We start from the raw sequence: 72089 nt of genomic DNA on the forward strand, positions 1-72089 counted from the left end.
GGGGAAATTTTTAATCACCTAGGGAGCATTTTAGAAAATACTATTCCGAGGACATGCCCCCAGAGATGATGTTTTAATTGATCTGTTAAGAAGACTTAGAAATAGCATTGCATTTCTAAAAGCTGCCAGTGCCTTTCTCATGTGTACTGAGGATGAAAACCACTGTTCTAATATATTCCCCACTGCTCTCACTCAACTTTGGAAGTCATTAATTTCTTTAGACCACTAGGATATTAGAGTCAGCTATAGATTATCTAAACCTACATGCCTAATCTCTGATGATGAATAAGTAAAAGAGTATTTGTCTTTGGATTTTGAATATGAGATCCATATTCAAACACAGACCTGCTAAGGGGCAATAGTGTAAAAGCAATTATATGATCTATCTGACTTGCACTCCACAGTTAGCCCTTCTGTTAACAGTTTATGAAACACGTTGATGACAAAGAGAGGGGGAAGCCATAAGTCATTTATAAAAATATTATCAGGGTAAAACCTCCTTAGCATCCTTTCCACCTGTTGACTTCCACTTTCCTTCTCATTCTGGAAAATTAAAGACTGTGGGACAAAAATCGTAACTCAACCTTGACGCAGAGATGTAGTTGCTTCCTTTGCCTTCTCTATCTTATTCAAACACAGTTGGCTACAAATGAGGTGTTTAAATGACTTCAACTTCTGAGGATTATGGAAGTAGAAATAGTATCCACAGCCTATGCTAATAAATGACTTTAAAAATATGATGGGAGAGAAGACAAATTTTTATTTTAAAAATATGATAAAAGATTAGAAAACAGAGTAGAATATCTTCCTCTAAACATATGCAAATAATTATAATAGCTCACATTTCTTGAATGCTTTTGTGCTGGTATTTGTGATGGACATTTATTGCTTGCCTTCCCAGAACCCATCATTAATATACAAATATAGTACAGATAACACACATACATATATTTACAGAGCTTTCTCCTTTCTCTCCTACCATGTTGTTTCATTAGGGACTAACAGTCTTGATACTACAACACTCTGGCCACAAGGGGAGGATCAGATGCAAGCCAGTGTACTCAAAATTTTTCTCTGTGGATTAAAAGCAAACAGTGGTGCATGTTAGCAGCCCATCACTTTATTCCAGACATTGCTAATTCCTAGGTATGTTCTTGCCTGTTTTGCAAGTTTCTTTACCAGATATAAAATTTCCACTATTGGCTTATGCCAATTGGAGCTGTGATTCTATCTGCAACACAATTTTTTTCAATGCTGTACTACTATAAATGCATCGTGACATTTAATACTATATTTGGAAGTATGATGTAGAGAATTTTAAAAAAAAAGGATCATGGCATTATTACTTACTAGTTGTAAGAATTTTAGGCAAGGTAATTCATTACTTTTAAGCCTATATGTCTTCATGTCTAAAATAGAGAATATGTAACAACTTTCCTCATCATGTTATTGTGAGTATTATAATTCTGTGCATAATGCAGGCGGTCAGGTACATAAAAACTAATACAAATGTTAATATTATTGTTCAGAGATATTTTAGTTCAGTAATGTATTTTCAGTTTTACAAATAAAGAAACAACCTCAGAAAGGTTAAAATAACTTGTCTAATTTTGTAATAATATATAAGTGATTAGAAATTGAAACTTTACTTGGATAGCGCAAACTCAAAATCTGCACTTTTTTTTATAACTTGAAGTAAAGCATGAATGCAAACACACAGACATCAAAACATAAAGTACAAGTCATAAGTAGAGTTGTTTACATAAATAAGTGTATATTAACAATTCCTAAATGTAGAGTAAATACACTCACGTAATCTCTGCCCATATAAAAAATGGAATGTTTGTAGCATCCCAAAATAGCCCTCATATGGGCCCTGTCAAAAAATTCTCCATTCTGGTGACCACCACGTTTAAATTTGCCTATTTCTTATTTTTGTATGAATGAAATTAAATAGTATTTACTGTGGTACATCAGAGTCTTTAATAAGAACTTTCCATGGGAAATGTAAGATTAGTGTGGTCATCTAAATTGCTATTTGGTGTTACATTGTATGGGCATTGTATATCTATTCCAAAATGTATCTATCCATTCTACTTGTGAGAATAACTTTTTTTTTCCATTTTGAGGATATTGCAAATAGTGCTTTTATGAATATCCCTATACATATCTGTTGATGTGTGTTTGTATGCATTGCTATCATATGTATATCTGGAGTGGAATTTCTGACACATAGGTTGTGCATATGCTCATTGTAATGGAGTTGTTGCAATATTTACTTTCTCCTCCAATAATGCCTGTTGATTACAATTGCTCTTTCTCCTCATCAATACTTGGAATTGTCAGTCCTCTCCCCACACCCTCTCCCCACCTCCCCACCCTCACCTACCACATGAGCATGCTCTGGCGATTAAGGAGTGACACATCGCATTGAGTTTTATTTTGAAATCTGATATGTTTGCTAACATTTTCACTATTTTTGTTTTGTGAACTACCATTTTAAGTCTCGTGGCCATTTATCTTTATATTTTCAATCTTATATTTTTAATTTTTCCCATAATTTCTTCTTCTTCCCTTCCGTGGCTTATTTCTTCTTTTTTTTTGTTTGTATTTTCCTCTTAATAGTGCCATTTTATGATGTTTTAAATTTTAATATAATTCAAATTATCAATCATTTTGGTGTCATATTTAGGAAACCTCTGCCAGTCTTATGATCATAAAGTGCACATTATCTTTAAATATCTAAAAATTTTGGTTTTATATTTTGACCATGGTCTATTTGACTTACTGCTATTTGCTTGGATGTGTGGTGTGGGTTCAAGAATCTCATTCTACCTATGGATATACAATTAACCCAGAAACATTTATTGATGAGGCTATCCTTTCCCATTATTGTACAATGCCAATTTTTAATAAATCAAGAGACTATGTTAGTATAGGTCTGTTATTGAACTGTTTACACTGATATATTGATCTTTTTATTTATTATTACGTCAATTACAGCCTCCTGATTACTGTTGATTTATAACAAATATTAATATATAGCAGTGTATATCATCCAGTATTGTTCTTACTTAAAGACCAACCTACGATATTATACTGTAACTCATGACCAATACTCCTCCACCAGTATGTGAATGTCTGGGTGAAGGTATTCAATAGATACTGATTGAATTGATATAATTTAATTACCAGAAAAAAGACCTTCCGTATCAATAAATTTCTACCTGTGGCTTCCACCAATAAGTCATCAACCTCTGAAGCACTAGCTGAAACCAAAAAAAGCTACTATATTTTTTCTTTAAAAAGCAGTGTTAGCAAAATTAATTTTTCTTATCAACTGATATATCTGAAATTTAATTTTTGAAAAGTGAACAAAATATTTTTAATTACTGTAATTAGTTTAGTATTCAGAATATGACTCAGGAATACCCAAATGGAAGAGTTGCATGAGGTAAGGTACAGTGAAAGAATCACAGAGCTTACATGACCTCTCAAGGCATACCACCCTCTTAGCACCTTAATATGGTCATCAACTTGGGAAGCTGCAGAAAACTTTAATTTTGTCGTTCGGTTCCTCACTTAACCTGCCAGAACGTGGTATCTAAAGTGAAAATTCCACCGAAGTAGAGACAATACCTAGTTCACTGCTATATCAACTATATGTATAGCAGAGTGGAACGTATAATAGATGCTCTATACATATTTGTTTCTAATGAATACATATATAATTTTATATATATTTTTATTTAGCTTTTTCAGTGTGTAGGAACTTGTCAAACAAAAATGCAAGCAAAAGCTTCTGATTTATTCTATATATGTACTGGTATTACTTAATGATAAGCATCCCCAGGTTTTTTATTTGTTTGGTTTTGTCTTTGTAGAGTATTTTCAAGATGGCCAACTGGGGCCATTGCATGCCAGTTCTCTTCAGAAAGAAGATAAAAATTACCTTTCACTGGAAAACATTGAACAGAAAATGGAGAGAAGAGAGCCAGGACCTGTAGAAGAACCCATAGGAAGAAACTGGGATACCACAGAAAAATGAAACAGCTAGAGCCTTGCTGAGATTGATGCCAGAGGAACTTGGTAGGTGGAAGTGCTTCTCCGCTCCCCTCAACCCTCTGACAATCTGCCTCCTGCTAAATTTTTGGTGAGCCCCTCTGCCCTCATGAAACAGGGCAACACTATTGGTGGTAATTAGAGGATTTCTGAGGAGCAGAGAACCAAATAGCTAATTTGCTCAGCCATGCCCATTCTTCCCTCAGACCGAAATTAACAATGAGCACCATACCAGCTGTGCACTCATGGTGTCATTGTCCTGCCTGGGAATCCTCCACCCTTGAGCACCAGTGAACCTCCAGATCCACAAACGTACCTCACAAAGGGCGCTGACTTTGGCAGGCACAGGGGACTTGCAGTTCCCTAGAGAGCTGTGGGTCTCTTGGAGATCTAGCCCTTGGCACAAGCCACCTGTAAGGGAGGGAAAGTTCAGCCACCAAAGTCTCCCTTGGACAAAGGAAACACAGGTGCGTAGCCAATCATTGAAGTGGTCAGCACCAACACCTGGGAGTGAATGTAGCTGAGGCATCATCTCCCACCCCTCCATGTCCATTATACATTGTTTCAAGTGCAGCAGCAATTCTTCCCACTGGGGCCTGGCAACTGTGCACCGAAAGAAGACATTTATCACATCCCTGTTCACCCCACAAAAGATAGCCTACTCCTGCTCAGGCTTTCACAAATTGCGGAGCCCAACTCCCTTTCCTTGCACAGACCAGCAATGCCCTGGCAATGAGAGGACAGGCCACAGAGCTGCCTTCCTTGTACTAAAAGAAGATGCTCTGCTTGGACTCTCATTCCGGAGGTAGTCATCATAAAGGCAGATCTGCAGTCCGCAGCTACATTGCACCTGGAAACCAAAGGACAAAGCCTTTTAAACAGTTAAGTCATTAGCCCATGACAGGGGAATGTTAGGGAAGTGGATCACATTTCTGCCAGCTCAAAATGAGAAGCTGGTGCATTCCCCAATGCTATCCCCAAGGCTTCAGAGCACCCAATCACAGTTTTTTCCTGCCACCTCCATTAGGGTGGATGTGACAACTCCACACTGGCTTACTTGCTGGCTCCTACTGTTAAGCATCATCTACTAGATGGAAGCCCGAACTGCACCATCAAAATTTACGTATGCCTGCAACAAACAGCATCTAAGAAAGCCACCTGATGAAACCTATCCACAATCAAGGAACCCATATAGAGTCTTGGCCTCCTGCAAACACCCAAAAATTAAGCCAAATGCTCATACACAACATACATGATAGTCATATGCTCAAGGAAAAAAAAAAGAATTTAAAAAATAAGAAAAGCCCCATTTAAATGATAGCAAATTCAAAAATAAGACGTGACACTTCCCTCAGATGAGAATTAATCAGCATCTACATAATGACTCTGGCGGTACAAAACCAGAGTGTTCCGACACCTCCAAAATATCGCACTAGCTCCCTAGCAACCGGATTGAAATGTCTGAAATGATAGATGAAGAATTCAAGAGACGGATTGCAAGGAAACTCAATGAGATCCAATAGAATGTTGAAATTTAATACAAAGAAGCTGAAAAAATGATTCAGGATATGAAAGACATTATAGCTATATTAAGGAAGAACCAAACAGAACATCTGGAATTAAAAAATTCACTACAGGAATTTCAAATCACAGTTGTAAGACTTACCAATACACTAGACAAACCAGAAGAAAGAATTTCAGAGCTTGAAGGCTAGTTTTCACGAATTAACCAATTCAAGATTTTTAATAAAATGAACAAAGCCATCAAGAAATATGGGACTAGGGAAAGTGAACAAACTTACGTCTTGGCATTCCTGAAACAGAAGAAGAAAAAGTAACCCACATACAAAACATATTTGAGGGAATAATGAAGGAAGATTTCCTCAATCTTGCTGGAGATGTTGACATCTAAAACAATAAATTCAGAAAACTACTAGGAGATACTACAAAACACAACCATCCTCAAGGCACATAGTCATTAGACTCTACAACATGAATGCAAAAGAAAAAAAATCTTAAAGGCAGTTAGAGAAAAGGACCAAATTATCTGTAATAGAAATCCCATAAGACTAATAGTGCACATCTTAGCAGACACTTTACAAGGCAGAAGAGATTAGAGGCCTATTTTTACCCTTCTCAAAGAAAAAAAAGAAAAAGCCAAAAATTTTATATTTTGCCAAAGTAAGCTTCACAAACAAAAGGGAAATAATGTACTTTCCAGAAAACCAAATACGAAGGGAATCTGTTACCACCAGGCAAACTCTACAAGAAATGCTAAAAGGAGTTGTAGACATAGAAACAAAAGAACAATACCTGCTACCATAAAAGAAAATGTAAGTGAAAAGCCCACAGACCCTGTAAAGCAAATATACAATTGAGACTACAAAGCAACTAGCTAACAACGTTATGACAGAAACAAAATCTCACATATTAATATTAACCTAGGACACAGCTTAAATTCTCCACTTAAAAGACATAGAGTAGTGAATTAAATAAAAAAAACAAGACCCAACTTTCTGTCGCCTTGAAGAGACATCTCTCACATATAAGGACACCCATACACTCAAAGTAAAAAGATGGAGAGATATATTATGCGAATGGAAAATGAAAAAGATCAAAGGTGGTCATTCTTGCATCAGATAAAATGTACTTTAAACCAACAACAGTAAAACAAAATAAAGAAAAGCATAACACAAAGTGTTAAATTCAACAAGATTTATCTATCCTAAATATATATGCAGCTGATATTGCCGCACTCAGTGTTACAGAGCAATTATTGCTAAAATTTTCTCCCATTCTGTAGGTTGCCTGTTCACTCTGATGATAGTTTCTTTTGCTTTGCAGAAGCTCTTTAATTTAAGTAGATCCCATTTGTCAATTTTGGCTTTTATTGCCATTACTTTTGGTGGTTTAGACATGAAGTCTTTGCCCATGCCTATGTCCTGAACGGTATTGCCCAGGATTTTTATGAATTTTTGCAATCTATTCATCTGACAAAGTGCTATTATCCAGAATCTACAAAGAACTTAAAGAAATTTACAAGAAAAAAAAAAAAAAACAATCCCAACAATAAGTGGGCAAAGGATATGAACAGATACTTCTCAAAAGAAGACATTTATGCAGCCAACAAACATACGAAAAAATGCTCATCATCACTTGTCACAAGAGAAATGCAAATCAAAACCACAACAAGATACCATCTCACACCAGTTAGAATGGCGATCATTAAAATGTCAGGAAACAACAGATGCTGGAGAGGATGTGGAGAAATAAGAACGCTTTTACACTGTTGGTGGGAGTGTAAATTAGTTCAACCACTGTGGAAGACAGTGTGGCGATTCCTCAAGGACCTAGAACTGGAAATACCATTTGACCCAGCCATCCCATTACTGGGTATATACACAAAGGATTATACATTGTTCTTCTATAAAGACACATGCACATGTATGTTTATTGTGGCACTATTCACAATGACAAAGACTTGGAGCCAACCCAAATGTCCATCAGTGATAGACTGTAGAAAGAAAATGTGGCACATATACACCATGGAATACTATGCAGCCATAAAAAGGATTGAGATCATATCCTTTGCAGGGACTTGAATGACGCTGGAAACCATCATTCTCAGCAAACTATCCCAAGAACAGTAAACCAAACACTGCATGTTCTCACTCATAAGTGGGAGTTGAACAGTTAGAACACGTGGACACAGAGAGGGGAACATCACACATCAGAGCCTGTCAGGGTGTGAGGGGCTAAGGGAGGGATAGCATTAAGAGAAATACCTAATGTAGATGATGGATTGATGTGTGCAGCCAACCACCATGGCATGTGTATACCCATGTAACAAAACTGCACGTTCTGCACATGTACCCCAGAACTTTAAGTATGATAATAATAAAAAAACAATTACTGCTATCTCTGAGATACAGAAAGCCATACAGTAATAGTGGGGGTCTTCAACACTCTATTAATAGCATTAGACAGAATACTGAGGAAGAAAACTAACAAAGAATTTCTGGACATAATTTGGAGAATTGACAAAATGAACCATATGGATATGTATAGAATACAACACTGAACAAACACAGAATATACATTCTCATCTTTACAGAGACGATTGTCTAGGAATGATTATATGCTAGGTAACAAAGCAAGTTTTAATAAATGTAAAAAAAATAAAATCATACCAATCATCTTCTTAGACCACAGGGGAATGAAATTACAAATCAATACGAAGAGGAACTCTCACAATCACACAATACATGGAAACTAAACAACTTGCTCCTGAATGACTTTTGGGTAAACAATATAATTAAGGCAGAATGAAAAAAATATTTGAAACAAATGAAAATTGAGACACAAAACTTATCAAAACCTTTGGGATAAAGCAAAAGCAGTGCGAAGAGGAAAGTTTATTGTACTAAATGCCTAAATAATGCATATAAAAAATCTAAATTAACAACCCAATATTGTATCTAAAGGTACTAGAAAAACAAGAACAAATTAAACCCAAAACTATCAGAAAAAAAGAAATCTGGAGATCAGAGCAGAACTATGTGAAACTGAGACCTAGGAACCCATACAAATGTCACGAAACAAAAAGGTTGGTTCTTGAAAAAAATTTAAACAAGACTAATAGATTGTTAGCTAAATCAACAAAGGAAAAGGAGAGAAGATCCAAATAAGCACTATCATAAATGATAAAGGTAACATTATAACAGATCCCATAGGAATACAAAAGAACCTCAGAGACTTCTATAAAAATCTCTATGCACACAAACTAGAAATTCTAGGGCAAATGGTTAAATTAATGAAAACACACAACCCCTCAAGTATGAACCAGGGAGAAATTGAAACTCTGAACAGACCAAAAATCAGTTACAGAATAGAATGTGTAATAAAAAGCATACCAACCCACTCCCCGCCGCCCCAAAAAAAAAGCCTTGGACCAGAGAGTTTCACAGCCAAATTCTACCAGATATACAAAGACGAGCTAGTACCTTTTACTGAAACTATTCCCAAAAATAGAGGAGTAGGTAATCTTACCTAATTTATTGTAGATAACACATTTTATCTTCATACGAAAATCTAGCAAGAACACAATGAAAAAAGAAAACTAGAAGGCAGAATCTTTGATGAATATTGATGTAAAGATTCTCAAAAAAATACTAGCAAATCCAATCCGGCAGCACATCAAAAAGAACATTCATCACAATTGAGCAATTGAGTGGGCTTTATTTGTGGTATGCAACATATGCAAATCAATAAATGTGATTCACCACATAAACAAAATTGAATACTAATATCATATAATCATCACAACAGAAATAAAAAAATAATTCTATAAAATGCAACATCCTTTCATGAAAAAAAAAAACCAACAAATAGGAATTGAAGGGATATACCTCAAAATAATAAGAGCTATTTGTGACAAACCCACAGTGAACATCATACCGAACAGGCAAAAGTTAAAAGCATTCCCCCTAAGAACTGGAACAAGACAAGGATGTCCATTCTCACTACTCCTACTCAACATAGTAGTGGACATCCTTGCCAGAGTGATCAGACGAAAGAAACAAATAAAAGGCATTCATACAGAAAAAGAGAAAATCAAGTTATCTCTGTTCAATGATAACATGATTCTATACCTAGAATACCCTAAATATTTCTTCAAAAGACTCCTAGACCTACTAAACAACTTCAGTAAATTCAGGATACAAAATCAATGTATAAAAATCAGTACTATTTCTATATACCAATAACGTTTAAGCTGAGATCCAAATCAAGAATGCAATTCCGTTTACAGTAGCCACAAATAAATAAAATACAAAGGAGTAAAGATGATGAAAGATGTCTACAAGGAAAACAATAAAACATTGTTGAAAGAAATCGTAGTTGAAAGAAACAAATGGAAAATTATAATTTTAGTTGTATTAGCAGTTAATGAGAAGAAAACCCCAACTATTGAGTTAAGAGAAAAAACAATGAGCTCAAATCCATTGTGTTAACTCAGACTAGGCCAGTATTTCTCAGTAATATCTGATTTTAAAACATTTTTCACAATGTGTACATATGTAGTAGGCAGAGTGAGCTTCCCAAAGATGTCTGCACTATAATCCTTGAAATATGAATACATTACTTTATGTGGCAAAGGTATTTTGCAGATTTAATTAACTTTATGAACCTTAAAACATAAAGACATTACCCTGGATTATCCAAATAGGCCTAATCTAATCACATGAGTCCTTCAAAGCAGGAAACTTTCTGTATCTGGAGACTAGAGTAATGAGGCTGAAAGAAAGTGACTTGCCTTTGATGACAGAATCATGGAGTCCATAAGCCGGGGAATATGGGTAGGTGGCTTCTACATGCTGAAAATGACTCCCAGTGCACAGTCAGCAAGGACACAGGGACCTCAGTCCTATAACCACTGCATCATTTGATTGGGGATATTTAATCCATTTAAAGTAATTATTGATAGGAAAGGACTTACTGTTGTCATTTTATTCATTGTTTTCTGTGTGTCTTGTAGTCCTTTTGTCCCTCTTTTCTTTCCTAGCTCTCTACTATTGTATTTAATTGATGTTTTGTATGGATGTGTTTTGATTCCTTTCTCTTTTTTGTTTGTGTATCTTCTGTAGATATTTTCTTTATGGTTACCATGAAGCTTACGTAAAACATCCTATATTTATAACAGTTTAAGTTCTTAATGACTTAAATTGCATATAAGAAAATTAAACCCCCTCACACACACAAACTTTATGCTATTGCTGTCAAAGTTTACATCTATTTTGTGTATTAATAAACATATTTTATAGGGTTTAATATTTTGTTAATTATTATAAATTATATAAATTAAATTATTATTATAGTGGTTAATATTTTTATATTTTATTTCTCCTTCATATCTGAAAGACAGTTTTGCTGCTACAGCATTCTGGTTGGCAGGTTATTTTTTTCTTTCATCAATTTGAATATATTATTCTACTCCCTTCTGATCTGCAAAGTTTCTATGAAAAAAATCTGATAGTCTTAAGGCAGATCTTTTATACATAATGAGTCACTTTTCTCTTGCTTCTTTCAAAATTCTTCGTCTTTGATTTTGACAATTTGTTTCAGCACAGAGATTTCTTTGGAATCCTTTTATGTGGGAACAATTTGGCATCCTGAGTCTGAATTTCCATTTTCCTCCAGATTTGGAAAGCTTTAAGTCATTATTTATTCGAATCAACTTTCTTCACCTTTCTCTCCTTTCCTGTCTGAAGCTTACATAATGAGTGTATAGGTTTACTAGATGGTGTCCTGTAAGTCCCTAAAGCTTCATTCTTAATTCTTTTTGCTTCTTTGAGTGGATAATTTCCAATGACCTTCCCCCAAATTTGCTGATTCTTTCTTCCGTTTGATTTAGTGCTGTTGAACCCTTCTAGTGAATCTTTCAGTTTATTATTATTTTTTTTACCTTCAAGATATCTGTTTGGTACTTTTTAATAGTCTCTATATAGTTGTTGAAATGATCTCTTTGTGAATTTGTTTTTTTTCTTACTTGGTTGAGCAACTTTATGATGGTTATTTTGAATTCTCCCTCATTTAAATTATATATCTTTGTTTTACTCATTTTGGTTAATGAAGATTTATCTCATTTCTTTGTTTGAAACACATTTCCCTGCTTCTTCAGTTTTTTTGACTCATTATGCTGCTATCTGCATATTAGAAAAAACAGCCACCTCTCCCAGTCTTCATGGACTGGCCTCATATGGGAGAAGACCCTGGTAATCAGCCTGTCCAAAGATTCTGCAGATTTCCTCAAGCTTTCATGCTGGCCCAAACTACTATTGTTCTCATTGGCCCTAGTCATTTAGAGTATGCTCAGTCCTGTTAGTGCTCCTTGACAGGTGAGATAGAAGCTGCTACTTTGGACAGTCCCTGGAAAAAATTGAAACATTGAATGTGAGGTCCAATTTAGCAGGGAAAATTTTTCATGGAAAATTAGGGTACTGAAAATTTCTTTCTGATTATATTGCACTCTGCTTGGAGTGGTGATGGCAAAAGGGTACCTAAAATTTTCTTGAAAGATGAATGTGACTGGTGTCCCTGTTATCAGATGCAGGATCTTCTCAACTAGTTTCTGGATGACTCATGCACAAAAAAAGGTCTATATATTTTGCATTGAATTAGTTTCTGGAAAAGGGAGGTCCTGGGCTTTTTATTCTGACATCTTGTTGACATCACTCCTCCCACCAAGTTTTATATTCTTCAGTTACCTTTTATGTCATCCTGGTGGGAAAAATTGCCTAAATTGTTTTGCCTTATTCTTGCTTCATGTATGCTTAGAAGAGTCTGCTTCCAGAAGAGCTCTTTTTTTAATTTTAGAGCTAATGAAGGCAATCTTTTATTTCCTTTGTTAATATTTAACCTTACTGCATGTATGTATATGTGCATATGTGTGTGCAATATTATTTTTTTGACTCCATGAGTTTTTCACATTTAACAACTTAAAAATTAAAATTTGTATTACAATTGATAATATGCCATAATTTACAGACTGTACTTTTATTATTTTTCTTAATAATACAGAAATCCATGGCAGTTTAAAATCAATCACATCCTACATTTGATGAAATAAAGTATATACACGTGTTTAACAGTAGTGAATATATGCATGAATATATGTTTATATACTGTGAGTGTGAGACAGAGAGAGACTGTGAGCACAATTCTACTAAAATAATTTGCAAACATTGATAACGAGTAACAGAAGCACTTGCTTCCTGAATTTACCATCATTATTACTATACAAAGGGTTTAGAATGACCAGAGTCAGGTTTTTAGTGCTCTAGTGCTTGCTCCAGGAAATATTCTATCTAGAAAACTGAACCTCCCCCTTTTTGAACAAGCGTGATTCAATATGGAACATCAAACAACATTCTGAGACTGGAAAACCTGGTCTTTGTATTACTGGAAAAAGTTTTTCCATTCACACACAGGTGATTGTTAAACATGTGAGCACCAACATAATTTTGGGAGGTGGGAGGAATGCATATAACAAGGAATAAAGAAGAGAACATTAAATATTGAATCATATCAATATTTAAAGAGAAGGAAGGGAAAGTCAATCAGGAGAAGAGCCAATTGCAGCACTCAAAAGAGAAGCAAAACTGTAGTACCAGAAAAACCAAAAGAAGTAAGAGTTCCTAATGAGAAATGTCAATCATAGGCTGTATTTGACTTAACTTGTTCTTAATGATCTCCTTAAGGAGAAATACAATATCAAAAATTACTTTTTAACTTAGGCACAAATATGTGATACAAATTTATGTTATTAATTCGAGAAACCAGAACTAATGTGTGAAATATGGAAAAAGCTATGCTTATAGCACTAACTTCTGAACTCTGCAGTTTCTGAAACTAAAATTGACAGGTTAAACAAGGAACATCAGCTTTAAGTTTCTAAAATATGTCATTTACTGTAGTGAACAAAGTAACCCCAAAACACTTTAGACAGAAATCTTTAATATAGTAAAATTGTTTAAATATGTCATTTATCCATTAGGCTGTCAGACAACACTCCCACACACAATGAAATGCCTGCTTCTTGACAGTTGGAGTTGTGTGGGAAGATCTCTGCACTATACAGGCTAAAATAAATGCCCAAAATATACACTGCACAGAAGGAACTTCCAGTTAGAGAAAAATATGGTATTAATATAAATAAGCTCTGCATCCAAAATTGTTGGGAAAAATAATAATAGTATACTCTTATGTAAAATGCTAGTGAAAGAAAAAAAATTAAGTTAGGACTAGAGAACGGGAAATTAGTAGGAATTAATATAATTGAATATATCCATGGCATAAAATTTCAATAAAAAGTGGTAGATTTGACTTAATTTCTTGACAAAAGGATTATTTGATTTAGAAGCAAATGTATAATTTATTTTAATATACACAAACACACGTTCTAGTGATAATAAAAACTGCTTTTCCTATGAATAATGTAATTTATTATTGGCAAAATTTATCAAGATAGCCATGATGAGAAATATGGTGATTCATTTTTAAAGAGCTAATTATGAAAAAATGCTCATCATCACTGGCCATCAGAGAAATGCAAATCAAAACCACAATGAGATACCATCTCACACACCAGTTAGAATGGCAATCATTAAAAAGTCAGGAAACAACAGGTGCTGGAGAGGATGTGGAGAAATAGGAACACTTTTACACTGTTGGTGGGACTGTAAACTAGTTCAACCATTGTGGAAGTCAATGTGGCGATTCCTCAGGGATCTAGAACTAGAAATACCATTTGACCCAGTTATCACATTACTGGGTATATACCCAAAGGACTATAAATCATGCTGCTATAAAGACACATGCACACAGATGTTTATTGCAGCACTATTCACAATAGCAAAGACTTGGAACCAACCCAAATGTCCAACAATGATAGACTGGATTAAGAAAATGTGGCACATATACACCATGGAATACTATGCAGCCATAAAAAATGATGAGTTCATGTCCTTTGTAGGGACATGGATGAAATTGGAAATCATCATTCTCAGTAAACTATCACAAGGACAAAAAACCAAACACCGCATGTTCTCACTCATAGGTGGGAATTGAACAATGGGAACACATGGACACAGGAAGGGGAACATCACACTCTGGGGACTGTTGTGGGGTGGAGGGAGGGGGGAAGGATAGCATTAGGAGATATACCTAATGCTAAATGGCGAGTTAATTGTTGCAGCACACCAGCATGGCACATGTATACATATGTAACTAACCTGCACATTGTGCACATGTACCCTAAAACTTAAAGTATAATAATAATAAAAAAAAAGAGAGAAATAAAAGAGCTAATTACACAAACATAGTTGACCATTTCAAATTATAGCCTCTTGGACTCAAAGTTCCAATGATAACCAATAACAATGCCATCAGCCTCACCAACACCACCAAAAACTGTGAATTATCTAAGTTTATGGTGAGAAGTGTCCACTGTTGGGTATTTCCCAAAAAGAGTTCATAATTCCTGCCACAGTTTTGCAAAGGAAACACTGTGTTCCTTTAACAAACTAAGGAACTGACACTCAAATATTTATTCTCCCCAAGATCACAGAGTTTTAGAAAAAATGACTGTGGAATCTGAATCAGATGAATTTAATTTCATAGCTTGTTGTCTTTTATGTGTATATATTTATATTTTCTATATATTGACTACATTCTGCAAGTAGAATGGACTTGGAACTAAAAATTTGTTTTATTCATAGCTTTGAAATTATTTGACTATAGCCTGAAATATTTTGCCTACTTTCTCCAGTTCTCAGTTTGTTTACCTATAAACTAAAGAAGATTCTGTAAGTTTCCGTCATTTAAATATATTCTGCACTTTTCCTCTGAGTTCTAAATTTGGGAAAATTTATGTTCTTTCTGTCAATCATTGTGTGAAAAATTGTCATGGGCTTTAACATTGTTGTAAGTGCTAAAGTTGAGTGGTTGAAAAGACAACCAAACCCTTGAGTTCGAGTCATTTGACTGTGCAAGTTATGAAATACATGACATAATATATTCATTATAGATACATATATACACACATGTGTATGCACACATATGGGAAACATGATATGTAATATTGTATATGTAATTTATATGAGATAAAATTAGGTTGTGAAACAGATTCCAAGTGATGGGTTGTAAAAGCGGACTAATACTCCTTTTCTTAGGTGTCATTTGAACAGACTAAAATGAAGTGAGGTGATGCTCTGTAAAAGAACTGGAGAATGTAATCAAAGGTATGGAAAAAAACAAAGGGAAAGAAGCCTATGACAATAGTGAGCTCCTGGTTTTTTAGTGTCAGCAAGAAAACTGTGTAGCTATGTTGGAACAAACATCCTGGAGGATAACTACTTTCTATTTACTCTACTGCAATCACCCAAGTTTGTACCACCCACGGGTCTTCCCATTTCCACTAGTGTTCCACTTCAGTCGGTTTTACATGTATTAGCCATAGAGGTGTGTTCAACAGTCAAATCCATTTCAAAAGCTATCACTGAATTATGATCATATTCAGAAAAATATTTCAGATCTCTTACTGTGGTATAAATGCCTCTACATGTCCACCTGTTATAGGACTTGATGATGGGCAGGTAATGCGGCATAAGAAAAGGCATAATCAGGGAAAACTCTTGGATTTTGACCTGCCTAGTTAAATCATGCCATTTATAGAGATATGGAAGATCAAGAGAAACAACTCAGAGTAGAGAATCAAGTATATAAGATTAAACGTTGGAACTATTATATAGAATGCATACAAATGCCTAATTGTAATCTAACTGGACAAAAGTAGTTGTGACAATGAAGACAGTAAATCAAGGGATCAAATAATTCATGGAAGGGAAGAATTTCTTGGAAAGGTAGTATATTTTTGCTGCAATAAGAGATTGTGTGTGTTTGTACATATACATATAAATAATTACTCTGATGTTTAGTCTAAAAGAGAATGGGATTCTCAAAGATAAAAATATATTTTTTTAAATAGCAATGGGTTGTAAGAAAATTACCTGTGCTATCTTCAGACAAAGGAAAATGAAAACACATACACTCAGGTACAACCCACCCAACACACAGTGAAGACCTTAAAAAAGGTAAGAGTTGTTATTAGAAAATAACTAGGTTTCGATAAAAGCAAAATTTAAAAGAGGATTTGGAAAAGAAATAGAGACAGTTTTAAGAATTTTACTTAAGAAAGACTGTAAGTTCCAGGAGCCAATGGAAAATCATTTGGGATAAGGTGGGAGTGTTAGATTAAGTTAAACTAAGATACATGAAAGTTCTACCAGGAAGAGTCTTGGAGTCTAGTCAGCGGTATGGTAAATGGTATAAATGACCTCGTGGGCTCTGTTCAGGGGCATGTTGCAGGATGTAGAATCCTTAGGAAGTTGGTGTGTGAGTGGGAGGAGGAGGGATAGATATAGGCAGGGGCTCTGAAAGAAGCATATGAAGATTTAAATACGTGTCTAAACATTATTTCTTTCAGATGTCCCTACTTCCCCTTCATGGTAGGAAATGCAAATATCTTTACTTCAATTATCCTTTAAAAACCAACAATATATGGGCTTTTAAGACAAATTAACTAGAAAATTTTAAAATGGAAATTAACATTGAATCCAACATGGTATTAGATTTATAAATAGAATAAAATACATTTTTCAGCATAAATAGAAAATTGCATTTTCGTGCTTCTCTGTTTTATGTATTTTCTGTTACTATGGAAACCTCCTCTATAGAGCCATATATCTATTTTAATCTCGTCAAGCCTTTTCCAAGGTAAAAATGATCAACATTTAAAACAGCATTCAATGGAGGAAAAAACCTACAGAGTTTACAAAGGAATATTTAATTTAAAAAGTATTCTATCTATAGTCATGTTTCCATATTATCCTATGTATCTACTAAGTGGAAGCAGACTGAATACTCAACATATCTGTGTGTTCCATGAGTAGAGGGCTGTTCTTAATTTTCTCTAAGTCATTTGCAACATAGGATTTTCAACAAGCTGATCTGTTGGTTGATTGTACTTTGTGTGGCAACATAGTACAAAAAGAAAGTGTATAATGGAGTCAGATAATTTCTATATGAATCCCAGCTCCATTTACTACTCATACAAGATATTCATCCCAGGAAGCCTTAGTGTTTACATCTGTAAAATGGGAGTAATCACAATAACTGTCTCATAATTGTGTGTGTGTGATTATGAAATGAAATGACATATTCAAAGCATATAACACTGCACTTTAGAAAACTCTCATTACTTTGATATCTATCATAGCTTGGCAATTAAAGTGAATCCTGTTAGAACCAAACTCTCTTGCCTTCTGCTTACCAATTGCCTGCCCTATATTTAATATCACTCTGTCAGAGTTACAAACATAAAGTACTTAAAACATTAGATAAATAATATAGACTGGTCATGGTGGCTCATGCCTGTAATCCCAGCACTTTGAGAAGCCAAGGCGGGTGGCTCACCTGAGGTCAGGAGTTCAAGACCAGCCTGACCAACATGGAGAAACCCCATATCTACTAAAAATACAAAATTAGCCAGGCGCGGTGGCGGATGCCTGTAATTGCAGCTACTCAGGAGGCTGAGGCAGGAGAATCGTTTGAACCCAGGAGGCCGTGGTTGCAGTGAGCTGAGATCGTGCCGTTGTACTCCAGCCTGGGCAACAAGAGCAAAACTCCATCTTAAAAATAATAATAATAATATCTTATAAACACTTTCTATTACTAGAGATGCGAGCCTTAGTTAAAGTGTTCGATAAAAACAAATCAATGAAATCCTATATATGTTTTATATATAGTTTTTAAAAAATATCCTATATAAATAAATCCTCTATATAGAATATATATAGAATTATATAATATATAATATATAATTGTATATATAGAATAAAATACATATATAAATATTTTTATCCTTTTCACAAATACAATGGACTAAATGTTCCAGATTAAGAATAAAAAATGATGCGCCAAAAGGCTGAAGAGAATTCCAAAACACATAGCTTTAAACTATGCCCTGAATGAAGAGATTAAGAATGTGCAGCAGGCCATTTATTTTTAAATCATCAAATGACACTAAATCAAATATTCCTAGTAATGTATTGGAAAACACACCATCACCATTCATAAAGAATCTATAAATTAATGATGAGCCATTAAAGCTAAATGATATTCTAAAGGAACAGTTTTGAAAATAATGCTTTCTGATAGAAAATAAGTAACAAAGAAAATGAGAGGGAGAGAAAGAAGTAACCAAAAGCTTGTAAGTAACCATGAAATGATAATGATTCTTCAACCAGAGATATTAATGTGGGACAAAGTGCTTTATTCATAGTTTTCAGAATTTTTCAGAAGTGAAAAACTACAAATAGAGTATTAAACGTACAGTTGTTCTCTTAACAAATTTTTATATGCTTGAATATTTTCCTGTTTAGGCTTCAATGAGAAGAGGAAATAAGAATGAGAGGGTTAATGTGACAACCAAAAAAAAAACTTTTTTGAGACAGGGTCTCACTGTGTCACTCACACTGGAATGCAGTGGTCTTGGTGTACTACAACCTCAACCTCCCCTCCTCTGCTCAAGCTATCCTTTCTCCTTTGCCTCTCAAGTAGCTGGGGCTACAGGCATGTGCCACTATGCCCAGCTAATTTTTTTTAATTTTTCTACAGATGGAGTTTAGCCATGTTGCCCAAGCTGGAACAACTAAAAATTCTAACAACCATATAACTCTCTGGCTGTTATGTTGTTAGTCAGATATGTTCACATAAGAAATGTTTCCATTGCAAGAGTGGATCGTTGACTAAGACACTTTCTTAGTGTCTTAGTCAGTTTTGTGTTGCTATCAAGGAATACCTGAAGCTGGGTAACTTATGAAGAAAAGAAGTTTATTTGGCTCATGGTTCTGCAGACTGCACACAAAGCAAGGTCAGAGCTTCAGGCTCCTTCCACTTATGGCAGAAGGTGAAAAGGAACCTGTGTGTACCAGATATCACATGAAAACAGAGGGAGCAAGAGAGAGGGGAAGTGCCAGACTCTTTTTGACAGCCAGCTCTCTGAAGCTCCTGAGAACTAACACAGCACAAAAATTCATTTACTTCTTCTCCTCCAAATGTCCAAACCATAGCAGAAAGATTAAAATAAAAAATAAGAAAGAAGAGAGATAAAAACAAAATTAAGGGAAGGAAGGAAGGAAGGAAGGGAAGAAGGGAAGAAGATAAAGGAAAGAAAAGAAAAATGATTGAGGAAAGCAAAAGAAATAAAATGGACAGATTACTCTTTGAGGCCAGATCAAATTCTATTTTTCTGACTTTCAATAGAGTTTGGATTGTAGCGTCTAGTGTCACAAATTTCAAATTCAAACCAGACCTAGAAAATGTATTTGATGTGCAAGCATAGACAATTATTTAACTTGGCTACTCTCAATTTTCATATCTTTAATGCACACAAAATGAATGTATAAATAAAATAATAGCTGTAGCAAAGCAATGGTTTTCAGATTAAATGAGGTAAAACCAACACAGAGTGAGCATATAGTCAAATCATTTAAGGGAGCTTGAAATAAAAGCTATAATTATAATAAAATCATGGAAAGGGTAAAGAAAAAGAAACAACTATTTTAAAAAGGAGTGGAGAGGGGAGTGATGACAGCAAGATAGTGAAGTAGGAGAGTCTAGTCTTCATATCTACACAAAACTAACAGGCAGCTATTTACAAATGAAGATATCTCTAGGAGAGCAGAGGAGTTCAGTTAAGAAGGCACAGTAGCACCGTGGAGGAAAAAACAAACAAAGAAAAACCACACAAAACGATGAGGAAGAATAGTTTTATTGTGTCCTGAATCACCCCATTCCCCTGGTTGTCACAGCTCAGCAATGAGAGAAAACTTCCAGAGCTGCTAGTTTCTCTTGGGAGAAAAAGATGAGCAGAGTGAGCAACCAGCTTCCCCAGACTTTCAGGTGCTACCCAAAACATGCACTTTGGTTTCACTTCACCCAGTTCACCGAGGAGACCAGCAGAGTTGAAATGTCTGGAGATGGCTAGGAGCACAGAAGGGTGGGGGCTGTCAGCATCAGCAATATGACGAGTGCTGCAGTCCCCAGCCAAGCACAGCAGCAGCCTTCACCACTGAGGACTTCAACCGTCATTGCAGCTACTGTGAACCCTTCAAAAAAGAAGCCACTGCTGTGCCACCCTGAGCTTGAGCCAACCCTCTTCCCTTCTGCAACATGCATATACCCTTCCCCTGGAGCTTCAGTCATTCTGCCTACACGCATGGTTCAAACCCTGGCTCTAAAGCCACTTGACAAGCACTGACACTCAGAAACCAGCAGCACAGGCTGTGCACATAGATGCTCTGTACACCAGCACCACTGTAATTGTGATGCTCCACACATCCCCATGCTCTAGACGCTGGCTTCACACATCCTCTACATTATACCCACACATCAGACACTGGTGCCACAGCCCCTCCCAGTGCACCCGCATCCGGGACCGGGCATCAAGAGGGATCTCCTTGCCCATGACTTCCACCCATAAGGAAAAAGAGAACAGGAGTATTCTAGCAGTGTTCACCACCAAGGGACCCAGCAGCCCTCACCAACCACATGGACACACACAGCTTTGGCCACCAAGGGACTTGACATTCTTTACTCCATGGAAATTATGTTACGGTGCCATCCCCAGAGCTGGAATCACCATATCTCACCCAGGCTCAGGGGAGGGAGAGATTAGGAGATGTCGGTCAAGGGATATGAAGTTATGCAAGGTAAGTTATAGAGAGCTAATGTATAGCAATGTGGTTATAGTTATAGTTAACAGTACTGTATTGTGTACTTGGAATTTGAAATTTGCCAAGATCTTACATATTCTCACCACACACATAAAAAAGTAAGCATGTAAAGTGATGGATATGTTAATTCACTTGCTTGTGGTGAAGACTGCACAGTGATAGGTATATCAAATCATTAAGTGCTATGACTTATATATATATAATGTTTATTGTCAACCATACCTCAATAAAGTTAGAACAAAAAAGGCAAAAAAAGAAATAGAGTAAGGAGAAAATGTTTTCTAGAGAGCCTAGCCTGAGGGGAACAAGGAGAAATGAGCACAGATCTTTGTGCTAGGCTTGTTGACAGCTACAGCAAGTACATAAACACCATGAGTTTCATGAGTCTAATTATCCTATAAAAGGATGCTTACCATGCCATTAGGGAAAGACAGAGCTTTTCATAGTGTAATAAAGTCTGAGTGAAATTTTCATATAGGGACATGAAACAACAAAATTGATAATGTCTTTGCAAGCATCATGTCAAAACGTGGATAAAGACAATCATCTCAGAATTATTTCTCAAATTTAAGCAAAGACCATAATGCTAAAACTGAGTTCTCTGAAATTGTTATTATAGGGATCTAGAATATTGTCATTATGTAATTTTCTGGTGAAAATCTGTCAGCTCTAATATTCTATACCCTGACGAGGGCAAAGAGATTTTAATATTCTTCATAGAGAAAAGTAAACTCAATTGTGTTCTTTGTATTTTAAATTTATTGCTGTTAAAGACATGAGCCATAGTTGTTTAATATATTTTATATTGCCCTATACAAAGCTATATGCTGATTATTTTTTACTGCTTTTATTGTTGTTTTGTAACTTCTCTATTTCATGATACATATTGCCTCTTCTAATCTGTTATTGATAAAGCTAGGGAAAATCCAATCCAATACCTGTGTCATCTTTGACTTCTCCATGAACACTAAAAAAACTGAAAGTTTTGCCCCCACAAGCATCTATATGGGGACATGTGGGCAGCAGAAAAATGACATTCAACCTTAACTGAAGACCTAAGTCGTTGAGTTATTGTAGTTACATGTTCTATGTACATATTACCTGTTACCTGTTACATGTTACAGACCTATGATTACCATAAGGCAGTTCTTTGGGATTTCTGCTAACATCTGTTCTTCGCACATGACAAATCCCAGAAATACTACATAACAATATTTGTGTTGGTGGACTTCGTAGTTAGTGACTCGGCCTTGTCATTGATGGATGAGAGAATGATAATATGTGATAAACGAAGCATTCTTGAGAACAAATCAGCTTAATACTTTTTACAAAGTTATTTTTATAAATTTCAGCTCCCTGGTTTGCTGTCATCACTCAAGTCAGTTCCACCAAGGAGATGAAATGCTATTTCTATAGTGTTTACGTCTCTTAAAACACACATATCCAACCAATACCCTTTATTTTCTCACCCAGAGGGAATATGATTAAATAATTTATGGAAGGCTAGAGTTGTTCTAAATTATCACAAAGTAAACGAGAGTCATTCTTGAGCTAGGCACAAGGGAATAACGACTTTCTAAGGTTTTTCAGAGCCATACAGTTCATAAAAAAGAAATAATATATATTACATATAATATTACATACATATCCTATGTATATATGTACTATATTTAATCAGAAAATATTATCTCCTTTTTCTTGCCCCCAAACAAACACATCCATATATCTTATGAAATTCCCAATATTCCAGTTTCAGTGAAAAATTAATTTGAGCTGAAATTAGAAGATAATTGTTTTAAGTGACAAATGAATTCTAAGTGAAATATGGAAAATTTAGACAGCATTAACGCAAAAATATAAATGTTATTTTTCCCAATTATTTGTGACTGAATACATATTAATATACATGTTTCTTCTTGATAACTTCAAGGGTTTAAATGAGAGAAACAAGAGATTTTTGTCATTGATACAGGTATTGGGTTTGTTAGAACCCTCCCCCACAAAATGAGGTGCAAGAAATCAAAAATCTAATGTAAAATATCTTAAACAATTAATTGTTTATTGTATGAAAAAGTCCTGGCTACTGAATTAACCAAGTAATTAGGTCAAACATATTGAACAGCCAAATTTTTTGCATTTTATAACACACTTTAGCTTTTTGCATTTATCCTTACCCAGTCTTTGTCATCACAAGATGACTACAGAAATGGCAGGGCTCAATTCTTGACATGAGAATGCTCACATAAAATTAAGTATGCCTCTGCCTTCTTTAAGTTTGAAGAGTCAGTAAACATTTTTCAGAAGTCCCATAGAAAACTTCTTCTCATGTCCTATTTGCCAGAATTATGAAGGATGCTCATATTTTTTTAGCCCAAATCAATCAGTAGCAAGAGAAATGGGACATTCAGTGGCAAGAGGAATGGAACTGAAATAATTGGCATAAAGTAGTGTTTCTTAATCTACACTGTATATCATAATCACTTGAGGGACTGTTATAAAAAGTAAAAAGGCTTTCATAAATTCTGAGTTCGTTATGGAGTGGGTTTGGGGAATTATATTTGTTTGTGTTTGTTTGCTTGCTTTCTTGTTTTTGAGACAGTATCTCTCTGTCACCCAGTTTGGAATGCAACGGCAGAATACTGGATCATTGCAACCTCTGCCTCCCAGGTTCAAGTGATTCTAATGTTTCAGCCTCCTGAGTAGCTGGGACTACAGGTGAGTGCCACCACACCCAGCTAAATTTTGTATTATTATGAGAGACAGGGTTTTGCCATGTTGGCCAGGCTGGTCTTGAACTCCTGACCTCAAGTGATCCACCGGCCTCAGCTTCCCAAAGTGCTGGGATTACAGGCATGAGACTCCACACCCGGCTTGGGGAATTGTATCTGTTTAAAAATTTCATGTAAATCTGAGGCAAATAAGTAGCTTTGACCAATTATACTCTCCCTGAACTGGTTATTATATTTCCTCACTTGAGGAATTCATACTACAAAAATTTTGGGTTCTCCAGTGGAGAAGAACAGAGGAATTAGCTTAGGCAAAACAAAAACCTCAAAGTGCTATCATGGAGAATGTAGCAGGAGAAAAATGCCTTTGGGGAAAAAAGACCTGAGAGAGAAAGATATATTAAATGAGGTAAAAGAAATAAAAGGAAAGATGATGTGGATTATGTGGAGGATCTATCACTGAGCTGGTAGGGGGCATATAAGCCTGAGAACAAACCTTGAAAGTAATTACAAGAAAAAAGAATCTCCAATAATTAGAAAGAGTCTGGTATTTCATAGCCTCGGAGCAAACTGGTGGTTGAGCCAGAAAACATAAATTTCCCAAATCTTACTCCAATGAGAATAACCCATTGCCTAAATGCAAGGAATACACTAGCTATCCCTTCCATTATGGATTTCCTTTATTATTATTATTATTATTGAGACAGATTTTTGCTCTTGTTGCCCAGGCTGGAGTGCAGTGGTGCGATCTCAGCTCACCGCAAGCTCCACCTTCCAGGTTCAACTGATTCTCTTGCCTCAGCCTCCCGAGTAGCTGGGATTACAGGCATGTACCACCACGCCAGGCTAATTTTGTATTTTTAGTAGAGACAGAATTTCTCCATGTTGGTCAGACTGGTCTCGAACTCCCAACCTCAGGTGATCCACCTGCTTCGGCCTCCCAAAGTGCTGGGATTACAGGCATGAGCCACCATGCCTGACCATTGTGGCTTTCCTTGTAAGCATCAGCATGTCACTTATCTGAGTACAGAGCATAAATGATATGTGTCCTATCTTTTTTGTCATTAAAATACATGCTTCCACACACAATGCTCCAAAGTCCCTTTATTATCAAGGAAGAGGGAGTTGAATCCTGAAAATCTAATGGGAAGATGATGGGAATCTCACACCTCTTCCTGCAACTGTAGGTGATGCAGTATAATTAAAACTTTCTGAACTGAGGCGGTGGTTGATGACACCTCCATGAGGGTTAAATACTGGTTTATAATATGACTGTTCTGAAAGCATTCAAACTTAAAATGTTTGCGCAACTTTACATGTAAAATTCAACAAAAATTAAGTGCAGAAATTGTAGAGAAGTGAATTAGGAAGGAAAAATTGCTCAGTAATCAGGTAGTCTGGTATTTGATTGCCTAGGAGCCACAAAAGACAAACATGTACAAAATGAATAAAAATGTGAACAATGATAAATATTCAAGAGTATATGAACAAAGGAAAAGACAGATCTTACCAATTATTCTCAGCTTTGTACGTGTATGTAAAGAAAAAAATGTTAAATTATTATTAAATCAAGTGAGGTTGTGGTTATATATTTTTATTCTTAATATTGGTCTATGCCTTTGGACATTTGTTTTTTATGCCCTTTTATCTCTTGAATAATAAGAATTCAGACATAGTAAAGTCACAGTTGAAAATTTGTTTCTGATCATAAATATTCCTTTAATGCATTAAGAAACAGTGTCAAAATGCATTTTGTTAATATTAAGACACAAAAATACTGAAAATCAACATAAGCTCAAAAATCTAATGTGTAAAAAGTATATTAATTTTACACCTATTCCATTTCCAGCAACTGTCTTAGGTTTTCTTTGTAATATATTTTGCTTCCACATTTACTGTTTTCACAGGAGGATATTTGTCTCATTTGAAGTATTTAGCCTTAAATCAATGTTATTTTAACAATTATATAAACAATTTGCATGTTCTCATTAAAAAACATTCAATCCTAAAACATATTAAATTTTAAAATAAAATTAAAAACATGTAGAGGCATAACAAGATGGCCAAATAGGTCACTGATTGACCTCCCCTCAAGAATACCCAATTGGATGACTATCCACATAAAGGAGCATCAAATCAGGTGAACAATCACAGTACCTGGTTTTAACATCATATTATGGAAAGAAACACTGAAGAGTGTAGGAACACGTGCTGAATCACTTACATCCCCCCATCCACATTCCCAAACAGTGGATGCATAGTACAGAGAGGGAATCTGTTCTTGGGGGAGGAAGAACACAGAGATTGTAGGACTTTGCATTGGAGCTCAGGGCCGCCCTGTCACAGCAGAAAGCAACAGCAGGCAGAACTCAGCTGGTGCCCATGGATGGAACATTTAGACCAGCCTCAGCAACTGGGGAATCATCCATGTCAATGTTCACAACCTGAGTTCTGGCAAGCCCCAGAACTGCAGGCTATCGTGCTCTAGAGTCCTAAATAAACTTGAAAGGCAGTTTAGGTCACAAGGACTACAATTTTGGGGCAAGTCCTAGTGTCGTGCTGGACTCAGAGCCAGCAGACATGGGGGGAACATGACTTACTGAGACACCTGCTATAGTGGACAGGAAAGTGCTTGTGCCTTTCCTGCCTCAAACCCAGGCAGTGCAGCTCACAGCTCCAGGAGAGTGTCCTTCCCTCCACTTGAGGAGAGAAGAAGGAAGAGTAAAGAGGACCATGTCTTGTATCTTGGATACCAGCTCAACCACAGTAGGGTAGGGAACTGGGCAGAGTTATGAGGATCCCATTTCCGGCCCTAGTTTCTGGACAACATTTCTAGACACACCTTGGGCCAGAAGGGGATCTGCTCTCTTGAAGGTAATGACCCACTTCTGGCAGGATTCATCATTTGGGGACTAAAGTGCCCTTTGTCCCTGCAAAATCAGTGGTATCCAGGTAAGACTCACCGTGGGCTTTGGATGAGACTCTGAGATACACTGGCTAGGTGTGACCGAGCACATTCCTAGCTGTAGTGGTTATGGGGAGAGACTGCTTCTCTTTGAGGAAAGTAGAAAGAAGAGTAAAGGGGATTTTATCTTGCAGTATAAGCACCTGCAGAGCCACAGTGGGGTAGAGCACCAAGTTGGCTCTTGGCTTCCCCAATTCCAAGCCTTAGCTCTCAGACAGCATTTCTGGACCTTCTCTGGGCCACAGGAAAAATCACTGCCATGAAGGGAGAGTCCCAGGCCTGGCAGCTTTCAATACAAGCTGACTAAAGAGCGCTTGGACCTTGAGTGATCATCATCAGTAACCAGGCAGTACTCGTTGTGGGCTTGGTGTGGAGGTGGACACGGAGAGCGACTCCTCTGCTTGTGGAAAGGGAAGATACGAGTGGGAAGAACTTTGTCTTGTGGTGTGGGTGCCAGCTCAGCTACAATAGAATAGAAAATCAGGTAGAATCCAAGTTTTCCGACTCCAGGCCCTGGCTCCTAGACAGTATCTCTGGACTCACCCAGAGCCAGTGGAATTGATCACCAAGAAGGGAAAGACACAATCCTGACTGGCTTTGCAACTTGCTGCGTATAGAGCCCTAGGGCCTGAGTCGACATAGGTGATAGCCAGGCAGTGATTGCTATAGGTCTTAGGTGAGACCCAGTACTGTACTAGTTTCAGGTTTGATCCAGCACAGTCCCAGGAGCAGTGGCTGCAGAAGTGCTGTGTCACTTCTCCTCAACACCAGGTAGCTCAGCACAAGAAGAGAGTGACTCCATTCATTTGAGAGAAATAGGAGATTAGAACAAGAATCTCTGCCTGGTAGTGAAGGGAATTTGTCCAGATCTTATCCAAGACCACAAGGTGGTACCTCAAGAAATCTGCAAGAGCCACAGCATTACTGGGCTAATGGTCCCCTTAATGCAGATATGGCTGCAGAGACAAAAATGTCAGATTTATAACCCCCAAGTCCCTCTGAATGCCTTGAAAACTATTTCAAGAAGGTTATACACATACAAGCCCAGACTGCAAAGAATAAAATAAACGCTAAACTTTTTTATGTCTGGACACCTATGAACATTCACAAGCATCAAGTCCATCCATGAAAGCATGCGTTCACCAATTAAAAAACACACTAGGGACCAATCCTAAGGAGACAGAGATATGTGCCCTTTCAGACAGAGAATTCAAAATAGCTGTTTTGAGGAAATGCAACAAAATTCAAAATAACACAGAGAAGATATTCAGAATACTATCAGATATATTTAACAAAGAGATGAGAAGAATCAAGCAGAAATTCTGGAGGTGAGAAATGCAACTGACATGCTGAAGAATGCATCAGAGCCCCTTACCAGCAGAATTAAGAACAAGAAAGAATTGGTGATCTTGAAGACAGGCTATTTAAAAATATAGAGTCAGAGGAGAGAGAGATAGGGGTAGAAACTTTATTCAAAAGAGTAATAACAGAACTTCCAAAACCTGGAGAAAGATATGAATATTCAAGTATAAGAAGGTTATAGAAGACTAAGCAGATTTAAACCGAGTTAAACTACCTCAAGACATGTAATAAACAAACCTTCAAAGAGAAAGGTTAAAGAAAGGATCCTAAAAGCAGCAAGAGAAAAAGAAATAATACATATATAATACATACAATAACGTACAATGAAGCCCCAATACATCTGGTAACACGTTTTTCAGTGGAAACCTCACAGGCCAGGAGAGAGTGGCATGACATATTTAAAGTGCTGAAGAAAAACACTTTTATCCTACAAAAGTGATGGCAGTGGCAGCCTGCCTGGAGCAGACCCTGCCAAGATGGCAGCTGCAGCAGGGGATGCATAGCCAGGGTTGCATGGTCCATGGAACCTGTAAGACCTAGGAACAGGCAGGAGCCCCACCCCCTACTGAGTTGGCAGGGCAGGAGCCCATGTTCCCAGGTGCAACCGCATGCATTTGCTCAACTGCGGCTCTGGATCTGGGCATCCCTGCCCTCTTGGGGGCCCGGGAAGCCTTCCCTGCCACTGCATGCTCAGAAGTGCCTGCTCTCACTCCCAGGCCTCTCCCCACTCATGGCACCTGCTCTGACTTGAGAGCAAAATTGAAGCTGAGCCCTGGATCTGTCCTGACCCAGCAGGGTGTGTGCACACTCAGGGCAGCTCTGAAATGCCAGACACCCACCACCTTTGCCCCCTCTGAAACTTTAGGAACTGATGATTGTGAGAAGGAGGCCGAGGGCACTGAGGGCAACTCGGGTGTGGGTCTGCAGGTGCCCCTTACCCCCGAACAGCCCACAACTGTGGGCAGCATGTTGATGGCAGGAGGCAGACAGGCTTCTGGGCAGAAAGGGGCCGGTCCCTGGTGAAACCTTATCTTTAAGGCAGGGACAGCCTGAAGCTTGGGGAGAACTTATGGTGCTTTTCCTGGGCCCTCGCATGGCTTTCCATGGACAAATCAGCATGCTCTTCCTTCCTTCTGAGCCCATAAAAACCCCAGATTCAGCCAGAGTTACACAGACATCAGGACTACCAGCTGTGGAAAGGAAATATCCACCATGGGTCTCCCCTCCACTGAAGGCTGGAAACTCATCGGAACAACCTGCCTGCAGATGGAGCTAACCACTTCAGGTCTCCTGAGAGCTCTTCTGTCACTCAATGAAGCTCCTCTCCACCTTGCTCAATCTCCAGTTGTCCAAGTACCTCATTCTTCCTGAACACAGGACAAGAACTAGGGACTCACCAAATAGTAGGACTCACCAAACAGTAGGACTGTAACACAAACAGGGCTGAAACTTGCCTGCTGCCCACCACGTTGCAGGTGACAAGAAGGAGAGATGAGCTGCAGCCCTTCGGGATTCCCAGGCCTAAGGGCTCTCTGAGCCAGAGCTGTGATGCTCTCTCCAGGGCTCTGTGATTCCTGGTATCTCCAAGCTTTCAAGTGCCACCGTCTTCCCTGGTGCCCAAAGTGGAAGCTGCTTGCATTATGCCTGATCCAGCTGCAGCCTTACATGGATCCGGTGCCTATACGGCACCTGGAGCTGCCTGCCCTGCCACAGCTGGCACACCTGGCTGTGTGCAGTGGCCGGATGCCACACTCGCTCACACACCCATTGCTGCTCCATACCTGCCTTGCCCTTGGCAGGCATGGGATCTGGGCTTGTAGCATGATTCAAGTTCAGCCTTCCAGGTTGAGTAGGCCGAACAAGCCCAGAGGGTCTGAGCAAAACTTGGGCAAAAGTGCCACTGGCCACAGAGTTTTCCAGCTGAAAAAGCTACACCCTAAGGATCCTGTGACAATAGCGTATCCAGTCAAAATATCCATCAAACACAAATGAGAAATAAATAATTTCCCAAACAAAAGCTGAGGAATTTCATCAATACCAGACCTGTCCTACAATAAATGATATAGAGAGTTCTTCAATGTGAAAGAAAAAAGATGTTAATGAGCAATAAGAATTCATGTGAAGGTGTAAAACTAACTTGTAATATTATATACACAGAAAAACACAGAATAGAATAATACCGTAATTACTAGTGTCAAGTACTCATATCTTGATTAGAAAGACTAAAAGATGAACTAATCAAAAATCACTACTACAAATTTTGAAGATACAGAAAGTACAACAAGAAATAAATAGAAACAACAAAAAGTTAAAAAGTAGAGGGTAGAAGTTAAAGTGTAATTTTCATTAATTTTCTCTTTGCTTGTTAGTTTGCTTATGCAATCAGTGCTCAGTTGTCATGAATTTAAAATAGTGAGTTATAAGATATTATGTGTAAGCCTCATGATAACTTCAAATAAAAAAAGCTATAAGAGATACACAAAAAATAAAAAGCAAGAAATTAAAACATGCTACCAGAGATAATTAACTTCACTAAAAGGAAGACAAGAAGGAAGAAACAAAGGAGGAGAAGACCACAAAACAACGAGGAAATAAATAACAAAATGGCAGGAGTAAGTCCTTACTTGACAATAATAACATTGAATGCTCTAAATCTTCAATCAAAAGACACAGAAAGACCTATAGTGGCTGCTGAATAGATAAAAAATAAATGTAATGATATGTTGCTAACAAGAAACATACTGCTTCTATAAAGATACACATACACTGAAGATAAATCGATGTAAAAAGACAGTCTGTGCAAATGGAATCAAAAAAGAGCAGAAATAGCTATAATCATATCAGACAAAATAGATTACAAGACATAAACTATAAGAAGAGACAAGAATGTCATTATGTAAGGATAAAGAGGTTAATTCAGCAAGAATATAAGAATTATAGATACATACGCACTCAACACTGGAGCACTCAGATATAGAAAGGAAATACTGTTGGAGCTAAAGGGAGAGATAGACCTCAATACAATAATAGCTGGGGACTACAATACCCCATTGTCTGCATTGGACAGATCATCCAGACAGAAAACCAACAAAGGAACATTAGACTTAGTCTGCATTGTAGACCAAATGCAACTAATAGATATTTATAGAACATTTCATCCAATGGCTGCAGAATATATTCTCCTGCACAGCACATGTATTAGTCTGAAGGACAGACCATATGTTAGGCCACAAAACAAGTCTTAAACTTTTTCATTGAAATTAAATATACTATTTCTCTGACCACAATAAGATCAAATAAGAGGAAATCAATAAGAAGAAGAATTTCTGAAACTCTAAAAACACATGGAAATTTAACAATATGTTTCTGAATGACCAATGGGTTAATGAAAAAATCAAGAAAGAAATTTAAAAATTTCTTAAAACAAATGATAATGGAAACATAATGTATGACAACCCATGGAGATACAGCAGAAGTGGTACTAAGAGGAAAATTTAAAGTGATAAGCTCCTACGTCAAAAAAAAAAAAAACCCTCAAGCAAACAACCTTATTATGCATCATAAAGAGCTAGGAAGACAAGAGTAAACCACACCCCAAATTAGAAGAGTAAAAGAAATAATAAATATAAGAGCAGAAATAAATAAAATTTAAATTTTAAAAAATGCAGATCAAAGAAACAAAAAGTTGGTTTTTTGAAAACATAAGATTGACAAATTTTAGCCAGACTCACTAGAGAAAAAAAGAGAAGACCCAAATACATAAATCAGAGATTTAAAAGGATGCATTACAAACATTACTGCAGAAGTTCAAAGGATAGTTAGAAGCTACTATGAAAAACTATATGCCAATAAATTAATAAACCTAGAAGAAACGATAAATTCCTATATATAAGAAACCTACTAAGATTGAACCATGAAGAAATACATAATCTGAGCAGATCAATAACAAATAATGAGATCAAAGCCATAATAAAAAGTCTCCTAGCAAAGAAAAGCCTGAGATCTAATGGCTTTACTTCTAAAATTTACCAACCACTTAAAAAAGAGCTAATACCAATCATACTCAAACTATTCTGAAAAATAGGAGAGGAGAGAATACTGCCAAATTCATTCTACAAGTGCAGTATTACCTTGATACAGAAAATAGACAAAGACACATCAAAGAGAAACAAAAAGAAAAAGAAAAAGTACAGGCCAATATCCATGATGAACATTGATGCAAAAATCCTCAGCAAAATATTAGCAAACCAAATTAAAAAGATCATTCTTTAGGACGAAATGGTATTTATTCCAGGGATGCAAAGATGATTGAACATATGCAAACCAATCAGTGTCATATATCATGTCAACAGAATGAAGGATGAAAACCATATGATCTTTTCAATTGACACTGGAAAGGCATTTGATGAAATTCAACATTCCTTTATGATAAAAACCCTCAACAACGTGAGTATAGAAAAAGCATACCCCAACACAATAAAAGCAATATACAACAGACCCACAGCTAGTATTATGCTAAATGAGGGAAAACTGAAAGACTTTCCTCTAATATGTGGAACTTGACAAACCTGCTTACTTTCACGACTGTTGTTATACATCATACTGGAAGTTCCATTGAGGGGAATCAGTCAACAGAAAGAAATAAAGCACATCCAGATTGAAAGATAATAAGTCAAAGCATCGTTGTTTACAGATGATATAATCTTATATTTGAAAGAACCTAAAGACTATAGCAACAAACTATTGAAGTCATAAATGAATTCAGTAAATTTGCAGGATACAAAATCAACATAGAAAAATTAGTAACATTTCTATAGCCAAACAGCAAACAATCTGAAAAAAAAATCAAGAAAGTAATCTCATTAATAGTAGCTAAAAATAAAATAAAATACCTAGGAATTTACTTAAAGAAGTAAAAAATCTCTACAATGAAAACTGTAAAACAATGGTGAAAGATACCAAAGAGAACACAAAAAATGAAAATATTTCATGCTCAGAAATTGAAAGAATCAATACTGTTAAAATGACCATACACCCCAAAGCAATCTATAGATTCAATGCAATCTCTATCAAAATACCAATGATATTCTTCACAGAAATAGCAGAAACAATCCTAAAATTTATGTGGAATCACAAAAGACCTAGGATAGCCAATGCCATGCAGAGCAAAAAGAACAAAACTGGAGGAATCATATTACTTGACTTCAAATTACACTACAGAGCTATCATAACCAAACCAGCATGGTATTGGGATAGAAACCAATGCATAGACCAATGGAACAGAATAGATAACCCAGAAGAAAATCTACTATACAACTACAGTGAACACAGTTTTGACAAGAATACAAAAACATACATTGGGGGAAGCATAGTCTCTTCAATAAATGGTGCTGGAAAACCTGGGTATCCATATGTCTATGAATGAAAGTAGCCCCCTATCTCTTGCCATATACAATAATCAAATCAAAATGAATGAAAGACTTAAAATTAAGACCTTAAACTATGAAACTACTATAATAAAACATTTGAGAAACTCTTCAGGACATTGAACTGGGCAAAAGATTTCTTGAGCAATGCCCATTTTTGCAGACAACTAAAGCAAAAATGAGTAAATTGGATCAGATCAAGTTAAAAAAGTTCTGCACAGCAAAGGAAACAATCAACATAATGCAGAGATGACAGACAGAATGGGAGAAAATATTTGCAAACTATCTGCCTGACAAGGGATTAATGACCAGAATATAAAAGGAGCTCAAGCAACTTTTAAAGGAAAACAACAACAACTAATAATCTGGCTAAAAATGGGTAAAGACATTTCTCAAAAGAATACATCAAGTGGCAAACAGGTACATGAAAAGTGCTCAACACCATTGATCATCAGAGAAATGCAAATCAAAACTACCATGAGGTATCATCTCACCCCAGTGTGGCTTTTATCCAAAAGACATGCAATAACAAATGCTGGCGGGGGTGTGGAGAAAACAGAACCCTTATACACTGTTGTCAGGAATGTGAATTGGTACACTCACTATGGAGAATAGTTTGGACGTTCCTCAAAAGACAATAAATAGAGTTACCCTATGATCCAGCAATCCCACAGCTAGGTATATACAAAAGAATGGAACTCAGTATAATGAAGTAATATTTACACTCCCGTGATTATTGCAGCAGTATTCACAATAGCCAAGAATTAGAAGCAACCTAAGTTTCCATTAGCAAGTAAATGAATAAAAGAAAATGTGGTACCTATACACAATGGAGTAATAATCAATTATGAAAAAAAAAATCACATCCTGTCATTTGCAACAACATGTATCTAACTGGAGGGCACCATGCTAAGTAAAATAAGTCAGGCACCAAAAGACAAATTTTGCATGTTTTCACTTATTTGCGGAAGCTAAAAATTAAAATAATTGAACTACTGGAGTTCAATGTGCTACTCAGGGAGTAGCACAATGGTTACCAGAGGCTGGGAAGGGTACTGGGGGGTGGGGGCAGGAGTAAGAGTAATTGGCTAATGGGTACCAAAATATAGTCAGATACAATGAATAAGATCTGGTATTTGATAGCACAAAAGGGTGACTATAGTCAACAATAATTTATTGTAGATTTAAAAATAACTTAAAAAAATGGATTGTTTGTAACACATAGAAAGAAGGTAATGGATACCTCATTGGCTCTGATGTGACTATTATGCATTGTATGCCTTTATCAAAATAGCTTATGTACCTCCATAAATATATACACCTATTATGTACCCCCAAAAACTAAAACTTAAAAATTTCAACATGAAGTAAGCACTTACTGCTTTAAAAGAAAGCATATATGAAATAAAATATGTAAAAATTATAATGCCAATAAAGCTTAACATGCTGAAATATAAAAATGCATTAACTTAGTTTTATTTTCTAAAAACCAAAAGAAAAATGATTATATGCAATTTATTTATTATACTATCATTTACACAAGCTTAATTTGGAAATATGTTTAAATATCCATTCAAGTGAATTTTGATATATCTTCATTGTGGAATTTTATGGAGTCATTTGTGAGACACTGTTACAGTGATTATCAGTGAGTGTTTTGGGGGTGACATAATTTGAATTGAAATCTGAAATGTTCTACTTACTAGACTGTGACCTTGACAGATTGTATATCCCCTCTATACTTCAGTCTCTTTGACCCAAAATGGGACAGAAAAGTGATACGCTGTTGCCCATGGTGATAGAGGTACTAGTATTGTTAGTCATGAACTCTACACTGAAAACTCACTTTTGTCTAGAAATTAAGCTTCCTTTTCATTTATTATTTATGCTAGAAAATATACAGTGATCTGTCCATTAAATCTGTCTCGTTACATAATAGACCTATTCAGATTATATATTTAATATATATCATATATGTAGCAAATTCCAGATTTCAGTCTATGTTATCTCACTCTAGAAACTTTCATGCATAATCACCAAAAGAGTGTATCACAAATGACTCCATAATATATACGGGGTCATATATTAATCTGATTATACCAGATTATACTCTGATTATATCTGATTATCACAGACTACTTAAGGACAAATACAATGCTCATGACATAATATTAAATGATTGAATGAACAAAGCAGAATGATGCAACAGATCATTATTTTGCCAAAATTTCATAAGACTTACTTATTGCTGGGTGCCATGGCTCATGCCTGTAATTCTAGCACTTCGGGAGGCCGAGGCAGGTGGATCACATGAGGTCAAGAGTTCAAGACCAGCCTGGCCAACATGGTGAAACCTCATCTCTACTAAAAATACAAATGTTAACCAGGTGTGGTAGCAAGCGCCTGTAATCCCAGCTACTCGGTAGGCTGAAGCAGGATAATTGCTTGAACCCAGCAGACAGAGGTTGCAGTGAGTCAAGATGATGCCACTGCACTCCAGCCTGGGCAACAGAGCAAAAACCCCATCTCAAAAACAAAACAAAACAAAAAAAACTGACTTATTTAAGAACATCTATCTATCAACTACCTATGTTTCCATTTATTCTTTAGAACATAATGAAAGGAACATCATGAAAGGAACATCATTTCAAAATGCAGAAATGAAGTCCAGTTGAAATGTCTGTGGGGTGCAGGTTCCTGTGTGTGTGTGTGTGTATGTGTTTATATTATCCTCTTTTTAAGTTTTCCTTTATTAAGAAAATGTCAAGTGACATGTAGACAATACAATTTTTTGTCAGAGGTTGATGATAGTATTTGTTCACATATCTAAGCAATTTAGCACAAGAAAGCATGGCTCACTCTGCTTTTAAAAGGTTTACTAGCGATCCATAGACCAGCCCTTTGTTCACAACCAGGTGGTTTCTGTAAATGATGTTTTGGAATCGCTTATTACTTCCAGTGGGGCATAACAGTGGACCATAGGCCTATCCAATGTCATAGCTCTGTTAAGCTGCTCGAGGCAGGTTCACTGGACGGGGCACCTTATATTCTCAAGTGACTTTTCACAGGAATTTTACAAACAGTTCATGATATCTGCCCTCCTTAAAATATGTATAATGGTTCTTTGTGTATCTTGGATAATACTTACAGTTTTAAATTACATCTTCTATGCTAACAATAATTCACTATCTGATAAATCCCAAGGGATCTTCAGGGAGAGTTGACTGAGGTTCCACTGATACAACAGTCTATTCCGTCATACTAGATGTCCTGGGGTATTGGTTCCAGAACCCCTCTCAGATGCAAAAATCCATAGATGCTCAAGACTGTGATATAAAATGGCATAGTATTTGCAAGTAGCCTGTGCACATCCTCCCATATACTTTAAACCATCTGTAGATTACTTATAATACCTGATACAATGTACATGCTATGTAAATTGTTTTACTGTATTGTTTTAAAAGTGACAACAGTAAAAAATAAAACCATCCTTTTTTTCTCAAATTTTTTTATCCATGGCTGATTGAATCCATGAACGTGGAACCCACAGAAACAGAGGGCTGACTCTATGTGAAAACAGACAGACAGAAATACACTGAAGGCCATGGCATTTTTATGAGAAATGCAAGCCTGAAAAGTTGCCTTAATTCAAAACTTTCATGATTCAGCTTATCCTAATAAACCTGTTAGATATTTCTCTTTTTCTACCAAAGTAGTGGTATCATGTGGCAACAATATAAAAACCATGTGCATTTTCTTGAGCCTGAAAAAAATTAAATTTTATTTCAGAGACAGGGTCTGACTCTGTTGCCCAGGCTGGAATGCAGCAATACAGTCATAGCTCACTGCAGCCTCAAACGCCTGGGCTCAAGTGATCCTAATGTCTCAGCCTCCAGCCTCTTTTGTAGCTGGGACTACAGGCATGCACCCTCACCACACCTGGCTTTTTTTTTTTTTTGTAGAGATGGGATCTTGCCAAGCTGGTCTTGAACTCCTGTCCTCAAATGATCCCCCCACTTTGGCCTCCCAAAGCACTGGGATTACAGGTGTGAGCCACTGCGCCCAGCCAAAATTTAATGTTACACAAAATTTTAATTTGTGGGAAATTCACATTATTTAAAATTGTATGCTTAGATATGTTATTATATTTTATAACACACTAGTACAATGTAGTGTTTTTTTTGTAAAATGTAATTAGCACTGCATATGAATCAATCAAAAGGGAAAACAAAATATTAACAATGGAAAGACAGGGTTAAACATGACTTTTACTTTTTTATATAGCTCCTTTGGAGTGTAATTACCAAATTACATAAATGAAAACATTTTATTAAATGCTGGCTGAATAAATAAAATTAAATGGAATTTTAAAGTAGCATTACTAGGATAATCAATATATTATATTTCGTGAAATACACACACACACGCACACGCACACAACATGTAGTGAGAAATAAGTCACTTTTTAACCTTTTGGATATGTTCTTCACAATAAAGTTAAGACATTGAATGCTTCACTATTAAATATTATAATCATTATAATCTTTTTTTTTTTTTTGAGACAGAGTCTTGCTGTGTCACCCAGGCTGGAGCGCAGTGGTGTGATCTCAGCTCACTGCAAGCTCCACCTCCTGGGTTCATGCCATTCTCCTGCCTCAGCCTCCTGAGTAGCTGGGACTACAACACCCGCCACCACGCCTGGCTAATTTTTTGTATTTTTAATAGAGATGGGGTTTCACCGTTTAACCAGGATGGTCTTGATCTCCTGACTTCATGATCCGCCCACCTGGGCCTCCCAAAGTGCTGGGATTACAGGTGTGAGCCACCGTGCCTGGCCAATCATTATAACCTTTAATATCTCTTTAATATTTATGAATTATTTCACCTTCTTTAATTTCCACAATGAGTTTTCAAAGTAAAAGAATTATACCAGAGAATACCAGTTCTAGTGTGGATGTCAATGATATTATATTTCCTGAACAAAAAATGTTGGCATACTATATTCATTATTTTCTTTCCAGTGATGTCATCTACCTGTATAGAAATATACAAGTTGCTAAAAAAAATCCAATTGTACAAATTATATTTGCACACACATGCATATCTATGAAACTCAGCCCGACATGCAAAAATTCTTAGAATCTAAGGCTTTGAAATGTATTAGGTGATATTCTATTTTAACACTTATTCTTCTTGTCATACTGAAGAGAAGACAGAAACATATAGTACTGATCACAGACGACTTCATAAAGAAGTTGGGAATACGGCAGAAACGGACTTGGGGAAAATTAATCAATTGGGGGGATTCGTTTCCAGGAAAACTCTACCACTCACCCACTAGAGTATCACCTGGAGATCAAGAAATCCCACACTTGGCTGGGGTGGTGGCTGATGCTTGTAATTTGGGCACTTTGGGAGGCCGAGGTGGGCGGATCACTTGAGGTCAGGAGTCGGACACCAGCTTGGCCAACGTGGTGAAACCCTCCCATCTCTACTAAAAATGCAAAAAGTTAGCTGGGCCTGGTGACGTGTAGCTATGGTACCAGCTACTTGGGAGGCTGAGGCAGGAGAATCGCTTGAACCTGGGAGGCAGAGGTTGTAGTGAGCTGAGATTGGCACTGCAATCCAGCCTGGGGACAGAGCGAGACTCCACCTAAAAAAATAAAAATAAAAACAAAAAAAAGATCCCACACTTAAAATTTACCCCCAACTCTAATGTGATCCTGGATGTGCTTGGAAACACCCAACTGTACACTTAACACTGCCAGTGTCTCTCCGCTACATGTTCTTAGCAGGCTTCTTGATTTTGGACTGCAGAAGAATCACGGCTGTGGCTGCCATTCTGATTCTTAGCTAGAAATGTGTGTTTGTCAATACTCTGGGAAATCTTTGGTTTCACACAGTGTGATGCAACAGCATTGGAATTAGTTTTAAAAGTCCATGATTTGCACAAAATCAGAGGACATTCAGACAAATCCCTAGGCAAAGAAAATTTTTCTCTCTTTCATTTCCTCCCTATATGCAAACCTACATACCTACCCTATTTTCTCATAGTCCTATCCTGGATCTAACATCTATTCTTGATTAAATGACTCCTGTGATTTTTGTTTGTTTTTTTCAGTAGTCAAGAACACAAACTTCCTTATTAAACATTCTCTTTTCTTTATACAGTCAGGTTGTTCTATTGCTTTCTCTTTCTTTTGCTTCTACTAAATGCTTGTCTTGTGATTAAATGAGAATGATATCTCCAATTAAATGCTCTCATTAATTACATTTAGTGTTATATATATATATAAAATATTATATATATTATATAAATATATATAAATATATATATCTTTATATATATCTATATAGATATATCTTTATATATAAAATATAGATATATATATCTTTATGTATAAAATATATAGATATATATATCTTTATGTATAAAATATATAAAGATATATATATCTTTACATATAATGGTCCTTTATATATAAAGGACCATTTGAATCAATCAGAAAAAAAGTACTATCTATGATTGAGTGAAATTTCAAGACACCATTTTATGATATGAATATAATTTGAGTTGATTCAAACTAACTCAGATTAATAAAATTATCAACATTACAGTTAGTTTATTTTTTCAATTTAATTAGAGTTACACAATGGGCAAAATATTGTAGAAACAATTTCACTGTGTCTTTGAGTCTTCGGATCTTCTAGAGGTTGAAGCCAAAATGTTGGCTGCAATGAATTGAAGGCTGGATTGGAGCTGCAGGATCAGCTTCTAAACTTGCTCATGTGCCTGCCTTCCAGAGGCCTCCGTCCCTCAACTTGTTGGCCTTTTCATGTGGCTTCTCAGCCCCAGAGCAAGTTATAAGAGTAAGAGTGAATGAGAGAGTAAAAGAGAGAGAATGCTCAAGATGCCACTCTGCCTTTCATGGCCTAGTCTTGGAGTCAGACATCAATTGTTTTATATTAATAAAAGAATTTGCTTTATCAAGTCTTCACTCATTAAAAGGTATTGCAAAAGGACTTGAATTCCAAGAGGCAGGGATCTTTAGGGGTTATACTGAAAGCTAGCTACCACGCCAGGGACTTCTATTTACCAAAGTTATTGAATACTAACTTTTTATATTATACATATTTTATATGGTATTTTAAACTTTTCAAATATTGAACCACATATTTTATTTGATTTACATGTAATCATTTATTTTCTAAATAATAAGAGATTTTCTCTTGCTTATAAATACATATATACATATATATATATGCCATTATCTTTTATCCTCACCCCATTGCTTTGCTAATGACGCGATCTAATAGTGTAGAGAAAAGATAACAGTGAGAAACCTCTTTGCTTTTTTCTTGATTTTACTGGGAGTTGCTACAATAGTTTACTATTAATTACGTGAGTGTGGGTATTTTTTTTTTGTAAATATCCTTTGTCAAGATTTATCTAGATCAAGAGTCTCTTTGTACATCTAGTTCATTGTTTCAGATGAATAGGTGTTGGATACTTCTAACACCTATTGAAATAACAATATTGTTTTTCTTATTAGTTTAGTAATTAAATATTTACTGAGTGGACATCATGGATAAAGCACTCTTAGGTAACACGGTAAAGTGAATAAAACTGTTAATTACCCTGTGTAATTGGGCAAATAGTGCATCACACTTTTTATGAATTTTGCCATGATATTTATTCAGTCATAACATATATACATATAGATATATATTCAAATTTGTTAAAGATGTCACTATTCACAAAGATTTTTTTCCTTTAATATACAGCTAGTTTGTAAAATCAGCTTGTTAGTCTCCAAAAATGTTCTATGTTCTTGATCAGTTGCTAGCAATTATTTATTCCTTGGTTAGGTAGAATTCATTTGGTAATTCTTCTGGATGGATCTTTGGCTGCTGTAATGGCTAATTTTATCTGCCAGCTTGACAGCCCAAACATTTCATGAAACATAATTCTGGGTGCGTCTGTGAGAGTGCTTCTGGATAGCATTAACATTTGACCTTCAGTAGGTGATAGGTAAAATCAACTATGGTACATCTCTACCATAGATTACTACCCAGTAATAAAAAGAAATAAATTAGTGACAAATGCAACAACTTTTGATGGATCTCAGGAAATTATTTTTAGTGAAAAGGTCAGTCTTAAAATATTACATAGTATATAATCAATTTAAATATTGTTTTTGAAATGACAAAATTATAGAATAGAAAACAGATTCAAGATTGCCAGGTATTAGGTATAGGAAATGAGAAGAGGAAGTGAGGTGCTGTTGTAAAAGGATGCACGAGGATACTTTGTAATGAAACTGTCCTGTATCTTGATGTGAAGTCTTCCCAAGTTGTAGAAGGAAGTAGGTTGCATGGGGGTGCAGGTAATGATAGATAGTCAATGTTAGCATCGGGGAGAAACTGGGTCAAGTGTGTATGAACCCTCTGTGTATTATATTTTACATCTGCATACGAATCTACAGTTATGTCAAAATGAAAAGCTTTAAAAAGGATAAAAAAAGGAATTGATTTTCTGAATAAAGTAGATCGTTCTTCCTAATGGGTGAACCTCATCCAATCAATTGAAGGGCTGAATAGAAGGAATAGCTGATTTCTCTCCCTGTTTTACTAGTTATCGGTGTTTATTGTTTCCATCTTTATGTCCAGTTGTACCCAATATTTAGCTCTCACTTGTAAGTGAGAATATTCTAAATTCTTAAAGGCAATTGCAACAAAAACAAAAAGTGACAAGTGGGACTAACTAAACTAGCATTTCTGCACAGCAAAAGAAACTATCAACAGGTTAAACAGACAATCTATAGAATGGGAAAAAATATTCCCAAACCGCATCCAACAAAGGTCTAGTATCCAGAATCTAAAAGAAACTTGAGCAAATGAACAAGCAAAAAACAAGTAAATCCATTAAAAATTGTCTTCTCAAAAAAAGACAAATGGCCCAAAAACATGAAAAAATGCTCATCATCACTAATTATCACAGAAGTGCAAATCAAAACCACAATCAATACCATCTCACACCAGTCAGAATGAGTATTATTAAAAAATCAAAAAATAAAAGACACTGATGAGGCCACAGAGAAAAGGGAACACTTACACACTGTTGATGGGAATGTAAATTAACTCAGCCATTGAAGAAAGCAGCATGGAGATGTCTCAAGGAACGCAAAACAGAAGTACCGTTTGACCCAGCAATCCCATTACTGTGTATTTACACAAACAAAAACAAATCATTCTACCAGAAAGGCCATACATTCATCTGCTCATTGTGGCACTATTCACAATACCAAAGACATGAAAAAATCCTATTTGCCCATCAACAGTAGATTGGATAAAGAAAACATGGTACATGTATACCATGGAATACTACACAACCATAAAAAGAATGAAATCATGTGTTTTACAGCAACATACATGCAGCTGGAGGCCATTATCCCAAGAGAATTAATGCAGAAACAGAAAACCAAATTCTACATGTTCTGTTTTTCTTCTGCCTTTGGAAAGGTTTCTCTGGGTTGAAAGGGATTTTTTTTAATTAATGCCCCTAAAAAACAATAATAAAACCTTTATGGCGTGTAAATGCAATCTTTTATTCTTTTTTATCGTACGTTAAAGTAGTCTTCCCAAATTGTAGAAGGAATTAGGTCGCATGGGGGTGCAGGTAATGATAGTCAATTTTGCAATGCTAGAACTTTTTTTGTTGCTTGGATCAAGATTCAAAAATATGGCTTAATGTATTGTGAATTTCTCTTCTCTTTTCCTCCTTTTCATCTAAAAGATTTCTTTTGTTGTTTTTGATTTTTCTTTGCCCTCATGGTCCCTGTCCTGCTCATGTTCAACACTATTTTCTTTAGAATGAGATTCTCCTGAAAATTTGTTTTGCATTGGATCCTAGATCTGAGAAGCTATTTTGCTAGATCCTCAAATTTCCTTTCCACTCACAAATGAAGTGGAGTGTACAAAATCGCTCATCATATCAGCTGCAGATCTTAAATTAGTAACCTCCACTTTCCAATGAGTACCTGTTAGGTCTTATGGGGTTTTCCCACCTGCAAGTGTACAATATGCCCATTTACTTCAGTCTTCTTTCTTCTGCACAAGTTCTGGTACCATGCAGGTCTTGCAGCTTTTGATGTCGGTGAACGTATGCAGTTATTTGTCAATGGGTTATTTTGTTTGTATGTTTAATTACCTTAGTTACTCTGTTTTGGGGTAGGATAAGGGAAAAACAGGGAGATTAAAAGATTGAAACACTAAGCTAACACCACTTCTACCTGCCCAGTATCCTCATCAATGGTAGTATTTGGAAATTGGTGTCACTTTCTTCAAAAAATCAATAATTACTTCATATTTTATACCTTTCTCCTAACTTCTCCTTTACTGTCTTTTGATAGTGATGTTGTCTGTGTGTATGTAAAAGCTGAAGCTGCTCTGATTTTTTCTCCCTCTTATGGGAAATGTGATTTTTATACCTGAGAGCAAGAAAACTCTTCTATTCTTAATGTATTTTAAATGCATTTGGCTAATTCCTTTAATTCCGTTCCGAAATTTAGTGGTATCTCTATATTTTACATATTTGTTCCACTCCAAATATCTCATTTATTTGCTCTATTTAATATTTTTCTCTTTTTGCATTATTATTTTCTTAAGCAGTTTTCTAGTTCAGTGACTATGCTTTTGGTGCTAATGATTTAATTATGATTGTTTCTGATGTGATTTAAATCACTGCTGCTTTTTATTATTACTTAATTTATTTTCTATAATCTCAGCTCATTTGTCATATCCTGCTGTGGTTTTATCAAAATTAAGATTATTTTATAATGCTTATGTGGTCTGTCTTAACAGATAGTTGTTAAAGGATATGTTTTGTTTAAAGTAAATTCCCGGTTTTTATACAAATAATTGAACAAATGTAAAAAGTTTTAGTTAACTTATTACTTAATAAGGGAACCAGTAATATGTTACAACTGGCTCAACAGAGATTTCAAAACACACACACTAGCACAAACACACACACACACACACACACACACTCCATCATTTGTGCTGAAATAAATTTACAAATAAATACAAAATTTATAAAATTTTTCAAACATTGGAAAAGATCAGAAAGTATTGACTTAATGTTTTCTATTTCTTAAAAAAATTCCAAATGCTTGTTTTACATTTTTTTTTCTGGTTTCTCATTCTTCCTACTCTCATTTCTTGTCTTAAAAAATATACATATATAAAAATATATATTTTAATACACTATATATTTTCTTGTCTAAAATATATATCCATATGTAAGTATATATAAAACTATATATATTTAAGACAAGAATATATATAGTGTATTAAAATATCTATCTATCTATGTATATATATATATTTAAGATAAGAAAATAGATACAGTGTATTCCATGCAGATTGGGATAGGAATACATTAAATAATGATATTCTCTCTCCATATTTTACATTAATTACTCAAAATGTTTAGGTTGTTTTAACTGTGTTCTAATTTTATTTCATTTTAATAGATTTCAGAGAGAGAGGAGGGAAAACCCCTCTACTTTTTTATCTTTTAAACCAATATTTAACTGGTTATACAGTCTTATATTGTAAAGGCAGCAGTCTATACAAAGGTTTGCTTTCCATTTAATGTTTTTACAAAGCTCATTTTACCATTAGCTTTTTACTCGTCATTGGAGGAACAGCCCAACTATTGAATATATGACCATGGCTTTTATTTCACCAGAAAATATGTATTTTGTTAGAAACAATAAAAATTGCACAAAGATGTTATTGGAGTTGAATCAGAACCTTTCAGGACTGCCTGTAAAAAATAGTCTTTCATTTAAAAATAATAATTCTCTTCTTATTTAAGTGATAGATCTTTGGGATTTACAGCTTTGATTACTCCTAAAGAGGAAAAGTCCCTTGTATTATTTGGCGTGGAGGGAATAATTCAAATTTTTAGATAAGGCAGTACCTACTTCTTTAGCTGCTGAGTAAGAGTTGGAAGAGCACCTTGAATTTTGAAGGGAGCATAGAGATAAATACAACAGACTACTTTTCTCTAGAAGTGTACACAGTAATTTTATTTTCCCTTACCCACTGCAGCCTACAATTTCAGTTTGGTTCATGACTAGAAATATATTTACAGATTCACGGAGTCTACAGATAAAACAGATTTATTCAATTGCACTGCACATTTAATATCTGCTACACCAAAGTATTTATACTCTATCAAGAAAAACACTCATAGGAGTTGTTTAGAAAGCTTTGAATCACAAAGTTTTAGAACATTTGGATTATGTGGATTAAAAAATATTTTTATATGTTCAATAAAATAAAATCCCAAAAGCCATTTTCCTACCCTAAATAAATGTTTTCCAAGATTCATAAATAATTTCTAAACACAGTAATGTTACTATACCTCCTTTAACTATGAAGAAGCACCTGCTAATTTTTGCAGGAGAAAAGGAAATAACTCAGGGTGATTTGGGATCATGCAGTAACAAATGAAAGTGAATAAAATGTTACTTCTTTGAAATCAAAAGGGATAGCTGATTTACATACACACACACACCAAAAAATATTTTTAAAATCATATAAAATCTAATTTTTTTTTTGAGACAGAGTCTCGCTCTGTTGCCCAGGCTGCAGTGCAGTGGTGCAATCTTGGCTCACTGCAACCTCTGCCTCCTGAGTTCACGCCATTCTCCTGCCTCAGCCTCCCAAGTAGCTGGGACTACAGGCACCCGCCACCACGCCCAGCTAATTTTTTGTATTTTTAGTAGAGATGGGGTTTCACCATGTTAGCCAGGATGGTCTCGATCTCCTGACCTCGTGATCTGCCTGCTTCGGCCTCCCAAAGTGCTGGATTATATGTATGAGCCACCACACCCAGCCAAAATCTAATTTATTAGTGCAGGAGATTTAATATGCCTTCAAATATATGTTTTTACATTGTTCTCTTACACATAAGTTGGATTTAAAGTTCTACAGTTACATATCTTATTCTTAACAGCTTTGTACATTTATATCACATTTCACTTTGATCACATTTGAATTGAACAAATTGATGTATTAGCAATATGTCTTTGAAATTCAGTAAAATAGAATCATATGGAAAGATACAGCTATAGGTCAAGAAAATACACATGCATGCAGCACATACACAAAAACACACACGAATACACATTCATTCTCACATTATTTAGTTTGGCTCCAACTCTACTACATAGCAGCAACAAAAATTGAAAAAGGGTGCCCACGATCATAATGAACACTTTATAGAAACAAGCTCTTCAGAATAGCATATGGTACTTTAATTCAAATGCACTCCAGGATGAGGAAAGCGCTTCACAATGGAGTATTAGGGAAAATAAATAGCTGTCTAGGGTTCTTTAAGTATAGGAAAAGACATTGGTATAAAAAAATTAAGCTATACTGAAACACATGAGTTACACTAAATGTATTTTTCCTGCTGGGAAAAAAATTCCTAGGGATATTTTAGTTTAATCAGTTACACACTTAGCTGCACTGGTAATCTTTTTTTCCCTTTTTCCTTTTCTTTCCTCTTTCCTTTCTACTTTCCTTTCCCCTTTCCTTTTCTTTACCTTTTCCTTTCCTTTTGTCTTCTCTTCTCGCCTCTCCTCCTCCCTTCCCCTCCTCTTACCTCCCTTTCCCTTTTCTTTACTTTATTATTTCGTTTTCATTGTTCCTTACTTTTTAATCAGGCACACTTCCAGGTGCTAGAGATATAATAGTACCTACTTTCATGAGGCTTTTATTCTGTCACCAATAACCAAGATTTGTATTAATTCAATAATTTTAGACATAAAACTTCAACAGCATAAGGTAATATATTTAAATATATTTCTGTAATAAAAAGTGTAAGTTAAGTTATAAGTGGTTATTTTATGTTTCTAGTAATTACTTTTTTCAATGAAAAATGAGGTTGATCTCTGTTCAACCAATCTTGCAGAGTTGCTATCAACTTCACTTCAGAAAATCTCCATTCTATGTGAATGCAGTTAGTCCAATACATAAATGATGAGCCCTAATTAGAAATATCTGAATACGAACCTTTCCAATCATGGTGCTAAGAGTTGTCCAGAAATTCAAGATAGGTATAAAGATTTTCAGGAAAAAAAATATAAGCACAAAAAGCTGAGAACTGGCTGGGTATGTGGCTTGCTCTTGTAATCCCAGCATTTTGAGACACCAAGGCAGGAGGATCACTTGAAACCAGGAGTTTGAGACCAGCCTGGGCAACATGGCAAGACACTGTTTTCGCAAACAATTTAAAATATAATAATTTAGCCAGGCGTGATGGTGCACACCTGTTGTCCTAGTTACTCAGGAGGCTGAGGCAGGAGGATTGCTTGGACCTAGGCATTCAAGGCTGCAGTGAGCTATGATTGCACCATTGCACTTCAAGCTGCACTGCACTCCAGGGCAACAGAACTGGACACTGTGTAAAAGTAAAAATAAATTAATTCACTAAAAATTTGATATGTGACAAACCACATAGAAAAAATAATCTAGGTCTAAGTTTTTATGTGGACACTAGGCTGCCTGCATAAAAATCACCTATTTTTATGGTCAAAATGCAGATGCCTAGGCCCAGACCCAGATTTATGTAAACAACATTTCTAATAAGTTTCTTAATAATGTTAAATACTGAGAACCATTGAGGTGAATTCTAGGGAGTTGTTAACTGCATTAGAAGAATTTCTCATGTGTGGCAAACAGATCTATAAATGAACTTCAAGGACTTACCAAGAAGTCTTCCAAGATAAAAGTCCTCAACATGCATGCTACATGCAGGTTGGCTCTCCAGGACATTCCTTCATGTCCAGTAATTGTCAAGGCAAACACTGAGCTTGCAGGTCTGGAATTTTCTATGAAATGGCAGAACTTAGGAATTTAACAACAATTCCTTTTATATCTGGGGAATTCTAAAATCTTTCTGGTGTATTACATTTTATAGATTTCTTCTATATCTTTCAAGATAGACAGCTGGATAGATTCCTGCCATTTAAATGAGATTTTTTGAGAGAAGGTGCACATGTATTTTGATGACTGAACTGAATACATATTGTCATTAGTACGATCAGTAACAGTAGTATTACTATTATTTACAATCGCTGGGAAAATGTGGCTCATTATTGTAATCATTAGACATTCCAAAGAGTTTTTGTGTTAGTCCAATTTCACACTGCTGTAAAGATACTACCTGAGAGTCGGTAATTTAATTTGTAAACAAAAGAGGTTTAATTGACACAGCTCTACATGGCTGGGGAGGCCTCAGGAAACTTACAATCATGGCAGAAGGTGAGGGGGAAGCAGGCACATCTTCCATGGAGGCAGGACAGACACACAAGAAGGAAACTGTCAAACATTTTTAAAACCATCATCTCTTGTGAGAACTCACTCATTATCATGATAACAACATCGGAGAAACCATCCCTATGATCCAATATCCTCCCACCAAGCACCTCCCTCAACATGTGAGGATTACAGTATGAAATGGGATTTGGGTGCGGACACAGAGCCAAACCATATCAGTGGTGCACCCATCCATATCCTAATTTTGGAAATGTATGTAGCCATTTGTTTTTGCTTCTCAGGTTAATAAAAACTCAACTCTTTATAAGTAGACCAGAAAAACACTTATCAGGTTATTATAACATTTATATTGTAACATACAAACAATACCTAGAAAACTAAAGGTAAAACACTTCTGGTCTTGACAATATTGTGCCTAGAACACATTTTTTCGTGATACTAGTGTTTGCAGTCATCTTTGGTTAGGCAATTGATCTCAAAAGTCTGTAAGAATAGATAACAGTGGTTATGGTTTTGCTAATAAATAAGCAGTATTGAAATATCAATCAATGCCCAATCTGGTAATTCTTCAGTTGATTTGTTCCTTTGTAAGGTATTTGCATACAATATATATTTCATGTCTTTATCTGTTGGAAGCACATAATATTGTTTTTCAAATCAGTTGCCAGTAGTTGATTTTCCTATTGCCTTAACTTCTGGAAACGGTTTATCTGGGTTTACTTGCCATTGACCATGGCATTTCCAGAAATAATAGAAAAAAAATTCAAAAATGTCTACATAGCTATAAATTGTGGCTCTTCTATTGGTTGAGAAAGAGCTAGAAAGATGCTAGGAAACAAAATTTAATGCATTAGGTCTTCATCATAATTTCTAGAAATTGATTTTATCTTTACCACATGACTTTTATTTTTGGTAGTTGAAGGCATACAGATATTTTCCCAGGAAGTAGAAACTTGGGTATGTGCTGAAGCAAGCCTCTTCTAACAGAGTCATAGTCATATGAAATATGTAGCAATTAAGAGATCTTGGACCTAGTTTTAATATCTTATACATGTGACTTCAATGATTAAAAACACACACACACATTTTTGTCTTTTTCCCCAGGCAATACTACATCCTATTTGTTGCAAAATTGTCTGATGTTGCCACTAAAGAGACAGAAAATACTAATGGTTGAAGGAGCACTTTGAAGAAAATATCTATGTTTAAAGTGCAAAATGACATCTGATAAATATATCAATTGAAAGATTAGGAAGGAGGCTGGACGATGGGATATTAAATTGGGAGTCAATAGAATGCTTGCTCATACCATTTGAATGTGATTTTAGATTTTTTGCAAATAAATATGAAAAGCAAATGTAATATTGATGTCTTAAGATTATTTTTCACATTTTAGTATTGTTGCATTGATAACAACTCTACAAATATGCCAACTAGGTGTTGTCTTCTTAAAATATGCCACTTGACTTCCATTGCAAATTCTGGAAATGTTGCTAAGACTAGACACCAATGTTCTTGGAGATCTCTGATGCAATCTGTTACAAACATTACTTGATAAGAGAAAAAAGTATTTGGACACCACTTGGTAAGGGAAGAACATAAATATGTATCTACTGTGAAGTATTTGAAAAAATGATTATTTTCTTTGAAAAAATATTTTAGTTGTCAAAGATAAATTATTACACATAGAATCAGATCCTTTATGCTATTTGTTTATCTTATTTAGATGTAATAGTTTATTATAACAAACTTAAAAATGAAAAGCATATTCAAAATAAGAAAATGTTCTATATAAATCATACATATCTATAGTTTATATTTTGGTATATCTCTCAAACAAATATCATACACTATATCCAGGTTTTAACAGATTGTTCTCCTAAGATCATATCAAGGATATGTACATAGCTTTCAGAATGTTAATTTTAATCACTGCATAATGTTCTTTTTATATTTATCACAATTTATTTAAATAATTTATCTTGACTCATATATCTGTTTCCAAATATTTTCTCCTATTGTACATAATAACGTGATAATCACAATTATAAGAGGTTTTGGCCCTCCCTTGCTGATAATCACCTACCTCAATGCGCAAGCTCCCTGCCACTGCCTTACTGAATTGGTTTGATTATTCACAGTCTCTCACCAAATGAGACCTGTGTCCAGAGTACTAGCTTCTCCTGTCACTTGGGCTTATGCTAAAGATGTGAAATTTGGTGTAGAAGCCCAAGCCCTGATGCTTCAAGTTATATGACTTTAAGCCGATGCTGTAGCTGTTACAATGGAGCCAAAGAGAAGAACAGTGATTATTGAACAGAGTTGGGGAAGACCTAAAGTAACAAAAGATGGAGTGATTGTTGCACACTCAATTAACTTAGAAGATAAATATGAAAATATTGGAGCTGAACCTGTTCAAGATGTTTCCAATAACAGAAATGAACAGGTTGAGGATTGCACCACCACTGCTACTATACTGGCATGCCCTATTGTCAAGGAAAGAGAAAATTAGCAAAAGTGCTAATTCAGCAGAAATCAGGAGACGTATTATGTTAGCTATTGATTCTGTAATTGCTGAACTTAAGAATCAGTCTAAACCAGTGACAACTCTTGAAGAAACTGCTCAGGATGCTACAATTTCTGCAAACAGAGAGAAAGAAATTGGCAACATATTTCTTATACAGTGAATAATGCTGGAAGAAAGGGTGTTATCACAGTAAATAATGGAAAAACATTGAATGATGAACCAGAAATTATGGAAGGCATGAAGTTTGATCAAGGCTATATTTCTCCATACTTTATTAATACATCAAAGGTGTATTTTACTGTGAATAATAGTATGCGAATTTCAGTATATGTATGTTCTATTGAGTGAAAAAGAAATTTCCAGTGTCCAGTCCATTATACCTGGTCTTTAAATCGCCACTGCTCAAGCCCTTGGTCATAACTGCTGAAAATGTTATATGTTTTGAATAGTATAAAAGTTGATCTTTAGGCTGTAACAGTCAAAGCTCCAGGTTTTGGTGACAATTGAAAGAACAAGCTTAAAGATACGACTACTGCTATTGGTGGTGAAGTGTTCGTACAAGAGAGATTTACCCTAAATCTTGAAGTTATTGAGCCTCCTGACTTAGAAAAAATTGGAAAGGTCATTGTGACAAAAGATGATGCTATGCTCTTAAAAGGCAATTATGGCAAGGCTCAAATTGAAAAGTGTATTCAAGACACTCGGTCAGTTAGATGTCAGAAGTAGTGAATACAAAAAGGAAAAACTGGACCAGGCGTGGTAGCTCACACCTGTAATCACAGCACTTTAGGACGCCAAGGCGGGTGGATCATGAGATCAAGAGATCGAGACCATCCTGGCCAACATGGTGAAACCCCATCTCTACTAAAAATACAAAAATTAGCTGGATGTGGTGGTGCGTGCCTGTACTCCCAGCTACTCAGGAGGCTGAGGCAGGAGAATCACTTGAACCAGGGAGTCAGAGGTTGCAGTGAACCAAGATCAAGCCACTGCACTCCAGCCTGGTGGCAGAGTGAGGCTGCGTCAAAGAAAAAAAAAAAAAAAGAAAAGAAAAGAAAAACTGAATGAAATTAATACCTGGCAAAACAGTCAGATGGAGTAGCTGTGCTGAAGCTTGGTGGGACAAGTGATGTCAAAGTCAATGAAAAGAAGTTACAGATATCCTTAATGCTACAATGCTACAATAGCTAGTTTTGAAGAAGGTATTGTTCTGGGAGGGGATTGTTGCATTGCTTTGGTGCATTCCAGCCTTAGATTCATTAATAAAGATGAAAAGTTGGCATATATATTACTAAAAGACCACTCAAAATTTCTACAATGACTATGGCTAAAAATGCAGGTGCTGAAGAATCTTTGAAAGTTGAGAAAATTATGCAATGATCCTCAGAGGTTGGTTATGACACTATGCTTTGAGATTTTGTGAATATGATGGGAAAAAGAATCACTGGAGAACCACTTTAGTGGATGCTGCTGAAATGGCTTTGACTACAGCAGACGATGTAGTGACAGAAATACCTAAAAAAGAGAAGGACCCTGATATAGGGGCAATGGGAGGAATGGGAGGTGGTACAAGAGATGTTATGTTCTAACTTCTAGAATAGCACTATGAATGAACTGTGACAGAAAGCTCAAGGCAGTGTTTCTAACCAATAACTTCAGAGAAGTCAGTTAAAGAAAAAGGAGAAAAGGCTGGCTGATGTTTCAGAAATCACTCTAATCATCAGTGACCATTTTCACTGACAATATATAATGGTCTATTGCTGTCATTGTCTGTAAGATAATTTATTTTGAATTTTTGAATAAAAATATATTTGTACATTCCCAATATTGGGCGCAAGAGCCATGTACCAATGTATTGCTTTCAACTGAAATTACTGAGGCATTTTTACTACTATTCTCTTAAAGTCAGGATTTTAGTGCTTGCCATCATTAGATTGGAAGTTAAGAAGCAGCCTTTCTGTGGACAGTAAGAACAATGGTGTCTAAATTAGAGAAATACATGATTAGGTGACAACCTTTGTATAAAAAAAATTTGTTTACAGTTTATAAAAAAATAAGTTTTGTGGCCACCTTAGATTAGATCCTTTAGATAATTTATTGAAAGCACAATGCCTGAAAAAGGGTTATAGCAAATATTTCCAAATTGCTCTTCAAAGAAGGGAACAGCAGACGAGAAAATTTTAGAAACAGTAGAGTTGGGAGGCTGAGGTGGGTGGATCACCTGAGGTTAGGAGTTTGAGACGAGCCTGACCAACATGGTAAAACCCTGTCTCTACTATAAATACAAAAATTAGCCAGACACAGTGGCACATACCTGTAATCCCAGCTACTTGGGAGGCTGAGGCAGGAAAATCGCTTGAACCGGGGAGGCAGAGGTTGCAGTGAGCCAGGATCATGCCACTGTACTCCAGCCTGGGCAACAGAGCAAGACTCTGTCTCAAAAAAAAAAAAAAAAAAAAAAAAAAGAGAGAGAGAAAAGAAACAGTAGAGTTTTTTTTTTTTTTTTCAAAAACTTAATTTTAATGAAAGAAAAAAAGTGAGACACATTTAGTTTTAGTATATTTTCTAAATACAAAATAGTCATTATTTATTAATTTATTTAGTTCTTTATATTGGATGATATTTTAAGTTTCTCAGAAAATGAAATCTGAGGCAGACATCTTCAGTGCTATTAGTGCACTAATCACATAGTCCTAGAGAACACAGGGAAGGGGTCAAAGGACAACAGGGCTAAAAGATGAAGGCCCAGCACTAAGTGACCAATTATTAAAGTCACAGGTATGTACCATATTAGCTATACATAGTACATCTCAGGAACACCATCACAAGAAGAAAGAGAGTAGGATTTATCAACTGGCTTTTCTCTTTCATTGGTAAAAGACATATGTATTAGGCTGTTTTCATGCTGCTAATATGGACATACCTGAGACTGGGAAGAAAAAGAGGTTTAATTGAACTTACACTTCCGCATGGCTGGGCAGGCCTCAGATTCATGGAAGGAGGTAAAAGGCACTTCTTACATGGCGGTGGCAAGAGAAAATGAGTAAGATGCAAAAGCAAAAACCCCTTATAAAACCATCAGATCTGACAAGACATATTTACTACCATGACAACAGGATGGGGGAAACTGCCCCCATGATTCAAATTATCTCCCACTGGGTCTCTCCCACAACACATGGGAATTATGGGAGTAAAATTCAAGGTGAGATTTGGGTGGGGACACAGCCAAACCATATCATTCTACCCCTGGCCCCACCAAATCTCATGTCCTCACATTTCAAAACCAGTCATGCCTTCCCAGCAGTCCCCCAAGGTCTTAAATTATATCAGCATTAACCCAAAAGTCCACAGTCCAAAGTCTCATCTGAGACAAGGCAAATCCCTTCTGCCTATGAGCCTGTAAAATCAAAAGCAAGAGAGTTATTCCTAGATACAACAGGGGTGCAGGTATTCGATAAATAGAACCATTCCAAATGGGAGAAATTAGCCAAAACAAAAGGGTTATGGGGCCCATGCAGGTCCAAAATCCAGTAGGGCAGTCAAATCTTGAAACCACAAAATGATCTCCTTTGACTCCAGGTCTCACATCCAGGTCAAGCTAATGAAAGAGGTGGGTTCCCATGGTCTTAGGCAGCTCTACCCTTGTGGCTCTGCAAGGTACAGCCTCCCTGCCAGCTGCTTTCGTGGGCTGGCATTGAGTGTCTGCAGCTCTTCCAGGCACACTGTGCAAGCTGTCAGTGGATCTACAATTTTGAGGTCTGGAGGATGGTGGCCCTCTTCTCACAGCTCCACTAGGCAGTCCCCCATTAGGGACTCTGTGTGGGGCCTTTGACCCCACATTTCCCTTCTTCACTGCCCTAGCAGAGGTTCTCCATGAGCGCCCTGCCCCTGCAGCAAACTGCTGCCTGGGCATCCAGGTGTTTCCATACATCTTCTGAAATCCAGGCAGAGGTTCCCAAACTCCAATTCTTGACTTCTGTGTACTCATAGGCTTAACACCACGTGGAAGCAGCCAAGGCTTGGGGCTTGCACCCTCAGAAGCCACAGCCCAAGCTCTACATTGACACCTTTCAGCCACAGCTGGAGCAGCTGGGACACAGGCCACCAAGTTTCTTGGCTGCACACAGCACAGAGTCCCTGGTCCTGGCCCACAAAACAATTTTCTCCTAGGCCTCTGGGCTTGTGATGGGAGGGGCTGCCATGAAAACCTCTGACATGCCCTTGAGACATCTTCCCCATTGTCTTGGGATTAACATTAAACTCCTCATGACTTATGCAAATTTCTGCAGCCAATTGAATTTCTCCTCAGAAAATGGATTTTTATTTTTCTATCACATTGTCAAGCTGCAAATTTTCCAAACTTTTATGCTCTGCTTCCCTTGTAAAACTGAACGCTTTTAACAGCACCCCATTCACCTCTTGAATGCTTTGATGCTTAGGAATTTCTTACATCAGATATCCTAAATCATCTCTCTCAAGTTCAAAGTTCCACAAATCTCTAAGGCAGGGGCAAAATGCTGCAAGTCTCTTTGCTAAAACATAACAAGAGTCACCTTTGCTTCAATTCCCAACAATTTCCGCATCTCCATCTGAGACCATCTCAGCCTGGAGTTTATTGTCCATATCGCTATCAGGCTTTTGATCAAAGCCATTCAACAAGTTCCCAGGAAGTTCCAAACTTTCTCATATTTTTCTGTCTTCTTCTGAACCCTCAAAACTGTTCCAACCTCTGCCTGTTACCCAGTTCCAAAGTCGCTTCCAAATTTTTGGGTATATTTTCAGCAACATCCCACTCCTGGTACCAATTTACTCTATTAGTCCATTTTCTCACTGCTGATAAAGACATACCAGAGACTGGGAAGTAAAAGAGATTTATTTGGACTTACAGTTCCACATGGCTGGGGAGGCCTCAGAATCATGGTGGACAATGAAAGGCACTTTTTACATGGCAGAAGCAAAAGAAAATGAGAAAGATGCAAAAGTGGAAACCCTGATTAAACCTTCAGATCTCGTGAGACTTATTCACTACCACAAGAACAGTATGGGGGAACTACTCCCATGATTCAAATTATCCCCTACCAAGTCCTTCACACAACACATGGGAATTATGGGAGTACAATTCAAGATGAGATTTGGGTGGGGACAGAGCCAAACCATATCAACATAACTCTTTGCCATTAATGCCCTCACCCTCCCAAGTATCATATGAGCAGGTACCTAGAGGTTCCCATAATGGCATCAAGAGTGAATTTCAGGAAATGAGGCAAAGAGATGTTGTACCAACGTGAGGTCAGGCACAATCAGGTTGCATCTGTGTCCACAAAGAAGTGAAGCAAAAATATATACAAAATGCTATATTTAATGTGCCTGATCCAGTATACTGGCTGTGCCATCAGGACCACATCCATTTTCTCCAATATATTAGGCTCTCATGTTGCAATATAGGGATTAGATATCTATGAGAATAAGAGATCCTGACCTTTTTTTTTTTAACAAAAGTGGAAGAAAAAGTTCAATAAAAAACATTTCCTTTAAAGTGGTAGTCATATGCAATAACTAAAAGCCTTCAGGCAAGCTACATTCCCCATTATTGCAACTGATCACAGATTGTAGTAATATCTATTATCTTTTCCCTCCTCTGCTACAAGTTCTAGATTACCCTCTGTAATGGTTAATATTGAGTGTCAACTTGATTGGATTGAAGGATGCAAAGTATTGTTCCTGGGTGTGTCTGTGAGGGTGTTGCCAAAGGATACTAACAGTTGAGTCAGTTGACTGGGAAAGGCAGACCCACCCTCAATCTGGACGGGCACAATCTAATCAGCTGGCAGCAAGGCTGGAATAAAGCAGGCAGAAGAATGTGGACAGGCTAGACTGGCTTAGTTTTCCAGCCTACATCTTTCCCACATGCTGGATGCTTCCTGCTCTCAAACATTGGACTCCAAGTTTTTCAGCTTTTGGACTTTTGGACCTTTGACTGCAGATCAAAGGCTGCACTGTCTGCTTCCCTACTTTTGAGGCTTTGGAACTCCTACTGGCTCCCTTGCTCCTCAGCTTGCTGATGTCCTATTGTGGGATTTCTCTTTGTGATCGTGTGAGTCAATACTCCTTAATAAACTCCTTTATACATACATCTATTCTATTAGTTCTGTCCCTCTAGAGAACTCTGACTAATATACCCTCAGACTTGGTGAGCAATTAGTTTGGTCTGAGCTGCTTCCTGTTGTGGATATTAAGACCTTAATCCCACAAGAGACAAAATTCTTCATTACCATGACCTTAAATGTGCACATTTTGAACCTTCCTTGAAATGTCCAAGGGACACATGGAATGTAAGCTTCTTCGGCTTGTCACTCATATAACCTACTCCAGCTTTGAGTCTCACATTTTTTTTCCAGAGTACCTTGACTTTGACAAAGGAGATCTGTGAAGACTTCATATATCTGTCACTTTTATATTTTGAACCTTGGCCTGATTTTCAGCACAGACTTTTCTGTGGCTACAGAAGATCATAATCTGCTTAAAAGTTACCTTAGAGACCTTATGTCCTCCTCAGTATGCATTTAGTTGAATGTTGCTGCTCTGAGCCTAACATTTTAATTTTTAAAATGTTCCAATCAGTTAAACAAAGTTAGCTTGTCATCTTTACTTATTTCTCCCACACAGGTCAAGTGCCCAGCAAATGAGCATCACAATGGCTTACTTTCCTATTTACACCATCCTCAATAAGCACAAGTAAAAGTCACAATACTTGTATTACATTGAATGCCAGACTTTACCACCACACACTTACCTCCTTCACACATGAATTACTAAGGAGCTCAGCTCGGCTCCTTAGTAATTCATGTATGAACTCTGATCCTTAGGATCTACTTTTTAGGGCCATTTCTGGTTCCAACTCTCTTCACATAGGTTATCTACAAAGTAGAGTGTGAAGTAGAGGACTTATGTGCTTTTCTTTTACTTACTAAGATGTATACATCCAAGGAGGAGTAAGGACCAATGATACAATGTTGAGCTGTTTAATATCTTGCTCTATCCCAAAGAACCTGCATAAAATGCATTTTGGAACTCGCAAATAAATTCTAGAACAAGAAGCATAGGATCCTGACATATAGCAAGGCATGTCAGGTGATGACTAGGTAAAGTAGACTACAGCCCATGTAGAGTGGCTTACTACAGCAACATTTGGATTACCAGAGACAGGGGGGAAAAAGAGATCAGAAATGGTATAAAATAGGTGTCCCATAAAGTGGCTTTTAAGTTACAGAGTTTTACATTGCAGAAACAAAAACTGATTTGGATTAGACAATGATTAATATTACCAATATTTTATTAAAATAAATTTAAATCTCATCCCAAGGCATTCTCCATGTGGTATGGATGGAGTGAAACAGTTCTATAAAGACATTATTAAAAAACTTTCTTATTCAAAATACCTGTGAATAAAAATGAAGAAAGATGGCTACATGGAAGATTTTATTAAAAAGTATAGCTTCTACACACATTAGAACAAGTTACACCGAAGAAAGATAACAGGCAAAATGAGAGCAAAAGAAGGACATTATATATATAAAAAACCTTGTACAATGTTAAAAAGTTTATAAGAGTAGACTATATTCTCAAATAGTGTTGTTAAAAAATTCAATAATCTAGCCAGACTATTAATTTAAATTTTTATTTTGTAAATGAATAACATTAAACAAAAGAGAAACTCCTCCACATTTATAGTACTAAAAAGCAAAATTAGATATTACAAATTGTGGGACTAATTGTGTTTACATTTAATCAGTGTTAAATGATGAATATTAATAAGAAGATAAAATACCACTTCTTGAATTGTATTCTTACGGCCATGCTTTAACTCTATACTATCCCCCTACTTTGATTGTATGCTTGCCAGAATTATTAGATTATTTGTATAACATTAACATTCTACTTCCAAAAATAAATACAATAGAAAATTTTAAGCAAATAGGTAAGTCAAAATAAAAATGTTTCTACAAATGTCCATGTACAGGCAAGCATGACAGAAAAGAATGTTTATAGAGGAGAAAATTCTCATCTCCTGGACCACCCTGGATGGTTCTGTGTAAACCATGCACAATTGACTAGGATTCATTTGCTCATGAAATCAATTAATCTGTTTATCCTATTTTTGAAGCAAAATATTATATGATTAAATGTTAGAAGTTATCTGCCCTCTTAAAAATTCTGTTACAACATAATTTATAACTTACCATTAAAATTTCAAAAACCATTTGTTAGTCAGAAGATCTCTCCAGATCTCATTTCACACTTTAGCACATGGCAATACTACATAGGTCAAACAAAAGAGTTATATCTCTATCTCTATTACAATCATGACCAAAACCTGCCTCACACTTATCTATAGGAGAGTCGAGTGGGGACATTCTAAATCCTTCACTGCACTTTAAACACAAACATCAGTGGAGTTTGAAGATATTATTTGATGTAAGTTTTTACCAATTAAATGTCAATTCCTGTGGAGGGATCAGGATATTATTTTTTCTCTTTCATTAATCATTAAAAATGAAGGTCCCTTACTATTAAATCTTTCTAAATACAGGTTTTCACCATCCTTTGCCACAATACAGTCAAAAGATTCCAGCTAATAACTCACATACATCTCATTTAGAATGTTCGATGTAAATTATCACCATTAATGATGTAAGTGACATATTAATACAAAGAACACAAACAAATTAAAATTAGAAGACATGTTTCATAGAGAGAAAGCATTCTTGAGGCTGTTAGCTAAGTCCCATGAGAGAGAGTGAAGGTAGGAAAAAATGCAGAAGAACAGTTAAGTGAGAAGAAAAAGTAGTTGTAACAGAGTCAAGGGAAAAGAACAACTAAAGTAGGTAGGACAGAAGCACCTGGATTCCCTCCCCTGAGTATTTTAACCACGTATTAAAATATAAATGTTTGAACTAATGGTGACAACTATTTGACTCCAATCATTTCTGGCTCTGTTTCTCACCTCTTTCCCTCAAAGTATTAACTCTGTTAGGTTGTCTCAACATCCACTATTATACAACTCACTCATTTATACATTTAAAGCCTCTGGACTATTTTTCTTCCGTTTAAGTTTCTCTCTCAGTATAGGCATAGAAAGAGCTCACCTTTTTGCCTAATTTGAAACAGTTTCATACATGGCTTCTCTTCCAGGTCCCTGAACGTGGGGTCTTAAAAACTTGTTTATATTAGTGAGGTTAGCATGAGTGGCTTCCTGGACAATCCTCACCTCCCTGTCATTCCATTGTTTGATTGATCCTGCCCACAGTCCAGGCATGTTGGGAAGAAGATGAACATCCATCAGGGATTGTTATCCACCCCGATGCTGTGTGTTTTGAGAAGAAAAGATTCCATTCTCCCACTCTGATCCAGATCTAAGTAGATAATAGGTAGAAGCTTTAAGGCTTAGGGCACCTGAAAATCTGACACAGACTTTTTCTGTGGGGAGGGCTGAAACTCATGGGAAAAGAAGGTAGCTGTGAAAAAGACAAGACAAAAATACATCAGTGAAAATGTCTGGAATTCCCATGATGCTGGGCATTGGAAGACACTGACCTTGTGAGTATCGGGGAAAGGCCCCCTTGTCACAGGCATCAGTATTGTTTGGATGGGTGTATGCAGAAGGATCTGAATCAGGTGTTATGCACAGATGGCTGTAGGAGGTAAGCATGTGAATGGTGTAGGCAGGGGAAAGGGTTTGAGAATGCTACAAGCAGAGAGGGGCTCATAGAAACAATTCTCATGCTCTTCTGATAGGCACATGAAAGCTTCCTGTTGTTAACTGTAATGGGATTCCATGGCAATCATATGCTATTGCTGCAAATAATATCTTGAATTAAATCTATTACTTAGGCTTTAATTTATATCCCATATATCAGCATAGCATTATAATTTATATCAGATATTTGAAATTGGATGTCTGTGTTAAATTTAACTTTATTGGCTATTGAGTAATTAAACTGATTAAGAATTTTTAAAAATCACCAGGAAGGTTTTATAAGTTGATTGTTATTATTGTTATCATAATATTTTTAAACTACTCCCATTAACACATATGTTAGCCAATATAGTGAAATCTCAAAGCAATTGACCTAACTATATCTAGTGTTCATTAAAAGTCTCAAATGTGTGGAAAACATTGTGGCAAGGAAAAAGTTATTAGTAGAAGAGCACTCTTTTCCTTTTCAGAACTTACCAAATTGTAAGTATTGCTCAATTTTTATTAATGGAAAGAATTATCTGTATCTTGGTTTTAACTAATGTTGTTGTATCCTTTTATGCCTAAAGCCTCTGTATTGAATAGCATACATTTCTACAACCTCCCTGTGATATAATTTGATTAAAATTCTGTGCACCAATTTTTGTCATAATAATTATGCCTGATCCTATGCTTATCCAGCTGATTAACAGCATAGAGGATGAGCATATGATGACACTGACACCTTGATTGGATTGTTTACCAGAAGGATATGTAACACTGAATGAAGGGCAGAAGTTCTCCAACAAATGCAGTGATATTAGACATGTAAGGATGTGAGTGGGGAAAAGAGTCAGGCAATCAAGAATGGCGTTGGTGTTTACCCAAGCGCTCTCACCTCTGGTCTCCAAGCCAATAACCTACATATCAAGAATTCACTCATAATGTAGCTTGTTCCCACCACCACTAAGGAATGAAATAGTAGAGAAACATAAAGAATAAAAGATACATTACACATTCAAAGTAGAAACATTTCACAGAGACAAAGCCCTGCTGCTTCGGATAAGCACAATAAAGTCTTATTCATGTTAGGACTCTTAAATAATGGGGAAGAACTCAGAAAGAAGGTAGACATAAAGCAGGTAGAAACAGCAGGAAAGAGCATGACCCCCAGCACAACTCGAATAGAACTAATTGTTCCGAAGAAGCTAAGATTAAGCACTCTATGATTATATGAATGTAAATGAGTATATAGGTACATATTTTATGGTAGAATAACAGTTCAACTCTAACTGTAGAAAGAATAACAAGGACAATAAAAGAGTTCCATTTCCTGAGCTATTTAAAGTGCCATCTGAGTCATCAGGCAGCAATGCACTTTGTATTTCCTAAAGGACAGAGCATGTACTTGATAAAGGATCGTTGATTCTGAAGCAGTTACCAAAGTTAATCTTCTGGCTTCAGAAAGAGATTTCACAGATTGTCTATCAAATAGAATAAGTAGATGGGGCCACCCTCTCAGTAATTCATTTGCCCCAGCTAATTCAATGACTTTTTTTTTCTCTCTGATAGATGAAAACATATAGTCAAGGCCAAAATACTTTTTTTTCAATATCAAAAGCATACTGCACATAAAAGTGGATAATGCACATTAAATGACATATTTCTATGGCTTTTAGTTTCAAGACTACTTTCTCGTGCTCTATTTGACCTTACATCTCGTAGTCACAGCATTGCTATGACTAGCAAATGGTCCTTTCTTATTGCTATAATCATTAAGGCTATATCATATGCTTTCTAAAGGATGAACATGAAAATAGTAAAACTAATTATTTAAATTAGTTTCAGGGATACTGTTCTTGGCATGTAATAGACTTCGTGAATCTTTTGCAGCTATTTCAACTCACAATGTGCCAGCTTCTGTAGATTTAACTCTCAACCTATCCTATATTTTCTTGACCTTGACCACTTATTAACATTTTATGATTCTGGAATAGTACTTACTCCATAATGACCATACTCTTTTACGATCTATTATAATAATAGATTATATAATTATTTTATAGGCTAATATATTAAAATCATCTGAATTTTTAAAAACCCTTTGAGCAAAATGTGAATAGGTCTAACAAGGTAAAAGAAATGACTTAGTTGTGTTTGCTTAAACTGCAGTTTGTCTCCTCAGAAAGGGTACCTGGCTCAGCAAAATCCATCAGCAACATGAAAAGACTCTCCTTCTCAGCCCACAAGTGGCTAAGCTCTATCTACAGGGTGATAACAGGGATCAATGTCTCTTTTTATGGGAAGAAACTGTTACAGGAAAGGGGTCCTGATCCAGACCCCAAGGGACGGTTCTTAAATCTTGCACAATTAAGATTTCCAGGCAATTCCATAAAGTGAAAGCAAGTTTATTAAGAAAATAAAGAAATAAAAGAGTGGCCACTCCATAGGCAAAGCGGTACCGAGGGTTGCTGGTTGCCCATTTTTATGGTTATTTCTTGATTGTATGCTAAACAAGATGTGGATTATTCATGAGTTTTCTGGCAAAGGGGCGAGTAATTCCGGGAACTGAGGGTTCCTCCCCTTTTTAGACCACATAGGGTAACTTCCTGGAGTTGACATGGTATCTGTAAACTGTCAGGGCACTGGTAGGAGTATCTTTTAGCATGTGAATGCCTTGTAACTAGCATATAATGCGCAGTGAGGATGACTAGAGGTCACTTTTGTTGCCATCTTGGTTTTGGTAGATTTGGGCCGGCTTCTTTACTGCAACCTATGTTATCAGCAAGCTCTGTATGACCTGTGTCTTGTGCCAATCTCCTATCTCATCCTGTGAGTCAGAATGCCTAACTCACTGGGAATGCAGCCCAGCAGTTCTCAGCTTTATTTTACCCAGCCCCTACTCAAGATGGAGTCGCTCTGGTTCAAATGCCTCTGACAAAACCATCCCCTCTTATTTCTATCCTAATAATTCCAATGTTAATGTTACATAAACATTAAATTTTCTTTTGTTTTCCATGTAAACATTCTTTTGATACTTCATGGTACTTAGCCAATTTATATACCACCTTTATATACTGACTTTTAGCAATTCCTATGAAATGAACATAAATCTTCGAAACAAGATATGATTTTTTTTTTCTGCTTTCATGGCCTGGTTTTCAGTGAGCAAAATGAAGTAGGTCCGAGAATGTCTCTGGATACAATGGAGCAATAAAGCTGTTAATCATGTTTGTGGCAAACAGAAATGCAAAGCCTTTAAAATGATTGGAAGTCTTACATCTGAATGAGCATAAAGATAAAGTAGATAGAGGTGCATAAAATATTCTAGGGGCTTTTTACTATTATCTTCATTAGGGTTCCAGCTTAATGCATGCTTTATTGCCCAGAAATTCATTTCATTTGCATTTTAACTGGGTTTTAGTCCAGTTAATCCTTTTTCTTCCCTTGCTAAGAAACTATTTTGCTACTACAGCAAAATACTGAGAGACAGAAACTGAAAGTCTACTTATACTAAAATGTAAATTTGTCATAGTTTACTAAAGAGAAGAGACCACTATACCAAGTTCACTAGATCATATTATTTTTGACACCAAAAATTGTCTTGTGTATTAAAGAGTAAGCTCTATTAGATGACAAGGAATTTGAATCATTTATGCTAAAGATTTAATATCAAGGAAGATTCAGTAAAAATCAACATCTCATTTTTACAAGAGTGAAAGTGATAAAGCAACCACATATTTAGAAGTATCCAATTAATTTTCACAACAAACTCTAACATCTAATACCGTGCATCATGTAAACACTGTCAATAAAAAAGCAATTTAAGTTGTATTTTGAAAATGCATTCAGTTCAGTAGTATATTGGCCTAATAAAAAGACAAAATATCTTTTAATTGAAAAAAGAAGGTTCATGGCCTAAATCTTAATAATTTTAGGTTCACATGGAAACAAAATAGTTTTGTTTATGAGATAGCTTGTTAAACGGCCGTTTATTAAAATGGCCCCTTCAGGTAAACAGACATCTTAGAAAATCCCAAAGGAAAAGATGAGAATAAAAACAGGCCAATAACCTGGGGACAACAGACAACAGGAAGCTTTCTTTGTTATTTATTTTGAAATATTTAAAATATATATTTATAAGATAAAAGATAGTATTTAATATTACCCATACTGTGTTTATTAAGATCGCTAAGCCTTCTTTTAATATTATTTTAAAATCTGTGCTATTTCTTAAGTAGATATAAAAAAATTGTTTCTCCCTCACTAAAACTTGAGAGAGAAGCTGCTCTTAACTTAAACCATCATTTCAAGTTTAGGATGGCTTTCTGTGATGTTTGTGGACAACAGATGGTCTGCTGGAAGTGTGCTGCTTTTAATTACTATCTTCTTTTAAAAAGCATGTGAGCTGTCAATTATTTCAACGGTTTACCAATAAAAGTATTGCAGGTGCGGTGGCTCAAGCCTGTAATCCCAGCACTTTGGGAGGCCTAGCCAGGTGGATCACTTGAGGTCAGGAGTTCAAGACCAGCCTGGCCAACATGGTAAAACCCCATCTGTACCTAAAAATACAAAAATAAATGGGGCATACTGTCACATGCCTGTAGTCGCAGCTACTCAGGAGTATGAGGCAGGAGGATCACTTGAACCCAGGAAATGGAGGTTGCAGTGAGCTGAGATTGTGCCACTGTACTCCAGCCTGGGTGATGGAGTGAGACTCTATCTCAAAAAGAAAAAATAATGATAATAATAATAAAAGTATATAGGAGATAGAGTAGGGGGAACCCTACATTGTTTCAAACCTATAGTTTCCCTAAGGAAATTGAGAAAAAATGACTTGAAATGATTAATAGAAGCTAAACAGAAAGCTGTTTTCACCTTTCTTCACTCCTGCTGATTAATACTAGAAATAAAGTCCAGGATTTTAAATGAAAACAAAACAATCCACTGAGACTTTGATGATCTTTATGACACAATTAACTTTCAGTACATTCCTGTTCATAAGATTAAACAGAGTTCTTATTCTCAAGTCTAACTCTGTTTCTACTAAAGTTGATGGAAACATCTGTTTTCTTGAAGTATCTCCAACTTAATTTATAAAAAATGATGTTCCATAAGTTAGTCACAGAATTTATAAAAACATTCATCTCCTTGTACATTATCAAGCTAATTATTACAACATTTTGATTGTTAGGATCTACATATTAGGAAAAAAATAAAATAAAATTCTGATTAAAAAATAGAAGTATATTATTCTTACGTTAAGTTGATTGCATTTTAAAGTGTTTTTATCTATGATATCTACCAGATTAACACTTTACATGGATTATTTTTTCTTTTCTTTTTTTCTTTTTTTTTTAGACAGGGTCTCACTGTGTTGCCCAGGCCGGAGTGCTGTGACATGATCTCAGCTCACTGCAGTCTCAACCACCTGGGCTCAGGTGATTCTCCCACCTCAGCCTACCAGGTAGCTGGGACTAAAGACATGCACAAAAACCACATGATTATCTCAATAGATGCAGAAAAGGCCTTCAATAAAATTCAACATCCCTTCATGTTAAAAACTCTCAAAAATTAGGTATTGATGGAACTTATCTCAAAATAATAAGAGCTATTTATGACAAACACACAGCCAATATCATATTGAATGGACAAAAACTAGAAGCATTCTCTTTGAAAACTGGTACAAGACAAGCATGCCCTCTCTCACCACTCCTATTCAACTTAGTATTGGAAGTTCTGGCCAGGGCAATCAGTCAAGAGAAAGAAATAAGGGGTAGACAAATAAAAAGAAAGAAAGTCAAGTTGTCTCTGTTTGAAGATGACATGATTTTATATTTAGAAAACCCCATCATCTCAGTCCAAAAACTTCTTGAACTGATAAGCAACTTTAGCAAACTCTGAGGATTCAAAATCAATGTGCAAAAATCACAAGCATTCTTTTACACCAACAATAGGCAAGCAGAGAGCCAAATCATGAATGACCATTCACAATCACTGCAAAGATAATAAAATATCTAGGAATACAGCTAACAAGGGATGTGAAGGGCCTCTTTAAGGAGAACTACAAACCACTTATCAAGGAAATCAGAAAGGATCCAAACAAATGGAAAAAAAATCCATCCTCATGGATAGGAAGAATCAGTATCATGAAAATGGCTATACTGCCCAAAGGAATTTATAGATTCAATCCTATTCCCATCAAACTACCATTGACATTCTTCACAGAATTAGAACAAACTAATTTAAATTTCATATGGAATGAAAGAAGACCCTGTACAGCCAAGACAATACTAGATAAAAAGAAAAAAGCTGAAGGCTTCATGCTACATGACTTCAAACTGCACTACAAGGCTACAGTAACCAAAACAGCATGATACTGATACTAAAACAGGCATATAGACCAATGGAGCAGAACAGAGACCTCAGAAATAACACCACAAATCTACAACCATCGGATCTTCAACAAACCTGACAAAAAGAAGCAATGAGGTAAGGACCTTCTATTAATTAAATTGTTCTGTGAAAACTGGCTAGCCATATGCAGAAAACTGAAAATGGTCCCTTTCCTTATACCTTATACAAAAATGAACTCAAGATGGATTAAAGACTTAAATGTAAAATCCAAAACCATAAAAACCCTAGAAGAAAACCTAGGCAATACCATTCAGGACATAGGCATGGGCAAAGACTCCATGACAAATGCCAAAATCAATTGAACCCAAAGCCAGAATTAACAAATGGAATCTAATTAAACTAAAGAGCTTCTGCACAGCAAAAGAAACTATCATCAGAGTGAAGAGGCAACCTACAGAATGGGAGGAAATTTTTGCAATCTACCCTTCTGACAAAGGTCGAATATCCAGAATTTACCAGGAACTTAAACATATTTACAAGAAAAAACAAACAACCCCATCAAAGAGCGGGCAAAGGAGGAGAACAAACACTTCTCAAAAGAAGACATTTACATGGCCAACAAACATATGAAAAGAGCTCAACATCGCTGATAATCAGAGAAATGCAAATCAAAACCACAATGAGATAACATCTCAGGCCAGTCAGAATGATGATTATTAAAAAGCTAGGCTGTGAAGAAATAGGAATGCTTTTACACTGTTGGTGGTAATGTAAATTAGTTCAACCATTGTGGAAGACAGTATGGCAATTTCTCAAGGATCTAGAACCAGAAATACCATTTGACCCAACAATCCCATTGCTGGTTATATACCCAAAGGAATATAAATCGTTCTACTATAAATACACATGCATATGTATGTTTATTGCAGCACTATTTACAATAGCAAAGACATGGAACCAACATAATGCCCATCAATGATAGACTGGATAAAAAACATGTGGTACATTTAAATCATGGAATACTATGCAGCCATGAAAAGGAATGAGTTCATGTCCTTGCAGGGATATGGATGAAGCTGGAAGTCATCATCCTCAGCAAACTAACACAGGAACAGAAAATCAAACACTGCATGTTCTCAGTCATAAGTTGGAGTTGAACACTGAGAACCCATGGACACAGGGAGGCGAACAACAAACACCAGGGACTATTGGGGGGTGGTGGGTGAGGAGAGGAAACTTAGAAGATGGGTCAATAGGTGCAGCAAACCACCATGACACACGTATGCCTATGTGATAACCCTGCACGTTCTGCACTTGTATCCCGTTTTTTGTTTTTTTTTTAGAAGAAATAAAGAAAAAAAATTATCAGGCAAAATATAATTCAAATGAAGTTTTAAGAAACATTATTACAAAAATGAATCATTATTATGATATCAGAAAGAACAATTAAATAATCTTCTAAAATTAAAGCATCAATATCAGTTTCTCAAGGAGAAGACCTTATGCAAATTTGAAATCAATAGAAATATTTCCAAGTCTTTTGGAAAAGGGTGAGTCTAGTAAGAATCCAGGGAAAATTTAGCATCAAGGTGAGTTTGTCTTTATAATTGAGAAAAATAACCCATGAATTGCAAAATGGGTCAAATTATTTTATATCTTACTACTGGATAAAAAAAGTAAAACAAATATCTGATATGTCAGAGATGCCACCCACACATTTTAAAACGTGTAATTCTTTAAAAATCTATATTTATTTTATATATTTTTTCTCTTCCTACATTAACATTTTCCTAACCAAACATTTGATATAACAATTTATCAGGCTGGGCATTGTAGCTCACAACTGTAATCCCAGCACTTTGGGAGGCCGAAGCTGGGGGATTATTTGACATCAGGAGTTTGAGACCAGCCTGGCCAACATGGTGAGACTCCATCTCTACTCAAAATACAAAAATTAGCTGAGTGTGTTGGCATGTGCCTGTAGTCCCAGCTACTTAGGGAGCTAAGGCAGGAGAATCACTGGAACCTGGGAGGCAGAGGTTGCAGTGAGCCAAGATTGTGCCACTGCACTCCAGCCTGGGTGACAGAGCGAGACTGTGTCTCAAAATAAGTAAGTAAGTAAGTAAATAAATAAATAAATAAATGAATAAATAAGTTTATGTGATTTATGAGCATTGTAATATTAATTTTATAGCCAAATACACACAAAATGGAAGAAATTAAAATGAATGCCTGAATTTTCTCTGGGAAAAAAAATCTCTTCAACAAAAATATAAATAAATCTTCCAACAAAATCAAGAAAAATAAAATTTGCATGGGTGGAGCAAGATGGCTGTATGGAGGAGCCTGACATTCCTACCCCCATATAAAGGATCAAAACAACAATTAAACCAACACATTTGAATTGGAATGTTTGAGGGAGAGTGATGGAGAACAGTGTTGGAACGATAAAATGTGTAGAGGAAGGAGACCTTTAGGGAGGGTCTGAAGAAGAAAAGGAAACAGCCTTCGTCTGCCACATCTTCCTCCCAGGCAGGTTCAATCCAGGGAAAGAAGGCACTTTCCCCAGGAGAGAAAAGGTAGGCAGGAGGTTCCCAGCAGCCCCATCAACATTGTAAACACCTGCAGTCTTTGCTAATGGAGAATCCTGTAGGCCCCACAGGCACTGAGCTTAGTTTTGGGAGCTGCCTTGCATCCACACAGCTGCACTGTGCCAGAGAAGAAGTCCACACTGTGCCCCGTTCCTTACTCCATGCCCAAGCTGCACCTGTATGGTGTCATCTTGACGCTGGAGTCACGGCTAACGTGCATCCTGCTTCAGGAGCCAGTAGCCACTACATCATTCCATTCCTGAGTCCATGCTACATTGACACCACATTCACACATCATAGTGCACTCACTGAGCTGCCACAGCTTCCTATACCTAGAGAACAAGCTGTCTAGGAGGTGCTATGCCTTCCATATCCTAGAAACTGCAGACCCTAGCCTCTGGGATCATAGGTCCAGTAACCTGACACTGGAGCCTGTGTTGACCCTGCCCCCAAGAACAAGCAGTCCTGCCCAGAGAAGTTGTATCCAGAATGGGTGCATGCTCACCAGCCAGATACATCACCCCTAAACCATTACGCTTATTTGATCATTACACAATGAATACACATATGGAAATATAACAATGCATTTTATACATATATACAATTGTTTCCATTAAAATTTTACAAAGGACAAATATGTGCTTTGGATTACTTAAATAAATTTAACATTTATATTATAGCCATGAAAAAAAGAGAGAAATAAAAACAAAATAATTTTAGAACCGAGATTTTTTTCCTGTAAGAAATCTCGTGGAATCTAAATAGCACCTCAAATTCTTGATATGAGATACTAGAAAGGTATTCATTATCAGAATAGAAGTTTCTCATTATATGTTCCTTAATGGGATAAAACATTAATTATCTTTCTATTTTATGTTCAGAGAGAGTGAGGGACCAGTGATCTGGTCAGGAAATCTGAAACATGGCTAGCAATTTTGCATGGATATCATCATGGCATTCATAGTTAATGCCTAAAACTGAGAATTTGCATGGCTGTTGATTGTTAGCAGCTTTTACGATGCTTTTGTGATGGGAGTGGTGTGAGAATACTGTACTGCAGAGTGAAAGGACAGTTGCCTCACACAAGTTCTAAATCTAGTTTGTCACTGCCTCCTTATTATATGCCTAATTCTGCTCCATTCCTGTAGAACACATGGTGGGAAATACAGTATAGAAATATGGGTTCTGAAGAAAATAAACATAAGATGCTTTGACATCTAGATAGTATATAATGCAATCATATATGATTGTATGATTTTTTAATAGAAATAAGATAATCCTTAAACTTAGTGACTAAGAATTCAATGCATATGTAAAATTACCTAAATTCCCATCAGAGAGTAATATAGTCCCTGGCAGGATTGACTCAACATTTTACGATTATACGAAATAAAATGCAAAATCATGACAGCCAAAAAAACCCCAATAGTTTAAACAGAATCAATTTCTTAATGCCAATAAGACTTCATTGAGGAAATTATCTCAGTTTCCCATCTATTAGTGTAGCAGATATTTCTAGTACTCAATTTTCTGTGCACCTGGATAGACTACATTTCTCAGCCCTCTTGGACTCTTGGAGTTAGTGGAACATATGTCCAGTATTCACCATTGGCTCGTAAGAAGAAG

General features: G+C 36.2%; 1 pseudogene; it reads left to right on the forward strand.

Annotated features, from left to right (window-relative positions):
- Nucleotides 1–30017: 30017 nt before the first annotated feature.
- On the forward strand, nucleotides 30018–53368 carry LOC100437865 (60 kDa heat shock protein, mitochondrial-like; annotated as a pseudogene).
- The last annotated feature ends 18721 nt before the right edge of the window (nucleotides 53369–72089 follow it).

Source organism: Pongo abelii, chromosome 4 (assembly GCF_028885655.2).
Source record: "Pongo abelii isolate AG06213 chromosome 4, NHGRI_mPonAbe1-v2.0_pri, whole genome shotgun sequence".
NCBI lineage: Eukaryota > Metazoa > Chordata > Mammalia > Primates > Hominidae > Pongo > Pongo abelii.